Here is a 72,089-nt window from a genome sequence, read left to right on the forward strand (position 1 = left end):
GAAGACATCAGCCCTTTTTTAGGACAGTGAAAACACCGTCTGTACAGATAAGTAAATGAATGAAACTTGAACACATGTTATATTGCACACTGTAAACACAATCAAAGCTTCAAAAACACAGAAAGAACGGGACCTTTAAAAATAAATAGTTGTAGGTTGAATAGTTCCCTTATGCTCACATAACACACGTTGTTTCTGCTTATCTCATGTTAATCTTGAGTACATAGAGTTTATCCGCTCATTTCCTAATAAACCCGAGCTCCTGAAGGCTTATCGCGGGCGAAGCGAGTCACGAGCAAGCAACATACACAAAACATTATCTCACTATCTCTGAATAACTTATGATTCACTACATGTTTGTGTCGTCAACATTATATGCACTTACACGTCGATTCACATCAAAACACAGACAGTTGATGCAGTTTTACTTACCGCCTACAACTAATGACCCAGTTAGGACCGCCCCATTTCAATGCTACCACTCCACTGCTACCCAAGATAAACAAACCATATCCATTGTTTCCATAATGCTGTTTTTTTTTTTGAGAAGTTGAACAAGCAAATGTAGCAGGATTAGGTGAGCTGCCTGTGATTGACAGCTACTTTCACCTATCAGGAAGGGGCAGTCCCTTTTTAAGCGCTGATTGGCTGCTGCCCGAAATGCGTCATGTCCTGTTTTTCCCCCGGGTGTTTGCAACAATAGTGACAGGTGAGAATTGTTAATGTGCTGTTCGTAGTTTTAATCTGTATGTTATTTAAAACTAGTTTGTGTTGGTTTTAGTGTGTTTGTCCAGCGTACTGGTGCCCTTGTGATGTTAGTGGCTTACATGACTGTGTACCCTCAGTTGGCTGTGGTTGACCTGTTGTAGGTTAAACGGTCCTGTAAAAGACGTTAATGTGTCTGGGGTGATGCCACTGTGCGGTAAGTGTCCAGCATGTAGTTGTAATGTTAGTGTATGATGTGTTTAGATTTTTAATGTTATGTTTGTTTACTTTAGGGTTCTACCTTTTGCTCTATGTTATGTTTACCTCTTGAGTGTTTTGTTCTCGTTCGGCTGTCGCACCGCTGTACAACCGACATCATCTTCCTCGCAGTACAATGGATTGTACACTGTCTGGTTTCTGCATTTAAGTGTATTATATCTTGGAGTGGAGGATTAGCTAGTGCGTTGGTGCTGGCTTTTGGACTAGGGATGCATATCAATTAATCGCGATTAATCTATAGCAGAATAAAAGTTTTTGTTTACATCATATATGTGTGTGTACTGTGTATAATAACTTTGTATAGTTAAATGCACACACATGCATGTATATATTTAAGCAATGTTTACATGTGTATATACATTTGTATATTTAAGTATAATTTATATTATATATAAATATAAATACTTAATATATAAATATATTTTTTTCTTAAAATTATACATGCATGTGTGCATATTTATATATACATAATTATTATACACAGTTCACACACATATATGATGTAAACAAAAACTTTTATTCTGCTATAGATTAATCGTGATTAATTGATATGCATCCCTATTTTGGACTTTAGTTGCCTGTGTAGCTCCACCTGCCATTCATTTTTTTTGTTTTCTTTGCCTTCAGTAATTCTTGTTTAATTGTTGTCTGAATATTTATTTTGTTTGATATCCTTTCAGGAGCTGGGGTCCCCCCGGGTGAAAGAGCTTGTGGTGGTGGTGGTACTGCTTCAACATTTGCAGTGTTACACATTTTGAAGTGCATAAGTGTGTGTTTTTGAGTTCACGGTGTGGTGTGAGTGTGCCTTTGGACAACTTGTGCCAGTGATCACTCCGGTGGGTAACCTCAGCTCTGTAGGTTTGTGTATTGTTTCAATTAGTTTATTATTTGTCTTCCTTTCCACGCACTGTATTTTAGCAGTGAGGACTGTTAAGCCTTAAGTTGTTTTGTATTTCTGTATAACTTTGTGATTGTGGTTTTATGTAATTTGTTTTTATGTCTTTTGTTTTGTTTTATGTATTTTGCTGCAGTGAGACAGATTTGCTTTGAATAGTGTCGTCTTCTGTCTATTTAACACCTAGCTCATTGACATGAACAACGAATATTGTGTAATAAAATCTATTTTTGTACTTTACCCACGTCTCTTGCTCACTCTACCTTTTAAGAGGAACGAACTTGTGTGCCTTACTGCCTTTTTGGGTGTAAGGAATATTTCCCTGGGTGTAAGTCCCAGGGTGGCGTAGTCGGAATTTTATGCAAAATCTTTGCTTTCGTCATGAAGCTGACCTCTCACCCCCTGGTCATGCCACACATGCATTTCTCTCAAAAACAACAACAACACACTACTTTGGTGAAGTTGATTTTGTGTCAGCTCTTGGTTGTTGGGTGCGTGCGCTTTTCTGGTTAAAATGCATTTTTTGACCCTTTGCCAATGTTTAGCATGAAAATATCAAACTCTTAAACAGTGTTAATATGTCAGAATGCATGAAAAAGGTATGTAAGAAGGTTCTTCTAGGAACCTTTGACTGAATGGTTATTTAAGGAACCAAAAATGGTTCTTCCATGCCATTGCTGTAAAGAGCCTTTCAAGCAACTTTATTTTTTTAAGTGCACTTGATGGGAACATACATGTTATATGTTTTTAAACAATTTACTTTTCTTTTTTTTCTTCTAGCAGTGAGCAAATGTTAAAAAATTGCACTGGTGAACTTTTCATAATATTGGCTCTTTGAGATGAATCGCTTCATTATTTTCAGCACTATTGTAATTAAAGCTTCTGCTTTTAAATGTAAATGTAAATGCATGCACCACTTACTTTACAATGCTCAAAGCATTATGCTCCCCATTATCTCAATGCATATGGAAGGCTCTGTTACACTTTATAGCAAGCAAATTAACAACAGCCAAACCAGTTAATGTGAAGAAATACACATGCAGTTTTTGTATTTTCTGTAAAGGGAGGTCTCTTCGAGAATATCACGGAGGACAAGTTTTCACTGGAGACATGACACCAACCTGCCGAGCGACAGATCGTGAGACAGATGCTGTTTGAAAGGTGTTAGCATGCAGGTCTTGATAGCAGGAAAGTTTGGGATGGGTTTGGGTCTCTGTGTGTAATAACAAAGGAATTATAGCTGCATGAAATTATAGGGATTAAAATAATCTAAGACCTGGAAAAATTGAGTGTGTTGTCACAGAATCAACACTAATGTGTTGTTTTTAACACATTCATTCTAAGAGTGTGGACAAACATATTGGAAATAGTTTATTATAATAAATAGGGCCGTTAAACGATTAATTGCAATTATTTGTAAATATTATGCATATATACATACATGTATAAATTTAAAATAAACATTATTTTTGTTGTATATTATGTATAATTACCTAATATTTACACAAAGCACACACATATATTACGCAAACACAAACTTTTATTTTGTATGTGATTAATCGTTTGATAGCCCTAATTATAATTGAATCAATCTGAGTACATTAGGCTACAACTATGGATTTATAGATTATATTGTAAACCTGTGTTGGAAAAACAAAATAAAAAAACGTAGAAAAAATAAAAAGCAGTCAAAAAAACAAAGAATAGGAACGTCATAATAGCACTTTTATCTGTTGGATGTTCCTTGTTATTATGAAGAATGGAGGACAGAAGTGGTCTAAATTGGCAGGCAGTTCTGCTCGTCTCTATTCATCCGCAGTGATAAAACCCCTGTAGATTTTTCTTGATGGATAACTATAAATACCGAAGCCTGTCCATAAACACCCTTCAGCAGCACGGCTCTCCGCTGACTCACAGGCATCTTTTTATAGCCACGTGGCACGATGGTGAGAGCTGTTTAGCTGAAGGAGACTCTGGAAACGCTTGTTTGATTAGCCACTTGACCCGGGACCGTTTTTGACTCCGACCGCGGTAATGCCGGTCATTCTGAAGTAAAAGTGCCACTGAGTGATGTTTTAGATAAGGTAGTGGCTGTGTGTTGGTTTTACTTGAATTATTCATGACTATTATCTTGCGCTGTCAAATCAAAAAACTAGCCGAAACCACCCTGCTAAAGAAAAGAACAGAAAGCATCAATGAAATTCTAATCGAGGAAATTGTTTAAATGGGAATTGTATTGGGTTTTAATGGGAATTGACTAGCTAGTTAGTCGTTAGTCAACTATGGTCATTGTCAACGATTCGTATGTTTCTCGAAATCATCGTTCCAATGAAGTTTCACAAATTGCATCACAAACTCTCAAGCTGTGGTCAGAAGCATAGTTATGTGTTAGTATGACATGTAGACACAGATCACGCTCTTAAAGGTGCCAAAGAATGCATTGAAATGATATGTTCAATTGTTCTTGCTAAAAAGGAGAACTATATTCTGTCCCCTGATTCATGCTTTTATCAGCTCAAGATTAGATTATTTTAATGCGCTTTAAGCCCGTCTTTTAACCAACAAACGCAAACTTGAGCACATAAACCCAGTTCTTTATTCGCTCCACTGGCTTCCAGTTTCTTTTAGAGTTGATTTTAAGATTCTATTGTTTGTTTTTAAAGCTCTCAATGGCCTTGCCCACCTTATAAAACTGAGATGCTGGCTCTGCGTCAGCCAAACTGGTTTCTTAGGTGCTGTGAGAGTGCTGGATCTCATTTTGACAAAAAAAAAGACTTTTGATGAGTAAGTAAATCAATTAATTAAATGACTATCTTTACCATTATGTACCAACCATCACAAAATTGCATTTTAACTTTACATGACCATAACAAATGTGCATTATACAAAAAAAGTTAATGCAGCCAGGGAAAAACAAGCAATAAAATATCAAGGGTCAAGACAAGGCAGGTGTCAAGGGGGGGCATTCGCGGGCCGTGCCCCCCCAAACAGGTTGTTGTGCCCCCCTACACAGTTTTTATTAATTTAATATATATCAAGAATAATTAAAATAAATTAAACATTGAATGTTTCATGACTTTTAATGTAATCAAATGAGGAAAATATATTTGATATATGTTTTCTTTAATTAAAATAGACCAGTTTCTCTGATTGGTTGTATTGCGGCGTCTCATGCGTCTTTACGTCTTTAGCATATTTGTGACTTGATACTAACAACGTGTTTTTTCACGGCATTTTATGGATCATGTAAAATATAGATATTAGAACATTTAAAACGAACCAGCACCGCCTGCTCCATCTGCCTTCATGCAAACACTGATTGGCTCAAACTCAGAGATTAGAGGTCGAGGTGGAAATTTCAAATCTACAGGACACTGTTTTAAGCAAGTTTAATGTTCGTACACGCCGGCTTCAGCTTTTTTAAATGTAAGTTAGCGTTGTTTTAATTTACGTAAACTTAAATGTGAAGTGTGGCTATAGACCGTTAACAGAATTGCGTCGTGATTATGGTAAAGCGGCTTTCACGTGGTGTGTTCATTTCAATGGCGGTTTGTTGTTGCGTTTGACCGCTCACGCTGTGGTCAAAGTTCAAAATAGTTAAACTTTTGCACATAGTTTGTGATCTTCTGCACTTTATACGGGAAATGAGCTGTCTGTACCAGTTGTATGAGTGTGTGCTTGCACTGTATTTGTTGTTTTAATGCCTTGTTTTTGCAAGTTATTGTTGCTAATTGCGTGCCCCCTGTTGGAAGCCTCGTGCCCCCCTATTAGTTATGGTCTGGCGCCGGCTCTGGGTCAAGAATCCAACTAAAACAAACACCAATCACCATAATGGTGACTTTAACTGAAACAAAACATCAACATCTAAACCTAATAAGCGAATTGTGTTTTCTACAGCAATATTTTTACAGAACATTCAGAAATAATGTTATAACAGTTTTAAAATAATAAAATAAAATATTTCTCAATATTTTCATACCAAGCAAAAAATATAAAAAGTTAATATTACTTGAGCAATTCTATTTAAATTTATGAATGTATTTGAGCACAAATAATAAAAAATCGTACTAAAAAGTAAGTCTTTAAAATAAACATGACATTTTGAAGTAGACAAAATAGTATTTGTTTGTAAAACATACTTAGATAATGCTAACTTTACTAATAAAAAAAAACAGATTTTGAGAAACAACTATTTGTTTGGAGATTGTTGGACGTTTCTGAGCGGTAAGTTTTTTTCAGTATGTACCTGCAAAATGTAACTGTACGGTCAATAGTAAAACTGCAGCCTAAACGCTAGCATATAGCATTAGCTAGCATATAGCATTAACTAGAATATAGGGCACATATAGTAACAACATAGTTTAATGTGTAATTTTGTTCAGTCGGTGTTACGTTGAGATTTGCCTGTTTTCCAGCGGTCTTTGCATGCACGAGGTTTACATAAAAATTAGTAACACACTCGTTTGAGGCTCACAATATGCCATTATTATGTACAGAGCTCAATTATTATATGACTAGGTAAAAACAGTTTTTTATTCTATAGCACCTTTAAGTAAAATACGCAAACAACATGCAGTACACTTAGTATAGATATAGATCATACCAAATATATACAAATATATGTTTTTCAATGTGTCAAAAGAATTAAAGCACAGCGATTGAAAAGTGCACCTTACTGCCCTACAAAGCCAAAGCGCAGTAACTACGCATTTGGTCAAAATTGAGTTAAGGGTTAAAATGGGCTTTGTGAGATCTGTTGTGTCTTGTGACAAAGTCTCCTGGTTCAATTTTGTCCCATTTCAGAGAAATATGTGTGCCAAAATTGCAGTAACATGTTTGACTGGCTGGTGTAAAAAACTTTAAAGCCATTTTTCTCAGTTTCAGTGTTTGCGTAGATACTGCACTTAGCCTTTGGAGGGCAGCTTAGCTCTATTACACAGAGGGCACCCTGGAGTGATGTAAGAAGGACCTGCAATTGAATAAAATATAACAAAACAAGTGGAGGTTGAGTAGTCGTTAGATGCCAAGTTTGTTATTTACAGCAATAATCTGACATTAGTTTGATCTCGAATGGATTAAGTAGTAGTAGTAGTAGTAGATCAATTTTTAGTAGTTATACTGTAACTCCAACATTATATGTGACGTCATTATGTTGTTGTACCAAAGTGGTTCAAACAATGAATGTGCAACAAAGTTACTCTTTTTGGGAAACAGTTATGACTAGTTTGTTTTTCCAATGATGCATCATACAATAGTAGTTAAGTGCTACGTCGTTGTATGGGAAACGCACCCCAGATTAATTTTCCGATAACACTTTACAATAGGGTTCATTGGTTAACATTAGTTAATGTATTAACTAACATGAACAAACCATGAGCAATTCATTTGTTACAGTTGTATTAATCTTTGTTAATGTAGTAGAAATAACTAGAAATAAAGCTACTTGTTAACAAGATTTTAATAAAGTATTAGTAATTGTTAAAATTAACATGAACAAAGATTAATAAATGCTGTATAAGTGCAGTTCATTATTAGTTCATGTTAACTAATGAATCTTATTGTAAAGTGTTACCAATTTTTCTAACGTACATTGCTGCTAGTTTTATTTTATTTAGTGCCAATTTTTAAATATATTACACAACAGGGGCTGTTGAATGTTTTATTCAGATTATGCACACCTAACCTGTGAAATGTCTTAAAGGAATATTCAATTTTCTTAAAAGAAAAATCCAGATAATTTACTCACCACCATGTCATCCAAAATGTTGATGTCTGTCTTTGTTCAGTCGAGAAGAAATTATGTTTTTTGAGGAAAACATTAAAGGATTTTTCTCATTTTAATGGACTTTAATAGAGCCCAACATTTAATACTTAACTCAACACTTAACAGTTTTTTTCAACGGAGTTTCCAAGGACTATAAACGATCCCAAACGAGGCATAAGGGTCTTATCTAGCGAAACGATTGGCAATTTTGACAAGGAAAAAAAATATCCACTTTTAAACCACAACTTCTCGTCTAAATCCGGTCGTGATGCGCCAGCGTGACCCCACGCAATACGTCATGACGTCAAGAGGTCACAGAGGACGAACGAGAAACTCCGCCCCAGTGTTTACATGTGTTGAGAAAGAGGACTGTTCCTACGTTGTTGTATGTCAGCTGATACTAATTAATGTCTTTGTTTAAAATGATCCTCAAATGTGCGTTTTATATATGTAACACGTGACCTCCCTACGTCACCACGCATTTACGTTAGGTCGCGCTGGACCGGACCTAGACGAAAAGTTGTGGTTTAAAAGAGCATATTTTTTATTTTTCTTGTCAAAAATGACAATCGTTTTGCTAGATAAGACCCTTATGCCTCGTTCGGGATTGTTTATAGTCCTTTGAAACTCCGTTGAAAAAAAAACTGTTAAGTGTTGAGTTAAGTATTAATTGTTGTCTCTATTAAAGTCCATTAAAATGAGAAAAATCCTGCAATGTTTTCCTCAAAAAACATAATTTCTTCTCGACTGAACAAAGAAAGACATCAACATTTTGGATGACATGGTGGCGAGTAAATTATCTGGATTTTTCTTTTAAGAAAATGGAATATTCCTTTAAAAGAACCACCACAGCAATGCTTCGGTCTTGCTGCATTACCACCTGGGTGTGCATTATTTTTAAATAATTCAATGCCGTGTGGTCAATTATTCCATACTTATCTGACATTTATACAATAACCAATTATAAAAAGTTGGATCACTATAAAACAACGGCAATAGACAAAATGATTGCACATTATGTTGCATAATAACGTATTATTAGACATGATTTTGACAAAATAGGTTGAGTGCTGTTTTATAGTGATCGACAAGGTTAGATTTTTATGTGAATAAGGTCTTTGAGGCCAAAAGCCAGTATCCACAGGTATTGTGTTCAATACATTAAAGTAGCTTGGTAGTTCATTATTGAATGGAGCTTTTGTTGCTACATGTCATGTGTCATGATCTATAACTCAACAATAGCACACAACAGCTAATTAGCGAGTTACCTGACGTGAAAAATAATATGGCTTTTAGCCTGTCGCCATAGCAACAAAGAACATTACAGTTTAGCTGGAACTATGATGTATTTCTTCTCTATTATGCATCTTAACCACGATTTACAAAAGCTACACCATGCTAACCTTTGATCAAATATCACCAAGTGTGTTTCTTGTAGCTTAATAGGTAGAGCTTTGCATTAGTCGCACAAAACACACATAGCGTTAAATGTAATACACTGCAAGTCACTTTGAATAAAAGCATAAATGCATAAATGTAGGATCCTGTCCCATTATTTTCAGTAGTTTGTTGAAAATATCTATACCCACAATTATTATATTGAACCCAATGTCTTTTAATTATAAAGTATGATTATTTTTAGTGGTGGAGCACATAATCGTGGGGTCACGATCTTTGTTTGACGCGGCTCGCTGTTAGCGAGTCAATAACTCTCTTGATGCCGCTGTAATTACTACACTTCATTGAACCTGGAAAACACATTGAATATCCCTCTGGAGACAACAGCCTGGGCTTCAACACACAAAACCGAGACACAGAGACTCACTTTACACGTCCATGTAAAAATGTTAACAGACGCTGACACACATTGTGCATTTATGTGAATGTACACCGTAAAAAATTATGTCAAACAGCATATATTTTTATGTTACTTTAACTTAACAACTTTAATTAAAATAAAATAAAAATGTTGCCAGCCAGCACCAGCATTTTTTATGATTTACACAAAAGTTTAATGCCGTTCAGAAAATGTTCTTCTTTAAATATATAAACATACAATATATTGAATGAAAGAACATACCTTCTGTTTAAAAATAAAGTTGTATCCTACCATTTTATTTGTTCTCTTTTTATCACCTCTCAATATGTGTAGGTTTCTTCAAAAATACCAAAATTTGAGCAAAAAGCTGAGATAATTGTGTTTTTGTGAATGACTCTTGATAGCGATGATCCAAACATACACAGAGTTTGAATTGTTTGCCCTAAAAGATACTTCCGGGTTTTATAAGTTGAGTAAGAGCGCCACCTGGTGAATTATAGTGGAAATACGGATTGCTGGAAAAACTCGTCATTGGCAGGTAAGTGTTTTCTCTTAATTGACGAGTTAAGTTAAAGGAATATTCCATTTTCTTAAAAGAAAAATCCAGATAATTTACTCACCACCATGTCATCCAAAATGTTGATGTCTTTCTTTGTTCAGTCCAGAAGAAATTATGTTTTTTGAGGAAAACATTGCAGGATTTTTCTCATTTAAATGGACTTTAATAGACACCAACACTTAACACTTAACTCAACAGAGTTTCAAAGGACTATAAACGATCCCAAACGAGGCATAAGGGTCTTATCTAGCAAAACGATTGTCATTTTTGACAAGAAAAATAAAAAATATGCTCTTTTAAACCACAACTTTTCATCTAGGTCCGGTCCAGCGCGACCTAACGTAAATGCGTAGTGACGTAGGGAGGTCACGTGTTATATATATAAAACGCAAATTTGCGGACCATTTTAAACAATAAACTGCCACAAAGACATTAATTAGTATCAGTTGACATACAACAACGTCGGAACAGTTCTCTTTCAACACACTTGTAAACACTGGGGCGGAGATTCGCGTTCGTCTTCTGTGACCTCTTGACGTCATGACGTATTGCGTGGGGTCACACGGGCGCATCACAACCGGATTTAGACGAGAAGTTGTGGTTTTAAACTGCATATTTTTTATTTTTCTTGTCAAAAATGACAATCGTTTTGCTAGATAAGACCCTTACGCCTCGTAGGGATCGTTTATAGACCTTTGATACTCTGTTGAAAAAAACTGTTAAGTGTTGAGTTAAGTGTTAAGTGTTGGGCTCTATTAAAGTCCATTAAAATGAGAAAAATCCTGCAATGTTTTCCTCAAAAAACATAATTTCTTCTCAACTGAACAAAGAAAGACATCAACATTTTGGATGACATGGTGGTGAGTAAAATCTGGATTTGTCCTTTAAACAATTTTTATTTGTTTTTATAAGTTACGTAAACTCACCTCTTTGAAAAAGTTGTCTCCGACGATGACATGTTTGTCCGGTTTCGGCTAACTTAGCTTCTTTAGCTTCTAAGCGTTTCAAAAGCGAGGGGTGAGCAGTGGGCAGAGTCGTTGGTTGCAATGTGCAACCTCACCACTAGATGGCACAAAAATTTACACACTGCACCTTTAAAGTAATATTTCAATTTCATTAAAAAATTCAGATAATTTACTCACCCCCATGTTATACCAGACGTTTATGTCTTCCTTTGTTTAGTCGAGAAGAAATACAACTTCTCGTCTTCAACTATAGCCTTGTGACACAGCAACATGACCTTAAGTATTATGTAATCATGTCATAAGGTCAAGCATGATGTATGCGAAACTACGCTCCAGTGTTAGTATGGAGAAAGTATGGAGAAAGAGGAGCGGTCAGACATTGTGGTATGTGGAATGATATCAATTAATATCTTTGTGTCAATTCATTGTTTAAAATGGTCGACAAGGGTGCGTTTCACATATGTAAACATGACCTTTCGACGTGATTACGTAATACATCCAATGCTATCTCATGAGAATTCTTACATATTTTACGAGTTGGCTAATTCGTATTAATTCATACGACCACATTCGTAAGTTTTGGTATGATTTGCCTTGACCTCCGTGACATTGGGATTAGGTGCAGGGTAAGGGGTTCGATATTCTTGTTGTTTTTTTCATGTGAATCGTATGATTTTGCACGATTAACGTTATAGAAATGCGTAGGTCCTACGGCGTAGGTTCCACGTCGACTTTCATTTATACTTTTGCGTCGTTGTCCCCGTCAACGTGCAAACACACGCGCAGACCCTTGCTAGGCAGTAACCACGAGTGTAACCACAGTAGCAGCGCGACCGTCAAAGAAGAAGAAGCTTAGCAAGTTAACCTACAAACGAAGAAGAAACAGCAACTTGTTGTGTATAATTTGAGAAGACCAGCAATGATGGAAGTAAATAAACAGCGACCTTTGATGCAGTTTAAGTTAAATCACTCCTCAACTTGGCTCATCTTTGTTTTCACCGTCACAAATGGAAATACCTATGACACAGTTTTTTTAACTGACGGGAGGGGTTTTGGAGGACCAATCACAGCGTTCGTGGTCTGCGTAGATCTAATGTGCTGTTAAAAATTTTGCGAGGTGCACGTCTGGCTACGCAGAGCTATGCACGACTATAAATCGGGCTTTATGCCTCGCTTGGGATTGTTTAGAGCCCTTTAAAGCTGCATTGAATCTGCAATTTTAAACTGCATTAAATTTGTAAACTGTTAAGGTCCACTATATGGAGAAAAGTCCACTATATGGAGAAAAATCCTGGAATGTTTTTCTCCAAAAAATTTATTTCTTCTAGACTGAAGAAAGACATACACAAAACATCTTGAATGGCATGGAGGTGAGTAAATTATCTGGATTTTTTTTAAGTGGAATATTCCTTAAATATAAAATTATTTACTTGTGTTTAACTTAAGAGAGGAAGTCACATCTATGACTTGAAGGTAAGTAAATTATGAGAGAATTTTCATATTTGGTTAAACATTACCTTTAAAGCAAACCACTAGGTCTTGATTTAGTCCCGTCTGCTCCAGGTTTTCACTGTTGTCTTGATATATGAAGAAAGAAACATTATTTGTTTGTATTGTCGTGACAATCAGACATTCTGTCACGTTCCCCTTGTATTGTTATTAAATCACATTGAGAGAGGCTGCCAGAAGAGAGACATAAAAGCAACATTATGATTCTGACAAACACAAACGCAATGTTCTCAACACTCTGGCATCACGCAGCCGACGCGAGAGGCTTCAAAGGAAATGTCATCGCAAGAGCGCGAGCGACTGACAGCGGTTTACAGAACACAGATCTGTCAGCTTGATTCATCAGTGACATGCGGAGAAAGAAAAATAAGTCGACTCAAATGGACTTATTCCATTTTTCTTGTTGTGTCGATATGAAAGAAAGGAAGATTCTGCTGAGAAAGAGACTGTATTGAACTTTACCTAAAGATTTAGTTCAATATTAATGTACATTGCTGTGAAATACAGGCTGAGGTCTTATAATCTAATGCCATCAAAGTTTGATTTCACACTTTGGTTTCACATTGATTTTAATCTCTGACATGACCTTACTCCATCAATATTAAAGATATCAAGGTTATAGTTTCACAGATTGATAGTGCACAAGATAATGCACCATGTCACAAAGCTCAAATCATCTCAAACTGGTTTCTTGAATGAGTCTCCACAGTCACCAGATCTCAATCCAATAGAGCATCTTTGGGATGTGATGGAATGGAAAATTTGCATTATGGATGTGCAGCCGAAAATCTGGAACAACTGGTGCTTTCATATACCAAAATCTCAAAGGAATGTTTCCAACACCTTGTTGAATCTATGCCATATAGAATTAGGGCATTTCTGAAGTCAGTCCACCCAGTACTAGCGGGATGTAACTAAAAAAATGGCCGGTGAGTGTATATTCAAACGTACATTCACAAATCTTTTTTAAACAGATTTACCCCATCCTCAAAGTATTAATGATGGTTTTGTAAAATTACATTTTACGCAAAAAACGCATCTTAATTCTATACGTAAGGAATAATGTCAGGGGGCATCGTTAGGCCAATTTTAGGTGGCGGGCCTTCAGCCAAAATTCTTCTCAGCCCCCCTAAAAATGTTGCTATGTTAGCTCCATAAACTGAACAAGGATTCGTGATCGCTTCAGTCCCCTTTAAATTTCATTTGAAAACAGCAGCAGGGCAAACTTCGGCTATTTTCCCTTAGCGACTTTCAGTGCATTCAGTCTATCCATGTAATACAGTGAAATACTCCAATAAGGTGGCGGAGGGGTGTCCAAATTTAATGCGCTACTTTTACTCTCTCCAATAATTAATTTCCTGTTAATAGGGTTGTGCAAAAAAATCGCCTGCGATTCTCAAGGGTGTTTCATCTGTAATGCCGGTTCCTTGATTAGTAGTAAATCGCCATCACCTGCTTTCAGATGGAGTGGCATTTACTACACAAAGCCATAGTTCACAGAGAAGCTAGGCAAAATCGCGTTCATAATCGAGGAAAATCGACTGCCATAATCTATGCGATTTTGCCTATAGCTTCTCTGGAGCTACGGCTTTCTGTAGTAAATGCCGCTCCATCTGAAAGCAGGTGATGCCGAATTACTGCTAATCAAGGAACCGGTTTTACTGATGAAACACGCATGAGAATTGCAGGCAATTTTTTGCACAGCCCTACCTGTTAATTAATGTGTTTATTTCGAAGTGCGCATCACAGCACATTGTTAAAATCAAATAATAAGCAAATGCTGCAAATAAAGAGTTTGGTTTCAAAACAAGATAACTTGTAACAAAAATCTCGTTCTTTGATGCATTCCAATTAAAGGCGGAGTCCACGATGTTTGAAAAATGGTTTGGAAAGGAGACGGGCCGACTACCAAAACACACTTAGAGCCAATCAAATCAAATCAAATGCCGGGTTGCGTATGTGTGGGGCAGGTCTATCAACAGAAGGTCCAGATTCTATTAGGGTAGGGGCGTGTTTGTTTAGGTGATTTCTAGGGCTGTCAAAATAAACGCGTTAATAACGCGTTAACGCAAATTCATTTTAACGGCACTAATTTTATTAACGCGCGATTAAGGCAACACGCAATTACTGTTTGACCCTTCGTCTAGCCCACAGCTGGATGAATTGAGACGCAGCAAGTGATTGGCGCTGTCTAAATGAGTCGGAGCTTTTCATAAAAATAAGAACATTAAGCTCTCGTCTAGCGAATCCAATGCTCTAAATGGTAATTAAACATCTAAAATGCACGTTTTCTGCACGTGCAGTCTTCTTTATCTGCACGTTTTCTGTGAGGTGTACCGTCCCAAATCCATATAAAAGCAAAGATGCGTCTTCTTTCACTTTTTAGTTTCGTTTTAAAAAGCATTCAGAAATTATAGAAAATAGACCGCAGGACTTTCTTGATGTTAAAATAATTATTAAGAGAGATAAAGTTCGGGACCTGATTGATGTTAAAAGAGTTATTAAGAGTGACAAGGCTCAAAAGCGATGTCTGACGCAGACGTCTGAAGCGCATGCACACAAACGCGCGAGTGCGTGCTATTTATACGCATCTTCAGGAGACTGGGCTCGATATATATAGACATCTAACACAAAATTACAGGTTTAAAAATATCTGTTTTGACAAGAATTCACGCAGGTATGACCTATAATATGTTATATCTGAAGTGAATGTTTGGTTAACTGTTAAGGAAAAGTATCTGTTGTGTCATTATATTAAACCCTTGCATTATCCTACAGTCTTAAAGTGGTCTGTCTCAATGTCAAACTTAAACAAGAAAAGAAAAACATATATGTATATCGATATTGTTTTTGCTCTGCATTAACAGGTATAGTTCTGTCATGCTTTGTCAGATTCCAACACTTGTTCCAATTGTTTTGAAGTTTTTTAATAGAGAATGTTAAAATATAAATGACACATTTTTGAAAATTTGCTCATCCCAACTCAATTTGCCAGCACAGGTCACAAATGATGCAGCAGCAAACAGAAATGGAGAAAGAACAAGGTCTTCTAAAGGCAAAAACATTTAAAACTATGGCTGATGGTTCTGTTGAAAATGTGAACAGGCTGTTGTAGACATACATTTGCATATAGCATATATATTATCCAAATCCATGCTGATTAGAGCATTAAAATCTTAAAAAGTGTTACATTTAGGTAAATTTAGAACAGATAAAAATGTGCGATTAATTTGCGATTAATCGCGAGTTAACTCATGAAATCATGCGATTAACTGCGATTAAATATTTTAATCTATTGACAGCCCTAGTGATTTCAAATATCAACATTGGCTTTCAAACATCATGGACTCCGCCTTTAATATCAATCAAACTGCAGTTGGTTTGTTTTGATTTAAGCCTTCACTAAAAATACAGCAAAGTAGCACAATAAAACATTAGCATAATAATAAACATGTTTTGACAAAAATATTAAAAACTGAGTTCTCTCATTTTGAAACCAAACTCTTCAAATTTTACATCGTAGGCTGGAAGAGGGTGCGTAGTATTTGTATTGTATTGACTGAATAAATATGCTTTTGGCTATATTGGGCTTTCTTTTTCTCTTTGTATTGTTTTGAAGTGAAGTGATCGTTTTACTGTGTGATGATTAGATTAACTGTGTTGGACTGGACTGACGCCTTGAACTTGAAAACGCACTTCCTACCCAAAACAATTGATTATCTTAAACATTATCTTAAACATTTTATTGCATTTGGTTGCATAGGCCTACCTGTTGAAGTCTCTGCCATTAAAGTTAACTTAAAGCGTAACTAAACCCCTGGTCAGAGCCTGACTCCACCCACTGGCAATATTTGAAAAATGCAAGAAAAGTGGGCAGATCCCAACGGAGATAGAGGGGACGAACTAAGCTCGTACCAAGTGTGTGGTGAGATCGTAACAAGGGCGTGGTGAGCTTGAACCTGCTTACGTCACGAGTTACTTTTTTGGACCCAACATCCAATAGGAAAATTCAACTGCAGTAGCCACCGTTCAACCTGAAGAGGGCAGCACTCAGACGTTTTTTTACACCATATATTGTAGTATTGAAACACTTTATATCCAAATGTCAAAAAACTGACTAAAATCAATAAACAGCACTAATAAAGCATCATTCTTACAGATCATTAACTAAAAAAAGTTGGTTTAGGGTTTAGTTGCTCTTTAATATGAAGAAGAAGAGAAAATCACTCACTGCTTTGTAACAAAGATAAATCCAATTTATTTTACATAGGCTATATGTGTATTAAGTTTAAGGTGGATTGTGGGGTTTAGATTTCCTGAGCAACTTTTAAGAAAGTTACTGCAATTACCAAAAGGTCTTTTGTTTCATTAACAGACAGTAAATCAGATGTGAGAAATAAAAAAGTTTAAAATTCGGCCTTACAGTGCCAATAATGCATGCAGTAGGCAGTGGCGGCTCGTGACTGCTCATTCGACGGACCCAAATTTAAAATAAGTGTTCGGAGTGTCATGTGTGTTTCTTGTGTTTTCAAAATATGTGTTTGTTGCATCATGTTCACCATGTGCATCACATGTCTTGTCAAAATAAGTGCCTGCTGCACACGCGTCAAAACTGTTTATGATAAAAGAGATGCTCACATTCACAAAATACACACAAGACACTCCCTTAATAACACTAAACTCTGATTACACATGAGATTATGAGAGTATCTGGCAAACACGAGCGTCTCTTTTATCATAAACCCTTTAGACGCGTCTGCAGCAGGCACTTATTTTGACAAGACAAGTAATGCACACAGGATCACTCGACACGCAGAACACATATTTTGAAATAAGGAACCACACACATGACGGGCTACATACATGTTGTGAGGAACTTCGCATTGAGCACCCTCGAAAAAAAAAGATCTCACCGGCCGCCAATGGCAGTAGCCTATAGGAATATTTATCTAATGTGGGGTAATATGATTAATCAGCAATTATGAGATTCATTCAGGCTTTTTTGATACAGGTTACACATTTATTTTCTTTCATGGACTTTGGACACTGTAAAGTAGCCTTGGCCACCCCCTGCCCACCCCTTTTAATTCTACATCTGCCACTGTTCGTACAGTATATAGACCTAACTTTACACTGTATTCAATATTTGTATTTTTATATATTTCTTATAACCTCATTGAAAATGAAGATCCTAGAATCACCCCTGGATAATGTATAGGCAACAGGTTGTTATTGCAGAAATAAGCCCCGACAGTGTGATCAGTTGTATGATCTTTTATCACACTGAAGAGGCTAATAAAAAATATTATTACTGCCAGGAAAGGTTTATCTCGAGATGACTTTTAAATGACTCTTCATGCCTTATGGAATTTCATATCCTGCTTTCATTACTTACTTAAACAGCAACAATCCAAATGCAAACTTTTCATATCCGCTCGAACTTGGAAAATAATTCTTAATTCATCCTCATGATGAAATCAACTTTAGCTTGAAAATTGAAGCACCGGTCGATATAAAAGTCAGACTGTTGATTAAAAAGAGATTGAAATACTTAGATATTTATGGCAATGAAAACATCAAAAAGCATCTATTTTGTTATTGAGCTATTTCATCTAGTTTAAAAACAAAAGGTCAAGATCCTCTTTTATTAAAAGCAACCGGTCCTTTAAACAACCTTAAACCAAGAGCACAGAAACACTTACAGAACAAGTTTTGATTATTTCTATTAAAGCACGAGTTGTCAATATGAAATTGTCTAGTTATTTTGTCTAGTTTATTTTATGAAAAAATGTTTCATAGATCTATAGTCGTATTGTGCATAACTTCAGACTTCTTTACTCTTATCTATACAAAACATATCTGTACTAAACAGAAGCGGGTTTGTATATGAAACAAGAGCCGATACAAGAGCAGTGCCGGTCCTAGATGCTGGCGGGTCCTAAGCAAACTCTTTTTGAGGGGCCCCCTTTCAGTGCATTCATAAAACCCATTAATTGTTTCTGCTTAACCTAGTTAGTTAGTTAGTAACTTAACACATATGATCTTACAGCTGTATATTACTGCCATATGGACATTACTTTGACACCTCTGACTGATAAATTAAAAGCTACAAGCTGATTATAACATGAAACATGCATTTGCTGTAAAACTGTTTTGATTCAATATGTGTTATGAGAAGCACAAAAATAAACCTGATTTAAATTCTAATTAACGTAATGAATCAAATTAAATATGAATACATATTGTTAATACAGTAAAAAATTACCCATTTACCTGCGTCAAGTCAGGCACTGCATGTTGTCTGAGTACATACCAGTAATTAAAGAAATCATGAAGTATTTAAAAAATCTGCATGTTTGCAAATTATTAAAATAATAATAATAATAATTCATTACATTTATATAGCGCTTTTCTGCAGCACTCAAATCGCTTTACAAATGAAAGGGGGATTCTCCTCAACCACACACCAATGTGCAGCATCCACCTGCGACGGCAGCCATTTTGCACCAGAACGCCCACCACACACCAGCTTATTAGTGGAGAGGAGACAGAGTTATATCTCCAATTAGTATATATGGGGATGATTAGTAGGCCAATGGGCAAGTTTGGCCAGGATGCCGGGGGACACCCCTACTATTTTTCGAATGACACCCTGGGATTTTTAACAACCACAGAGAGTCAGGACCTTGGTTTAACGTCTCATCCGAAGGACGGTGCTTTTTGACATTATAGCGTCTTGTTTTACATTAAACATAATAATCATTTATTCTTGGTATAATGGTATGTTATTTTGAGATCAACGGGGCCCCCTAGTGGTGTGGGGGCCCTTTGCAACTTGCGTAATTTGCATATAAGAAGGACCGGCACTGACTGCCTGATGTCCCGGGTCCAGTGTAATGCTGCGTTTACACCAGCCGTGGTAGAGGTGTCAAGCGCAAGTGATTTCAATGTTAAAGGTATGGCGGAAGATTTCCGTTTTCCGGGTGGATCATCAAGACTATTGGTCATCCCAGATGTCAATCATTCTGATTATATGTTGACGTATAACCATCGTACGTGCTCGCCTCTAGGTTCGCTTGCTGCACATGCGCACTTTCACGTGTATGTGTGTTGTGCTACGGTTTCAACCATTCATTGAAGCTCGCGTTCTCACTGTGTTTTTTTTTTAAATGTCTGAGGGTCGCAAGAGAAAAAGTGTCTACGAATTGTATGACAAGAAGAGAAAGGACTATAAAGAAAGAAACAAGACCAGAATGTTTATGGGACACTATTTCACACGCTGGCGTGAGGCTAAAAGGACAGGTTGGGCTTCCCACGCGAAGTTTCTACTGGAAAGGTAAATTTTGTCATGCTATTTGGAGAAATCCATTTAAAATCACTGCTAGTAAAAGTTGATAAAACATGCCGACAGAAACTTGTAAACAGAGCGAAGAGAAGAACTGAGCTCCTGCATGCTCTCTCTCTGTCTCGTGCACACGTTTAACAGGCGTTCCCTCTCGGGAGTGTTGCGTGTGCATTTTAAAAAAAATATCGAGGGGCGGTTCTTTTAAATAATTCGGGAAAATCTTCCGCTATACCTTTAAGTCAATGTGAAGACGCGTTGACGCTTGTCTGAAGGTCTCGCGGCGCAGTAGATGCAATTCTGCCATATTTGCGCATCTCGTTTGCGTGAATGCCGCAAATCGAGCATCTGGCGCAGTACACGTGAATGGTGCTTTTTGTGCATTTAGCGTTTGACGCGAATTTGCGACTGACGCCCGAGTTGAAAATTTTGAACTTTGTCAGATTTTTTGCGCCACGTTAACCAATCAGGAGCCTGCTTGCTGCTGTGGCAGCAGGCCCGCCCGGAGTCACTCATTCAACATGAAGGAACGCTTGATATTGTCCGTGAGCTAGGGATGGGCATAATTAATCGACGATCGATAATTGATTGTTAAGAATTTCGTCGATAACGTTAATTTGTTATCAATTAATCGAATGCATTTTTTTTATCTAACTCCTGTTTCACAAATACTCAGTATGCAGTGCGTTTGCGTATGTGTGCGGCGAATCCGTCAAGCACCCGTTGCAGTGCGCTGCTGACCGCTTATTCTGCATATAAAACGTTTATGTGATTGACACTTTCTGTGAACACTTTTCCGCATAAACAATAGAACAAAGCATATTTTTGTTCACAAAACAATATATTTTAGATATTATTTGACAGACTAGTAAGTGTGGATTAAGGATGTTTAAAATCTCTAGCCTGGTGTTCAGGATCTGAATGGATCAAATCAGCAGTTTTGCAATGCTTTATTTATCTCCACATATATCATAAATAAAAATAAGCAGAGTAACTTTGCAAGTCTACCCTTCCACATTATATATTTCCTACTATGCATGTATATGATTTCCAAATAATAAACGAGAGTATTCAACGACAAAAAGCGTCTCATATGGAAATAAATCCTGACAATATTATAATTTCTCAAAACTTTATGACAAAAATAAGCAACTGTATTCCTACAGTTATTCAAAGATGCAGACATTATTCCGCATATAATTTGAATATTATACAAAAGTATTCATATAACGGCACGTTTCATATGTCAAATAAATATCATCACATTAACATAACAGCATAATGAAATGAATAAACAGACAATGAAACAGGATTGAAATATAAATTGTATTATTATTACCGGAAAAAAGCAATATTGCTAAAATAATCTCTGAGGTAAATGCGTCAAAAACGCTGTTACCCGCACAATAAGTCTAAATGAGCAATAACAGCGAAAAAAGCATTATTAGGCCATGTCTCAAAACTTTATTTGACAAAATATATTTAAAAGAAATGTATACTTACAGTTATGCAAAGATACACACATTATTCCATATTACTCCTGTTATGAGCATGTTTGTCTCTGGCCTCGCTCTGTTATGTAATAAATTGACAGGTGCGCATCTCCGTCTTTCAAACATATATAATTTTGTAATTACTACCTTAGGAAAATTAGCCATGATTTTATCATTGTGAAAATGTTTTTTTTTTTTTTGCAGATAAAAAACGATTTGTATTTCCGCAATTTTACAACAAATAACATGGTTATGGTAGGCTATATTGTGGAGTTGGAGACCATAGTAAATTTGTGTCTACTGTTGTTTTACAAAAAATAAAAACTTAAAGACTATGTTAGTAATTAAACAATGGTGAATGGGGCTCACAAAACGCACGCTGTTTCACACATACTCTGTATGCGGAATAAGCCAAGTTAGCGCTGAGGTACCTCTGCATCCCAGTCAGTCTCCTCAGAGCGGCTGTTTTCGGCGGCGGCTGGACTGACGGTCACCATGGGTTGCGGTCGCGTCTGACCCCAAAACATGTTTTTATTTCTCAAAAAAAAAATCAGTAGACAGGTGCAGAAGTTTTATGCGAGTTACTAAAGTAAAGTTTGTTATTTTTCACGAGGCTTTAATGCCTAATTTGTTATAGCCTAATGTTAGAAAAAGGCTAATATCTTGCACTTTCTTCTGGCTTGAATAATTTTGAGTTACATTTTGACAAAACCTTTCAGATCTAAGTATTATGTTTTTTGTTTAATTTAATGTTAAACATGAATCTGTTTTTTGTTTTTTTTATTTTGGAACTAATGAGGTCTCTGTTTAAGAACGCTGGCTCGCAGCTGCAGGTTCCGCTGCTTTAGAGCACTGCACATGCATGCACATATATGTTTGAAACATAGTTTAACTGTCTGCCACAAGTTGATCTTGTAATAAAGGTCTCATCGAGGAAAAACACGCTGTATATTTGTATTCATTGCATTTTTTAAGTATAAAAGTTAAATAACAAATTTTATTATAAAAATATTAATGATTAATCGATAGTCGATCGTTAATTCTCCCGACGATCGACAAAGAAAACTTAATCGAATGCCCATCCCTACCGTGAGCAGTCACCCGGAGCTGTACAACAAGTTGTACAAGTTCTTATTTTTATAGAGACAGGAATAAAAAGGACCTCGCTTGGAAGAGTGTTAGTGAGGACATTAGGCAACCTGGTAAGTTGTAATACACATTTCACTTTTTAGTCATGTGATGTTTATCGACCCACGCCATTTATTTCCCCCCCATAGTAAGGTTACCAAATACAAACTGGTAACTCTCTCGATAAATGCACAATCAACCATCTTGCAAAAAGACAACCGCATAACACTTGCCCCTTCCACAAGAAGCGGATTTTGCCTCTGACTCGCTTCAAATGCTTGCTTTTTCCGTGTGTCTACTTCGCTCTAGACGCACGAATGCATTCAAAATGTTCAAGCGGCAAACTATGCGCGGTAGACGCGAGTTTGATGCCTTAAACGCGGTTGGTGTAAACGCAGCAAAAGAGACACTCGAGCCAGTAAACAGTATTGTCACAGGCCCGATTAAAGTGTTGTAAATGTTAACATCTCAGCAATGTTATGAGGATTCTCCTACGTTATTGGTTGTTGTGGACACTCATTCATATTGGTTCGTTATCTTCCTTACAGCAAGATTCCTTTGATGTATAAAGATAATATCCTTTGAGTTCTCCATTTCTGTGCACAGTTAATCCTGATATATCTGAAACTATTGACCCTGATGAGAGTATTGTGAAATTTCAAAATTAGAGTTTTCATTTAAAATTGCCAATTGTCTTAACAAATGATCAACAAAATGTATATTTTTGATTTCTGATTTATTATTTTAAATATGTGACACTGAAGTCTTTTTGGGGGCCAGTGAAAAAAAAAAAAAAGTTAAAACCTGAACCCCTGGTCTGTATTAAAAAATATTTGCATGTTGAGCCCTGTTATAAAGTACACTGTCAGAAACAATGGTCAAAAAATGGTCCCTAGCTGTCACTGAAGTGATGTCCTTTTAAAGAGATCATATTAGTAACTCAAATGTACATATTTGTATCATATCTGTTCTAAAATTGTACATATTAGGACCTTTTTTAGGGTGCACAGAGCACACACCAACGCGGGGTTAGTTGTAACACGGACCGTTTACATTGTGCACAAGGTTGAGCAACTTGTTTATCCGGTATTGTTTTCACACTGCCAAAAGACGCACTCGCGGAAATTGATGGAAAGGTATAATATTTTTCCATAGAGTTATTGATGAACAAGTGTTTTGGTGGCAAGTTTTTTTTTTCTCGGAAAAGTTTGGTGTGTATGATACCAAATCCAATGCTATGTCATATTAATCAGTGTCTTGTTGAATAAAACATAGCATTATTTTGAAATATGCCTGCAGCTCTTAGCAAAATTTTTGGTAGGCCTGAAAATATTTTGACCCAGCGGGATTAATTGTAACGCTGTGTTACCACTAACACATCAGCACTTACGATATGAAAACCGCTAACGTTAGTGTAATTCTTGCCGTTGTTTTAAATAGGCTACACACAAATGATTGCTGGCTGCCAACAAAATAAATGTGCCTGTCTTATCAAAAATTGTTATAATGAAATTAATAATGAAATTAATGGCTAAAATCAGACTTTGATTTTCATTATCTCAGAATTAGATTTTGAGACTTTATTACAGACTGGGTCACATATAAAAATGTTTTTTTTTTGTCATGATTGTGCTGCTTTTTCCTCACATATTTAGACATTTCTATCCATTTATAATTGAACTATGGTTAGATGAGGGACGGATGGATGAAGACAGATATATAAACAATATCCACTTTAAGTATATAGACAAAATAGTATTGAAATATTTGCCTGCAAACTTAATTTTTAGCAAGTGTTACAACTAACCCCCTGCCTGTTACAATTAACCCCACCTATGGGGTAAGTTGTAACGTTTGCACTTCTGTCATGTTTGGTGTAATTGTCCAAGAATGGTAAGAACTAGAAACAAAATTCAATGCTGTCCTAAACTGATTCTTGTTAAACATGATGCATTAGAAGTGATGGGTTGTGCCAGTATTTTATGGTACAGTAATCTTAAAAAAGCAACTAAGAGTCAATAGTTTGTTAATTAAACATCAGGGCTCACGCTGTAAACTAGATAAAAACTGTATCTGCTTTTTGATTTACAACCCTAGCTGTAAGGCATGTTTGTGAAAACCGTGATGTATGGTACATTGCTCTGTGAAAACAACTGTATTCATAAAGACATAAAACCCTGTTGTTTTTCTAATGCAGTCTATTACAAAGCTTTATTGAGAGGGTGACAGCCAGTCAGCACAAATGGAGAGTTAAATTAATAGAGGAAGAGAGATCCAGTTTACAAAACTTATCTGGTGATGGAAAGAAATAAACACAAATAACTTCTATAACCATGTATTAATAGGACAGTGTGCTGCAGAATCCAAAACATGCAGATGGACATATGAATGCAGTTACGATTATGGTACGTCTTTGCATTATTGGGATGTTTACAAAAAAACAAGTCTATCAAGTCTATCACCTTGTTTCAACCCATGATTGGGTAACATCAACCTAGCATATGTTTATTTATAACCCAACATCTGTCTAAGGGCCTGTTAACACGAGAACGCTCGAGGGTTAAAAAGTAAGTATATTTTATCTCATATGCCCATTTCGTTTACACGGCGACAGCGTTTTGGGGGCTTAAAAACGTAAAAAAGTGAAACCACCTTCCAGAGGGGAAATCTTAAAAAACGATCTACCGTCGTGTCCCCGTCTAAAGGCTAAAAACGGAAAAAAAGTCTGCTCACGATGGCTATCGTCGCGTACACGTTTACATCACAGACATACGCCAGTTCAGGAAAATAACAACAAACATGTTGGATTATCTCCATAAATCGGACTTTCAAGTTGCCATAGCAGCTCTAATAAATATACAAGAGTCTTTCCAGCAGTTGTACGAAATATTCACAGCAAGTATTACTGATCAGAGAAGGCGCATTAATTACCTCCATCAAATTGTTGATGCGCCAATTCGTTGGAGGAAAACCAGACGGCTTTGGACGAGACCTATTACACACTTTTGCGTCACCATATGCACGCAGATTTCCCCCTCAAAACACTCAGGATATGTCAGGATCCTGCCAGATCCTTGTTTGTATTTACATCTGGTTTGCATGGCAGGGTTCTGAATGTGGGAGATGCGTGGTTTTAGTATTGGTTTATTCTGACCGAGCATTTCCCGGGTCTCGTCACCTTTTCCCCGATCCCTTACTTGTAATGATTTCCAGGTGTATGTAATTTATTTTGTCCCTATTTAAGAGTCCTTGTGTTTGTTGCCCATTACGGGTTCGTCTGATCTATCGTGCCTTGTTACCTGTAAGTTTGCCAGTTAGTTTCATGTTCTAGTCAATGTCTAGTGTTCTTTGTTTTTGTGTAGTTAGTCTAGTTTTGTAGAAGTGTTTACCTGTTATTAGTTTATATCTTGTTTTGTCTTGTTTACCCCATCGTGGGTTTTTGTTTTCTGTTTTGTATTTAATAAATTATTATTTTTGTATCTATAGTGTCCGCGTTTGGGTTCTCGTCTTGACAATTCCTGACAGTATAAACGTGGAATAAAAAGTGCTAACGCAACGCCACGTTTGCGGTTTCTTTTCAGATCGTTTCCGTCTAAACGTAGCCTAATATTTACCCAACCATGGTTTAAAATAACTCAAATTTTTTCGAGTGTAGCTATAAATGCACATAAATTAACAGGACAGTTGGCCTGAAAGAAAAAACTGACTGTAGAATCATACACTTTTTCATTCACATACAATTTTTTACATTAAACATCACTGACAAGATGTTTGCAAAGAAAACCGTCAAATGTCACCCCTACAACAACTGTCAGTCATTTTCTTCATACCAGTGTCCATCCCACAATCCACTGGGTTATTTTCAACTCAGCGTTGAGTCTTACTGTGCGTTCACACCAGACGCAGAAGAGGCGGGCAAACCGCGCTATTCGCACGTAGTTGGACGTTTGAACATTTTAAGTTTACTCGTTTCATTCGAAGCCGCGTGTGAAATTCTAGTCATTCAAGACATTCACGTGAAAATTTGCATCAGGGGAGGGGCTTCTGTGACTCCACTCGCTTCCTGTAATCACGTCACTACTACAGCTAGCTCCTGATTGGTTAACACGGCGTGAAAATCCGCCAAACTTCAGATTTTTTAACTCACGCAGATTAAGCGGCAATGCTAAATTCGTGCAGAACACACCATTCGCGCTTCCGTGCCGCAGGATGCCTATTCGCGTCTGCATTGACTTAACACATAAATCACTCATGCTTGTTGTCTCTTCCACGTCTGGTGTGAACGCACCATTAAGCTACCCGTTGGGTTGCACAGTAATTGAACCTTTTCAATCCAAAATGCTGAGTGAAATATGAGATTTTAATATAAAATTTTCTGGGTTAAGTTAACCCAACACATTTGACCATTTTTAACCCAGCACTGGGTTGAAATTAACCCAGCATTTTTAGAGTGTTTTATAAGGACACATTATATTTTATCACATTATAATGCAGACACAATGGCTTATAAACAATCTCAGAATATTTTGTAATGGTTGAAAAATATCCATAACACTTATTTTTATACTTACAGTATTAATTTGTACTTTAAGGAGTATGATGATTTATAGCACATACAGTAATGAACTTTCCCAGACAGGCTTTAGATTAAACTGGGCCTTAGTAATATTATGACCTTTAAGTAGTTTTTTCAAACATATCTTCTATAAATGGCGCTGATATATTTTAAAGAGCCCCTTTTATGCAAAATCCACTTTTACAAGGTGTTTGGACATATTGTGTGTTGGCGGTGTGTGAACGCAACCACCCTACGATGAAAAAAATCCACCTGCTCCTTGTTTTTTAATCCCCATTAGTCTCATTAGACATGCCGTTTTGATTCTCTCTTCAATGTGAGGTCACATTGATAAAGCCCCGCCCACTTACAGTCCTGCATTACCATAGTTTCCACCCTCAGCGAGTTGTACTCTGTCCACTAGATACTATTAAGGAAGTGAGGAGCTGTAGCTCATTTGCATTTAAAGGTACAGACATTAAAACAGGGCGTTTTGCTCGCACCCAAAAAGAGGCATTTTGGACATGCTATTATAAATGATCTCTGGGGTATTTGAGCTGAAACTTCACAGAAACATTCTGGGCACACCTGAGACTTATATTACATATTGTTAAAAGGACTTAATAGGTGCCTTTTAAGATTTTAGACTTAAGACCTGTCTGAGAAACCGCCTCATAATATATTATACAAGATGTATTATACGTTTCATATATGAAACGAGTATGAAGAGCGCAGATACAAAACCCTTTAAGTGCGTTTTTTATCAGATTCTGCCAACAAAGCAGTATGACCTGAGGCCGGGATTAAGCAGGTTTAAATCGAAATTATTTAATAAACATATAATATGTGCTGAGAGCATTCGGTTAAGATCATTATCTCATTTTTGTTTTTCTGCCTTTTGTTTACGTCAGGCAACAAAAGTCCCCTCATGAGATGTAGTTATGCAATGCCAAAAAAACTTAATACATTATAATTTGTACTTAAAATATTATGAACTATGTGGTGTTAATCATTTGTTAAAAAATTTGGTAAGTATGTATTAGCATTACTAATAGCAAGCAATATTGGTACATGAATCATGTTTTGTAAATTAGCTTAATATGATATAATTAGCTTGCCTGCTGGATCTTTGCATAATAGCCGGTCGATTCCAGATATTAAAGCAGTCAAGGTGAATTATTCACCGTCATTTCCGTCTAGGGGAACCATAGACCTGAAATAGTCTGGCTATGAGTAACCCACTTGGTTTTTTAATAATCCATTTTTGTATGATTTCCTTTCTTATAAATTCATATGAATTAGCCACCTCCTTGAAATCATGCTGGAACTTATCATCTGAAAGAGAAATAAACATCTAATATTAAAAATGTGTGTTGCTGAATATATGTTTATAAATCACAGTCCGTTCATTAGTTACTATGTGTGACTATAAACCACTAGCCGTAATGTGGATTCATCTAAAAATAACATTTAATGTCAGCATGTAATGTCACATGTTTTTTTTTTTTCTATGAATGTGTCATATACAAGTATACAGTACCAGCACAAGTATAAAGGGAAGATCAAGTACTGTAACCATTTCCTCTGTTGTGTCCTGCTGTGGTATTTTTGTTTTTCTGTCTGCAGTGTTTGTGTTGCTTTCTATTCCTCATCTGAACACTTAAAGCTTGATTATTCATAATATCAGTCCATCTCGGGAAGAAAACATTTCCAAGTCAGATGGTGTTCGGGTTTACTGGCACTGATGTCGCATACTCATAAAAAAGCCAAGCAGGGTTGTGGCAGTACCACTAAATGGGCTGTGTCTCTTTAATACACAGTCATATGTCTCATAATAACGAAACAAAACATCCCTTAACTGACAATATGAAACATTGTAAGGTGTCAGTAGGTAAGTAAGGTGCTGATTTTTTTTTTAAAGTACAGAGATGCTGTTCATAATTTTTATATTGAAACTAAGCTGAAAAAATTGCTGAAAAAAGAGGTTCTGTGTGTGCCAAACAGATTAATTAAACGTATATTTTTATCTTGAAAATTAAGATCTATTGCATGTAAAGAATGATTTCTTAAATGCTGTGGCATGTTTGGTAACTCCAATAGTCACAACTTTCATATAATTTCTAGGGCTGGGTATTGGCAAGGGTCTCACGATACGATACATATCACGATACGTGGGCCATGGTGCGATATGGGTGATTCTCACGAAAACTTGGTTTTAAAAATGTCAAGCATGAAAATGTAAAAATTGCTTAAATTTACTTTTTTTCCTACCAGACATTGAAAAACAAAGTCTGGAGTAAATGGGAACATTAATTTAAAAACTTTTACTTATCATTTAACACTTTTTGTAACATAATTTTAAAAATTAGTCCTAAAAAATTACCGCAACAGTCAGAAAACATCAACACTGACATATTTTCAAAATGACATGACAAACCTGAAAGAACATAATTTGGAGATTCTGCACATGCATTTAAAATCAAAGTATTATGCTTCTATTAATTAAATTAACATTTAATAAGCATATGTTGCGGTAATGATAATCAAAATGTCGTGTAAGCATTCTGACAAGACAATATTTCAAATTAACTGTAAAAAAATGATCTTACCTGGTAGCCATCTTGAAGTAACTGGTCCATGTGCTTGGTCACTCAAAATCAAACTTTATTAAAATTCTGTATGTGTGCTTAAACTGTTCTCAAAAAGTGTTGCGGAGGATGAGAACATCAGGCATGGACACATCATTTTCCTAATTTTTCTTCATTATTATTATACATGAATATTCAGTAAATATTTTTTCTGTCATCTAAAGTAGTCTAGCAAAACATCCATTTATTTTTTTCCTTAATATTTTTGTGTTAATTTGATTAAATTACAACATAACGCATGTTCAAACACAGCCGGACACATTGCGGTAATGAGAATTTCAGCAGAAAATGAGATAAAATTTCCAATTATAAATTCTTATGTTGAAATCACACATTGTGCAAGGTAGAACACAGTATTGTGTTAATTCTGATGCTTTTTAATGTAACTATATTACACATTTTAAAGCTAAAATCATTAGTGCCGTGGTGTTTCAACGGTTTAGTGAGAATCACCCATATATCACGATACAAAACTTTGCATGCTGCGATACATTGCAATACTTTTTCTTTTTTTTTATAAAAAATGTAAAAACATGAAGCTGATTTTTTTTTTAACTTTTTTTAAGCCAAAGTGCTTCCATAAGTTTGCTTTAAAAGCTGCAGGTGTTTTTACATTTTCTGCCATTTTCTCAATCCCGCTAACTTCGGAGACATTAGCCAAATGGTCGTATATGACAGACAACTGGACAGCGACAACTACAGCAGTGGCGGAGGAGGTCGTTTGGTGCACACAGAGGGATTTGATGGTTAAAAAAATACCGATAGTAGAGATTTAAATATCGATACACTATTGTGGAAAAAATTATCACGACAGTTAGCTGTATCAATATTTTTGCACAGCCCTAATCATTTCCTTAAAGGTGCCACGAATACATTTAAATAATGTTAAATGGTTCTCTGATATCTACATAGAAGGTTTGTGGCTTTATTGAGTGCAAAAAAGATCCAGAGATGGTTTTACATGTTCATTTATAACCCTAGGATTTGCCCTCAGAATGAAATGGTCTATTATTACCTTATTTGAAAGGGTCATGAATAATAAATGTTGAGCTCTGCTCTGATTGGCTGTTTCTCAGAGCAGCTCCTTCAGTAGCTCTCTGTGTGTGTGTAAACAGACTTTATTTTTAGTGTGTATCAGATGAAGATACAGAGTTTGAAGAATAATCAATGATTTGGAGATGGACGTTTCTGAGAGGTAAGTTTGTGTTTTTTTTTTCAGTATGGACCTGCAAAACGTAACATCAATCGCAGAACTTTAGCCTAAACGCTAGCATGTAGCATTAAAGGTACAACCTGTTCAACTACAATGACACAGGACAGTGCAGTCGCCTTTCAATATCCACCGTACACTTTGTTACCGCCTTAACTGACGTAGAAGCCGCGTGACAACAGTGTCGTGGACAAATGCGGAAGTATGATTAAGGGGCTGATCACACCAAAAGCGTTTATGGCAGTTGCAGGCGCCTTTTTTGAATGATATTCTATGGGCCTTGCTTTTTTGCCGCCAGCCGCAGCACGCGCTTTTGAAGGAGCACTGAGAGCGGAGAAGTGCCCGACGTCATTCGCGTCTTTCCATTGTCCAATCGAATGAGGGGAGAGGCGGGCCTTACGTTGTGGTGAGGGAAGTTTACAGTTGCTTCGAAGAACCGGACTCCACTCGCTCACTCTCTCCTGCGTGTTTGTGCACCTCTCACCCTCAAACAAGGTCAGAGCAAGCGCCCTCTTTTTATGGTTTCTGCTAATATGACAGTTAACAGCAAAAGAGTGCTCACGCTTCAATATTTGATTGACAAGACAGCTGATTCGGTGGTTGCCTAGCAATATAAAAAGCCACGTCGCACTGCTCTTTTTAAAAAAAAAATACAGTGTGTGGCACCTTGCGTTTCCAAGCGTTTAAAGCGCTTTTGGTGTGATTAGCCCCTTAGTGTGTAGCGTCTGTCCGGCTACTCGCTTATTTTTGGTAAGGTTGTTGATCTGAACACTTAATTCTGAGCTGTGTTGAATTTGACTAATACTGTAACATCTATGACTAACAGTTAAGTTTTGAACATTACATGAAACCTTACATAATGAAATAAAACGATTTAATCAAACGAAACATTTATAAAACTCGATTACTTTACCTCATCCGTTAACATGATTTATTGTTCTGTAAAAAAACTGTAAAATTTCAGCAGTGGGGGTGCCGGAAAAATACCGTAAAATAACGGGCACAATAAATTACAGAAATTTCCGTGATATAAAATGACTTCAGAGCGTCATTAATCTACGTCATTGTTATTGTTTTGTCTGTGCGCCTTCTAGCAGCGGATTTTACTAATTGAATCTTTAACTAGCATATAATGCTAACTGTAACATCAGTCTTTTGCATGCACAAAGTTTACATTAGAAGGACGAAACAATAGTACAGAACTCATATTATTCATCTATGCCTAGGTAAATACAGCTTTACATTCTATGGCACCCAGTGCTTTAAGTGGGCCGGAACGCGCCGGTACTCAGTACCGCCACTTCCAAATATAGCTCTTGAGCGTACCACCACCTCTCCGTGTGCCCAGAACGTGCTTTTAGCGTACCGGAACGCTCATTTGCCAGCTGTTTAAAAATCAGAGGTTTCATTTAACCCTTTGGCTGCGCTGCCGCTCAGAGCGCCCTTCACAATGTACGCTTCTTAATTCGTCTCAACGAGAGCAGAGACTACATTACCCATACACCCTTGCGTTTACAAGTTAAAAGCGCGTGCGTCGCTTTTGCCGCTGTCAATCAGTGTCGTCTGGACTCGAGAGGTGTGTGCTTTTGTGTGAAACGAGCAACCATAGCTGCTCGGTTAAAATGAAAATACTATAAACACTTAATATGACCTCCTGGCTTTAGACTCTGAGTAGTAAAAGAACAAGGTCAGAATCAGAGGACTCGCTGGCTGACATCCCACCAAGCCAGAATTATAGCTGCAGGTCAGACGCAAGCTTTTTCCAATACCCTTTTGTAGGTGCTGTACGTGATAATCTCCGCTGTCGCGGCTGTCAGTCTGGTTCCCCTCGACGCAACTTCGGATTTCCTCAGGCGATGTGCAGAGTAAAACATTCTTGAAATTGTAATATACATTTAGTTTAATTGCTAAACTACAAGTGAACGAGATTTCAATGAATTTGAACGACGCGCACGGGAGTTTTACCACCCGCAAAATGGAAAACAATGGGACAAAATAAAGTGATGGCTTTCTAGTTTCAAATGGCCAGTATTTTGTTATTCTTGAACCCATAGACATGGTCTTGGTGTCATTTTAAAGGTTTTTTCAAGCTCTTTCTATCTGAAAAACTAGTTTTAGCATTTAACCATGCTGAAAATTTTACTTGCATATTTACCTTTTGCACATTTTATTTATGTTCAAAAGCTCTTTCTACAGTAGCTCTTTCTAATGGTATTTTTCAAAATCCTTTTGCACATTTTATTTATGAGATATTTCTAGCTCAAGAAAATCCAAAAAATTATAATGGGATTTTTTTTTTTTACAAGGTCGTCTGTTGACTGCTGAATATAAAACCCCTTCAATACAGGAGAAGTCGAATCAGCAAAAAAAAAAAAAAAAAAAAATAGAGTACCGGCACCTCTTTTGGGTCACTTAAAGCACTGATGGCACCTTTAAAAAACGAATCATACTACCATGAGTTCCAAAGTATTACAATTATTAAAATGTAACCAAAGATTAATAAGAAGTGAAAACTATATTGCTCATTGTTAGTTCATGTGAGCCAATGCATTTAATAATATTAAAAAATACTACTTTATTTTAAAGTGTTAGCATTAAAAGACCCAAAATATGATGATGTCATTATAAGGTTCTTTTTTGCACTTTTTGGGCCATTTTGTTCTTCTGGTTTGGAAAGTAAAGTTGGTAAGTTCGGATAAATCCAAGATTTTCCGAGTGTTCATTGGCTGCCACGTCTGGCGAAACTGTATTTATGCCATTGTTTTTTAAAGAGTATTCATGAGCATTGTAACATTATTCACGAGAAAGGATTTGTTTGATCCAATCACTGTGCCATGATTTGATATCGCAGCATACTTTGATATCTTGGTAAACCTTAGCACAGCGTGAGACATACAGTATGTGAGATGAATCAGGAAAAAATCTGAAAAAGTGAAGTTTCTTAAAAGCAAATGTTTTCTCTAGTAATCTTCAAGAGATTTGTCCAAAAGACAGTTAACTACATTTGTCATCTAACAACTGAAAGGACAGATGTGACACAAACAGATGTCTGACGCGAGTTGTCATAATGATTCGGATGGACATGTGTTTGTTTGAGTCTGATTTATCAGTCTGTCTAAGTGAATCAGTGGCATTCAGCACAGCATGCTCATTAGGAGAGATGCTTTTGCACTGAAGCCGGAAACAAGCAAAAAATGTTCTCTGTTACTATCAAAACCTTCAGAACAACAAACTCTAATTTCTAACTGAAAGCAGCAGATAAATGGATGTATGTGTAATGATGGAAGACAGGAGAGCGGATCCAAACACAGTTAAAAATTTAATGAAAGAAAACAAAAGAACCAAGACAAGAAATAATTGAAACCAAGCAGAAAATAAACACAGTAACTAATAACCGACAAAGAAGCCTGCATTCTAATCCAAATTTTTATGACCTTCTCTCGCAAACTTCCCTTAGTCTTGTTGACTCGGATGTGCGTCATTGCACAAGTGCCCACTACTAAAGGGATGCTTGAAATAGGTTTAAATGGAACACACTAACCCTATGATCCCTTGGGGTAAAATAAGTGCAAAGACTACGGTTGTGGGTCTGTCCATATAAACTTCCCTCACCCATTTCACAATGTGGAAATCATTTCAACATGGCAGCCGGGATTCCCCAGAGAGGTAGGGCTTAGGGAATTTTGTGATTGTGTTCCTAAAAGTTAAGTGAGCTATAAATACTGTACATGGAGTCTAACAAGCTTACAAGCACACCTGGGGAGACAATCAACAGGGAACCAGACAGGAAAAAGAACCTCAAAAGTCCACAGAACATGATCTTAACAGTATGGCCCTGTCCCTATATCCTCACTTTCGCCCTTGTGCCCCTCATTGGCGTTCTCGTTAAGGGGTGCAAGACCGTAGGGTGTCCCGATCCTCTAATGGTGTTCTCCAGGGGTGATCATAAGTAAGGGATAATGTAGAAGCAGCCGGTAGTTATCGGGAAATAAGCCCCGACAGTGTGATCAGGAATCAGGACGCGAAGCGGAGGGTCTTGTATCACACTGAAGGGGCTTATTTCGCGATAACTACCGGCTGCCTGTACATTATCCCGCTTATTACACGGCTACTTGCCACATAAGAAAAAAAACTGGACATGAATATGAATTTGAAACATTTAATTGGCATATTTGTTTTAAATTAACATTTTTATCCTTCCGCGAAACTTTGCACAGATGCATAAAATGATCGTAATACCTTATTAAGATCCTCTGCTTCATACTTGTCTGTCTCCATTTTTTTCTCTTTTAGCCAGTCTTTGAGAAGTTTTAATGCCCATTCTGTATTTTTTTGAGTGTTGGCTTCGTAGCTGTCATGCTCTATTTTGTCAAGTTCAGTCTCAGTAAGCTCTCTGTGTCTTGTCGTTGTTCGTTCTTCTATCCACTGTTTAAATGTTTTGTTTTTTCCGTACATGTTAAAATGAATGTCAAAATTTTCCATTCTTAATTGTGGTTGTCCAGTGTTTGTCACAAGATGGCGCCAAACAGTAATCTTTATTGGCGCGGAGCGATTTTAATCGTACAAGTAGAACACCGGCTATGCGTTATTACTTTGGAGCGGTTATTATTTGAAAAGAACGAACCTGCAAATGTCTCAACTGACCAATCAGAATCAAGCATTCCAGAGAGCCGTGTAATAAGCGCACTTAATGCACCCCTTTCGCAAGTGCGTATCAGACCGCACTTTGCTATAGGCTATTACCCAGAATCCTTGTAGTGTTGTGACGTTTCGAACAGCTAACCAATGAGGGGGCAAAACAGTTGCTAAGTACAGTTAAACATTTGATATTTATTGTTTTGGAATCCATTCAGCCGATCTTCGGGTCTGGCGGTACCACTTTTAGCATAGCTTAGCATAATCAATTGAATCTGATTAGACCATTAGCATCGCGCTAAAATGCCCAAAGAGTTTTGATATTTTTCCTATTTAAAACTTGACTCTTCTGTAGTTACATTGTGTATTAAGAGGGACTGATTATTACGCCAGAATGAGAGTATAGTTCCTAGCCATATCTGCCTAGAAAATTGCAACTTTTAATTTTCTGTCCGTCTTAGTACACAATGTAACTAGAGAAGAGTCAAGTTTTAAATAGGAAAATATCAAATTATTTTTGGTCTAATCAGATTCAATGGATTATGCTAAGCTATGGTACAACTAGTAGGCCAATGGGCAATGCTGGGGTAAACTCTTTCTTCGAAGTACATCCTGGGATTTTTAATGACCATAGAAAGACACGGACCTCAGGCTCATGCTAAAGTGTTAGGACCCAAACAGACCACAGGGTGAGCACCCCTTGCTGGTCTCATTAACACCTCTTCCAGCAGCAGCAGCCTAGTATTGCCAGGAGGTCTCCCAACCAGGAGCTGACCAAGCTAAACCCTACTTAGCATCACTGGGCAACCAGTCTTTGGCAGCAGGGAGATATGGCTGCTGGCCATATCTTTGATGGTAAGGGAGAAGAAAAAACAAATTTAAGTCAAATATCAACATAAGTAGTGGAAATGCTTCATTTAAGCCACATTTTGCAAAATAAATAAGAAAAAAGAGAAAAAGTTTCTGCCGTCCACTGCATTGGCTTTCTATGGGGCCCCTAAGGGGACCAGTGTTGGGTGTAACTAGTTACTAAGTAATTAGTTACTGTAATTTAATTACTTTTCCCTTGAAAAAGTTAAGTAAGTGATTACTCTTTCTTTTCTTGTAATCTAATTACAGTTACTTCTGATGTAACTAAATACTGTGTATGGACTCTAAAACAATTATGTGTATACTATAATACAATAGTGGATTTAACATGGTTTAAGTTTACAATTCTCACTATTAATTGAGGCAAAATTAGTTAATAGTTAATAGAGAGAATTGGACCCTAAAGTGGGACCAGAATAATTTATGTATTTTATATATTATTTCTTCAAGCTATTTCAAGCCTATCCTTGTATCATGTACTACATAAGATTTAGAAAGTAATTAGTAATAAGTAATTAAATGCTTTTTGGAGAGAGTAACTTGTAAAGTAATCTAATTACATGATTGAAGATGTAATTAGTAACTAGTAATTAATTACTTTTTTTGAGTAACTTACCCAAAACTGTAGGGGACATGGAGCAAAAACGTGCGCACGTAAAACTATCGAGTTTAGTTTCGCGTGCGCACAAGATAGTTTCACGTGTGATTTTAATTCAATGAGTTGCGTGAGTAGATTACATACAAAGTTAATACAAAGATGCGAATAGAAGCGAACTTGCACTGGATGGTGTGAATGACGCAAATTGTCCGGCACAAAGTGTCGCGTGCGCACGTAAAACTATCGAGTTTAGTTTCGTGTGCGCATGTGAAACTATCTTAAAGTTTCGCTTTCACGTGCACACACGATAGTTTCATGTGTGATTTTAATTCAATGAGTTGCGTGAGTAGATTACATACAAAGTTAATAGAAAGACGCGAATAGAAGCGAACTTGCACTGGACGATGTGAATGATGCAAATTGGCCGGCACGAAGTGTCGCGTGTGCACGTAAAACTATCGTGTTTAGTTTCGTGTGCGCATGTGAAACTATCTTAAAGTTTCGCTTTCACGTGCACACAAGATAGTTTCACGTGTGATTTTAATTCAATGAGTTGCGTGAGTAGATTACATACAAAGTTAATACAAAGATGTGAATAGAAGCGAACTTGCACTGGACGGTGTGAATGACGCAAATTGGCCGGCATGAAGTGTCGCGTGCGCACGTAAAACTATCAAGTTTAGTTTCGTGTGCGCATGTGAAACTATCTTAAAGTTTCGCTTTTTATGTGCACACAAGATAGTTTCACGTGTGATTTTAATTCAATGAGTTGCGTGAGAAGATTACATACAAAGTTAATACAAGGATGCGAATAGAAGCGAACTTGCACTGGACGGTGTGAATGACACAAATTGGCCGGCACAAAGTGTCGCGTGCGCACATAAAACTATCGAGTTTAGTTTCGCGCGCGCACGTGAAACTATATTAAGGTTTCGCTTTCACGTGTACACAAGATAGTTTCACATGTGATTTTAATTCAATGAGTTGCGAGAGTAGATTACATACAAAGTTAATACAAAGTTGCGAATAGAAGCGAACTTGCACTGGACGATGTGAATGATGCAAATTGGCCGGCACGAAGTGTCGCGTGCGCACGTAAAACTATCGAGTTTAGTTTCATGTGCGCATGTGAAACTATCTTAAAGTTTCGCTTTCACGTGCACACACGATAGTTTTACGTGTCATTTTAATTGAATGATTTGCGTGGGTAGATTACATACAAAGTTAAAACAAAGACGCGAATAGATGCGAACTTGCACTGGGCGATGCGAATTACGCAAATTGACCGGCACAATTTTTGCGAAAACACACGCTGTTTGCCTCACACGTCTTTGCGCAGGTTGAAAATATTCAACTTAAGTAAAAAATTCGCATGACACAAAGTTAAGGGCCGCAAGTAATCTAGAGCGAGTAACGCGATGCTTCACTCTGCATCAGATAGACAAGCTTTGTTCTTTTAATGTGCTTACAAAACAACAACAACAACAATTGTGATATCATAATTCCCGCTACATTTTCTATTTCCATTTCCTGCTTTTACATTTATGCATTTGGCAGACGCTTTTATCCAAAGATACTTACAGTACATTCAATCTATCAGTAAGTGGGTTTTCCAGGATCAAACCCATGACTTGAGTTGCTACCGAAATGCTCTACATAGTCTACAGTAACAGTATGCTCATTAAAAAATGTAATCTCTGTCGTATTTTGCACGACCGATGACGTGGACACATGCTGTTACTTCCATCAAGAACAGTACATCTGTACAGAAACCCATAATCAGAAGATGATAGTCTAATTGAGACTTCGCTTGAGAAAAGCAGAGTTTTGATAGAAATATTGAGCATAATTTCCTCTCCCGCTGCTGGAAGCGTTGGGCTGCGAACTAATTCAATGTGATTTGATAGATGGCTTGTGTTAATTGGTGGCACGAAGAAACACAAGCGTATTGTTGTCTAAGCGCTCCCGTTCTGTCTCTAATGAAAGCATTTCCTGATGGAGGGGGGAACATAGACGTCTAATTCACAGGTGTTCGCTTCCGTAGGTTGTCATGGCAATGGAGTGGAATCCCATTTTAGTCTATGCATTTTAAGATTGGTTTTATCATTTGGGAAATATTTGGTTGTATATTTTTAACACTTTCCCTTATTTTGACAAAAAAAAACATTGCATATTTTTCTCAAATGCATTATCTTTAAGATGGAAGGAATTACTGACTGCAATTTTTCAGCTTTAGTGAAAAAAAAAGAATGCGTGCATTCTCAAACACAACGCACGGGTATTTTTTCCACTCAAAATCTCTGTCAACAAAGTTCTGCTGTAAATGTTCTCAGTGTGGAAGAATGGGGATTATTAGACCCATGCAGAGATGTGACCAGTCGGTGAGATTTCATTTGAGGAAAATGACAACTTTCAAAGGTCAAAATAAAAATAAGAAAAGCTTAAAAGCTTAAAGTTGTTTTCGTCGACGGAATGCATTCGGCTTAGGTATAAGTCTGCTGATGCTGTTGCACAGCTCTGTGTTTGGTACATACCAGAGTTAACGTCATTATTATGAAAGTAATATTTTTGTTTTAAAAAACATTTAAATCTTAAAAGCTAAATAATAATAAAGTTTTAAGGCTAACTTCAGTTTCTGAAAGAGTGCCGCAGGGATGACTTATTTTTTACACCAACGCTGGAAGTTAGCAGGACACTGATTCCTTAAAGCCCATTCACATTTCCCATAGACATTTGGATTATTGCAAAAATAAGCTCTGTGTTTAACAAAAGTTTATGATACAAGTTTGGTCCAATAACATAATCTTTACAGATAATCACAACCTTTTGAAGTGTAAATGCGTTTACTAGAAACGAAATTAGACTTTAAAATTCATAAAAGTGGTAAGATGATCTTGTTGGAAAAACGTGTACTGTAAGTAGGGGTGGGCGATATGACCAGAATCTTATATCATGATATACGAGTTATTTTATTTCCTATTTGAGCTATTTGTCTTGAAGGGGTGTTCATAAGACTGACATGACACCTTTATAATGACACATGTCATGAACATGAAAGAGATTTATGCACATTTATGACAACTGTCATTAAGGGCTCTATCATACACCCGGCACAATGCAGAGCAATGCGCGACGCAAGTGTCTTTTGCTAGTTTCAACCCTGTGCAATTATCATTTTCATAATAGCTAATGCATTTGCGCCCACTTTTGCACCCATGGGCGTTCTGGTCTGAAAACGAGGTGTGTTCAGACTCACTGTTGGCGCGTTGCTATTTTGAGGCAACTAAAATAGACTACGCCATTGACCAACAAAAAACTGCTCTAAAGTCTTAAGTCAATGGCGCAATATGTTTTTTTTTTGTTATTTAAAGAGCGCATTAGTAATATGCGCCTATAAATGGGACGACAACGTAAGCTTGCTTATCACATACATGAATGCGCAGCAGCACAAAAAGGCGTTTAAATATGAAAGATTAAAGGATTGACTGTAAAAGATTATTATTGAGTCTCTTGGACATAAATGAGGAGTGATTATGAGACATTAGAAGGCACAAAGAGCTGCTTTACCTGCAGCATGGTAAGTAAATAAATGCTTTGCTTTAAACAAATGCATCTATTTTTAAATGTTTTTAAATGCTACCTCACAGATTTATTGTATATGATGACTCTGTACCTGCGGATATGATGAGATGAGAAACATTTTTAAGTCATGCTTTGTAAAAATCCCACGGCGCTGTTCTAGTGCTGAAACGCTTCGGCTCTCTGCGCGTTTGTAAATTCTTTATCTCTTGTTTGTATTTTTAGAGTACAAACCTTTTCTTGCATATTTGCAAATAATTTTATGAGATGACAATGATTATGTAGGATATCAATACATTTACAGCAATTAAAAGCCTGCTATTTGTACTTCTATGACTGAAAGAAACGGCTTTTAAAGGTTTTAATCAAAAAAATAAAAATTTTAATAAAAATGAAAACAAAATTTTTTTTAACATTAAGTTTCTCTTCCTCCGCTTAGTTTTTCAGTTTACAAAATCCGTCATCTAAATATGGATTAGACATAGCACCAGCGCAACTGGCTTTTAAAGTGGATGAGATATAAGACTCTGATTGGTTTATTGTACGTTACGCCCAAAACACACCCATTACTCATTAGGAAAATATGAACAACCCTTTTCGACCGTGCGCTCGGCGCACAAACCATTTTCCCGTCGTTAAATTAGCAAAAGTGGCATCGGACACGCCCATTTAGACCGTGCGCTTAAGACAATGCGCTTAGATCGTTAAAATAGGGCCATAAGTGTCATTTGTTCAATTATGTCATTTTTAATGCAAATATGACATTGTTTGAGATGTCTTTGTTATGACATTTGACATTTGACCAAGACAACATAACTGACCACTTTTTACCAGTGATACAAATTGAATTTAAATTATAAAATATATGCACTATTTTAATTCTTTTTATTTTTTTATTTCTCTTGTTTTTATTCTTATTTTTAACGGTTTTGTACTTTTTTCCTGTTTTATTATTTTTCACACATTTAAACATTATTTTTCACACATTTATTTTCTTTTAATCGATATTTTAAATTCATGTATCTTTGATTTATGTTTTCTCATTTCTATGTAAAGCACTTTGAATGACCTCTGTGTATGAAATGTGCTATACAAATAAACTTGCCTTGCCTTGCCTATAATTAATTATTTATGAATTAAAATGTCATTAAGTGTTAATACTCTGTCAAATATTCTATAACAGCATCATGCATATTCTTCAGTTTATAATGTTTTTAAGTTTCCTCCATGTGTTAGAGAAATAAAACCAATCATCCAATAATAATAATAATAATAATAAATATTTTGTTAGTCAAAAATTTTCAAATCCTTCTGTGTGAGGAAGTTCTGTTAGATGTCAGTTTTTTATGTATTTGTTGTGCACATAAAGACAAGTTAAGTATAATATTTTAAAGTGTCTGTTGCATTTTGTTAAGATATTTAAAGAAAAATATTCATGATGCTGTTATTCACCTTATTCCGCCACGCCCCTTTTTAATTCTTCGCTCTTCCGCATTTTGTCAACCGACTTCCGCTGCTAATATGGCACAGTGCATTCGGTGGTTAGTTTGGTGGTTAGAAGATTGTTTGTAGTTCACTATAACTTTAGCGAAATGACAAATATCGCTACTGCTGTAAATGTTTTAAATTAGGAGCACGGTTAAAACTTCATACGACGCTCAGATAGTCTTTTATTGTCCCATCAATCGTCTCGTGGGTAGACGATATGAAGCGGCCGCGGCAAGTAACCTATGGGACATATTTAATTACCTCATCCTGTCAGGAGTTGATAGAGCAGCATCGAAAATTATTAAAAGTATGTCTACCAATATTTACACAGTGATTTCGTCTTTTTTTATAGCAAATGTGCACCTTAGCCAGTCCAATAACTATTTCGTTTTTATGTGGTACCATGATAGAATTAATTTGCAAACTTGCCAACACTTATTCCTTCAAATCAGGAGACTTAAATCCTTTTAAGTGGAATCTACAAAGCTCACATATGATTTAAGAAATTCCTTACAGATAATATCTGATCACACTGTAAAGGTTTATATAACTGCATGGCAGGTTACATCTGATCACATAGTAAATGTTTAATATAACTGCATGACATGTAACAGCTGATCACATTGTAAAGGTTTAATATCACTGCATGACATCTGATCACATTGTAAAGGTTTAATATAAACGCACAACATCTGATCACACTGTAAATGTTTAATACTGCATGACATCTGATCACATATGAAGGTTTAATGTAGCTTTACAACAGGTAAAGCAAGACCACCCTGCAATAAATTAAGACACAGCTTTATCTGAGTCATCAGGAGCTGATCCCAAGTGTTTATCTGGAAGCTGTTGGTGTATGTACTGGTAAAGTGCTTGGCGACTGTGTAATGGATGCAATATCAACCCTGTGTAAAGCTGAACCAAAGATGGTTGTTTCTCAGCAGAGATATGTACATTTGTGCCAGCTCAACACATTGAAGCAGTTTCTCGGACAGGGTTTACAGGACTAGGCCTTAATTATATTAGGACATTTTAGTTTTTACAAACAAACCCTACAAAAAAACAAGACTGGTGCGCATCTTGTGACAAAACAATGGCACTCATATATGTTGAGGTATGTCAGTAAAAGGTGTTTTTAAATGATTGTAGCTCAAATATGCATTTTAGCCTGGGACCAGGATAAACCCTGTCAGGGAAACTGCACCATTGTTTTCCCATATCAGATGTAGGTTGCTTCAGGTTGAGTTGTGATGTTAAAGTGTAGTTGTGGTCAGAGACGGATGGATGCTCCCATTGTGTTTCTGCATCACAGTTTAGGAACATGTTGATTGTATCATCCTCACAGTTGTCCACTGCATCACTACACATCAATGCATCTGTGAAAACAATATAACCATAAACATTTTTATGTTAGTATTTAAAATAAACTTGCATCATGAGAATTAATATATAAATGGCACCCATACTTAAACAGAACAGTGTGTAAGAGAGAGATGCATTAAAAAGAGACAGTAACATTATACACACGACCTTTAACTTCAGTGTTAAATAATACGTTGTTTAATAGGTCATTATCAATATTTGAATGAGAAATGAACTGACATTCTAGCATCTGAAATCTCAGTAACTTGTAGGAATCACGTGGGCTACTGTAAGAATGCAATGTACTATAATATCTCGTTGTACTATCGTAAATATAAAAATATAGGTGGACAATTAAAACCATTCAAATAGTTTCATTTTATAAACTAACGTTACTGATCTTAAGTGTATTTGTAGAACGGACTTCACAAATCTAACTTTAGGCGAACGAGCACAAAGTTAGCTAAGATAGCTTACCTGAAACTGGCCACCTTTTCAACACCCGGCGTGGTTTAAAGTTACCGGAACATCGTAGTCGAACCTTGGGATAAGGGTATTCCTCAGTTGGCTTAAAATTGGTAAGAAAGAAACATAAAGGCGCTCGGGTGAGCTTTTTAAGCTTTAACGCGTCGCCTTCAGTCACTGCCTCAGCTGCTCATCGTCTATGCGGCCGGAAGAACGTTGACAAAATGAGCGAAATGGCGCCGCCCTTGTTGTCGTGAAAAATAAGGTGAATAAAACTATTTGACAAAGTATTAACACTTAATGATGTTCAAATGACAGTGTAATGTAATGTTAACCCATAAAGCTAGGTAGTTTCTTAAGTTTGATAATTATTCTGCTATGTCATGTTAATGACACATTTATGACAAGTTATGATGTATTGGTTTATGTCAGTGCTTCTCAAATAGTGGGGCGGGACCCCCAGGGGGGCTCGAAGCGACACCAGGGGGGGGGGGCGCGAGACCCCAGGGAAAATACTTTTTCAGGAAGTGATTTTTAAAGACATTACACCTCAATCACGCTGTAAACCGCTTGTGTTATTTATTGATTATATTTAATTTTTCAGTATCAAATGGTCAAAAAATATTATACTTTAAATAAGGATTGATTTTTTTATTTCAGGCAAATTGATGCATTTTAAGTCTTTTCTGATACAGACTAAAAAACAATGTTAATAAAGTTATTCTTTGTTGTAAGTTGATCGATATTTCTTTTTTGTGTTTTCTCAATGTTAATAAGGATACAATGTTTTGCAGATGTGTAATTTTATAGGCAAATACTATTTACAGTCGCGGCGGAGAGTTGGGGGGCGCGAAATGTTTACCTCTTCCTAGGGGGGGGCGTGACAGAAAATAATTGAGAAGCACTGGTTTATGTCAAGTTGTCATAACAAAGATATATCTTAAACAATGTCATCTTTGCATTAAAAATGACATAATTGAACAAATGACACTTAAATGACAATTGTCACTAAATCACCTTCATGTTCATGACACGTGTCATGTCATGGTTATGAAGGTGTTAGGTCAGCCTTATGCACACCCCTTCAAGTAAAGGGTTACCAGTCTTTATGTTATTAAAATGTTTAATACCATAGAATTTTCATAATTTTTGTATATGTATATGTCTTGTTAAAGGTAGAAAAGTGATTTTCTCTCACTGCTGTCTGATTAACAGACTCCTGAGTGACAGACAGGAGCAATATTAGGTAACTTCCCCTTTAAGACCAAAGTACGGATCCAATATCCTGTTATATCCTCTTCAGACATAAATGACCGTGTTTATGAGGGCTGGCATTTTGACGCATATGTGTATTTAAGGCCAATAAAGTGGCAAAAATGCTTACAAGCTCAATAAGCAGCAGATGCATGGCTTAGGCTTTCCTCTCACACAGAAAACGGCACGACCACATAGCAATGTTGATTCAGTGGTTTAAAATCACTTGTTTTAAACTGCAGTGTGGGAAGCACAGTGGCTTAGTGGGTGGCACAACAAGATGGTTCGAGTCCCGGCTAGGTCATGTGGCCTTTCTGTGTGGAGTCAGCATGGTTTTACTCTAGGTGTTTCTCAATGTCAAGGAAGGATCCTCAGAAGCCAGAATTTCGAGGATGCTACGTCATCGATGTCCGCCAAAGGACTGTTCCAATGTCGAGGATCCTCTGAATTTCAACCAAGAACTGAGTCCTTAGTTCGAGAAATATCCCCACAATCCTATGCGTGCAGTGCTGATAGTGCACCTATTCACTGATGTAATGACGCAAATGACGTAAATTATAGCTAGTCTGTTCCATTTACGTGTTCTCCGAATGCTAAAAAGGAGCCGCGCCTCTGAAGGAAGTGACTTGTAACTAACCCACTAAACACAGGACGTCGGATAGACGTGCAGATCATGTCTATATTGGGTTCGTCGGTCCATGACCAATTCTGGACATCTATTTGACGTCCAAACTAGGTCCACTATTTGGACGTCCAACCATGACCCTACTTGGACGTCATTTTTACGGGCAACATTTGACGTTTGAACTGGGTAATTTTTTGGACGTCATTTGGACGTCATATTTACGGACAACATTTAACGTTTGAACTGGGTGATTCTTTGGACGTCATTTGGACGTCTATGACAGGCCTATGTCTATATTACATGATTAGGCCTATAAAAATGTGTTTATTTACAAATATCAGGATTGTTGTACATGATTAAAATTTACGAATACTCTATATTATTTATACAGTACTGTTTTTTCTGCTTTCTTGAATTATATACAAATTCATCTAAATGTACAGTTAAAAATCTGTAATTAAATGTGTAGTTTGTAACAATTTAACATGAAAATATTGTCACATATTTTCACAATGTTGAGTTCATGGTGTGGCCGAGTGGTTAGCGAGACTTGCTTGAGATCGGTAGTTCGAATCCCGTGGGCGGCACAAAATGACTAAAGTGTTTCGGTGTTGCAATGGATGGGTGAATTGCAGAGACAATCATCTCTTTTAGCTTTTTTCATGTCTATTTTCCTCACACGGAGGTCCTACGAATGTCAACCTTTAGACGTGCAGAAGACGTCGAAAAAAAGACGTTGCCTGGCGTTACAAAACAACCCCTTTTATGGACCGGATTCGGACGTCCAAAAATTACATGAAAAAGACGTCATTCCAACGTCACTTTGCGCAGTGGGTAAGGACCAGTCCTGCCAAAAAAGTATCCTTGACATTGAGAAACACATACAGGGTACAGGCCAAAAACATAAATATAACCATAAATATAGCCATAGATGCTGGAATGGTGTGAAAAAGAAAGAAAAAACTGCAGTAGTTAAATACAAGTGCAAATGTTACATTTTCATGACCACACACAGGCGCGTAACCTGACGTGGGCTACTGTAGAAACGGGGACTTCCATGTAATGGGACCCACCGTTTATGTATATCAGTGATGTCATACAGCCCACAAAGGTGTCCAATCCAGCCCGCATGATGATTTATATAGTTTAATAAAGGGAAACTTCACCGATTTGCATTAAGCTTTGTATTGTTAGAACCCCAGTCATGTTTTTGAATGGTCCATCATTCCCTCAGTTTCCCCTGAGACGGGAGAAATAAAGATTTCAGTGAGGCACTTCCTTCTTTCAATGATGTAAAAATCTTAATTTTGCGTCATTGAAAGAAGGAACTGCTGTATCTTTGTTGAGGGTGAAAGACTACAGACACTCCTTCCTCATTTTTCCAAGGTGGGGGCTATGGGTGGGACCCACTCACGCTACAGACCAATTACAGATCAGTGGGTTGGTCTTACAAAAATATACGAACACAGACGGGAAAAAAATGATCAGTTGCCATCTTTATGCTAAGCTAAGCTAACAGACGTTGTGGAGCGAACCAGACTTCATGTTACAACAATAACGGAAGGTAATCAATATGATATTCAAGAGGGTGATTTTGCAAGCGTGATGCTCTAATCCGCTGTTCATGCCACAATACAGCAAAGAGCTGAGGCAGATGGAGGAACAGAAACCCGAGGAGTAGGCCGGAGCCTGGGCTTCGGCTGAGAAAAGGAGCCCGGGGAAGACGCCGCAACCCTCGGCCTCTGCTGCGTAGAGAAGCCCGGACTGGCTCGAGCTTGGACGGACTAGTAGTGCCTGTACTCTCGCTGTGTGCTTTCTGTGCAACATTTCCGCATCAGATCAGGATATGGACATTTGTTTGGTGAAAGGTCCCGGGCAAGAGAGGTACTTTGCGCGTGTTTATTTCACAGATGTGTTTCAGCTTATGAGCTCAAGCGCTGAGCCAGTGCGTCTGTGGACGCGTTTGTGTGTAGGATGCGGCATTTTCTTCTTTGGGAATATACATATTTGGCCAAGCACTCTCAAAAATAAATCAGAAACTGAATGAAGCTTGCTCCTACCCAAGCTCCGTACCGTATGTGGACAGCGGCGTCCTGGATACATATTTTAGAATCCTAAACTGGAAGTGACAGCCAAAGCCTGTAGGGATAAACGGACGTCTGACTATAAAGTGAGTGTTTCTATTTTCTTTTTTACACTAATGTGGCATTTATGTACACAGTAGCATATCTGAGAGGTGTTCTGATTGGCTTGCACTGCAATGTGGTGCATTGTGAGAGTTGTAGTTTTTCATACAAATGTGCTCTAAAGTCACGTTCTGTCTTTTCTTGGACAAATAGGCACAAAATTCAAAATTTATGTTACATTTCGACTACAAATATGACCCACTTTCATAAAGATTAATGTTTCTACCGATGAAATGGCCCTTTAAATATTATATTCATATTTTAAAATCCCTTTCAGGCGGGACGCAGCAGTCGCAGGTGTCCAAGTTCATTTTAAATAGTAGAGCGGCAAAACATTAACGGTTTCACAGATGGAGCGTGGACTGCCCGGGTGCTTGTGCATCCAAAATCCTGCAGTTTCTGCGGGCATGGCTCCTTGGGGCAGGTGGCAAGAAAAGTGGGAGCCGTATGCCGATTGCTGCTTGTAATGTACATAAAGAATAATTGATGACTGCTTGTGAATTATTCGAAAATAATGCACACCTGTTACACTACATTATTTTCAAAAAGAGTATGAAAGTTCGGTATTTTACAATTAAAGCCCTGTTTTCAGATTGTTTATGATGAAATAGAACGCTTTTGACTGAAATTTGGACATATGCGGCTGCCCCGAGAATTTTCGGATGTTTGTTGTATCACCTCCCACCTCTAGAATGGGTTTATAGGTGCACTGAAACAATCCTTCCTAAAATGCATTAAACTTTTGTTTACAAAGACGTGAAACTCACAGAGTGGTCAGGGGTGTTCACTGATATGCTTACACAAAAATTGATGCAAAAGATGCTTTCCAACAGGTTTTATCATAGTTTTTGTCCAACTCCATTGACTTGTATTAGATGTGCTGTGAGGTACGGTATTACACCGCCGCCGGAAACGAAAATGGAGTTGTTTGTATTCTTGCAATTGGCAACGGTGGATTATCGCCACCAACTGGGCTGGAGTGTCTATTATTCAAGCTCTAAGCGGAAGAATATACGGGTGTGAGGCGTTTGGAAAAAGAGGTCCACAAGTTTACAACAAATGCTAAAATAACTGTTGGAAACATCTTTTGCAGCGATTGTTGTATGAGCATACCAGTGAACACCCCTGACCACTCACTGAGTTTCACGTCTTTGTAAATGATAGTTTAATGCATGTTAGGAAGGATTGTTTCAGTGCACCTATGCAGCCATTGTAGGGGTGGGGGTTGATACAACAAACATTCGAAAATTCTAGGGCCAGCATCATGAAAATAGGGCTTTAAGTGTAAAATACCGAACTTGTCCTTTAATAAAAATAGAAAGTCAAACATTTTCTGCTCAACAGAGCCTTGTGGGCACATAAAATATATTTTTAGCCGGTTGAAGGAATCAATATCACTGTCAAACACTTATGAATTATAAGTGCTGTGTTTGGCTGCCAAACACCTCTTCACAACAAAGGTCTGTAAATAAACGCACCCTCTTAATATTTCAATCACTGTTACTCAAATTATATGACATGACTGTGAGCTCCATTTAAGAAGTTAAATAAAATAAAATCACCATTTACCCTACCTTGTGTAGTTCACAAAAGAAAACAAAGAAACACAAACAAGACAAAAGTTAAGTAGAATCATCAGATTTTCAGTAAACAGGACAGAAGTAATAAAGTTCTCATTTGCATGTATTTTCGTTCGCACGAATGGCGCGCATTGAGCGTATGGCGCGGTACACGCTAATGGTGCTTTTTGTGCATTTTGCGTTTAACGCAAATTTGCGGCAGAAGCCAGAGTTGAAAATTTTGAACTTTGGTGGATTTTTGCACTGCGTTAACCAATCAGGAGCCTGCTTGCTGCTGTGGCGGCACCCCCACCCGGAGTCACTCATTCAACATGAAGGAACGCTTGATATTATCCGTGAGGAGTCACTCGGAGCTATACGACACAAGTTCTTATTTCTATAGAGACAGGAATAAAAAGGACCTCACTTGGAAGAGTGTCAGTGAGGACATCAGGCAACCTGGTAAGTTTTAAATACACATTTCACTTTTGAGTCACCTGACATTTATCGACCCGCGCTGTTTATTTTCCCTTTATAGTAAGATGACTAAATACAAACCGGTAACTCTCTCGATAAATGCACAATCAACATCAGCCATCCCTGCAAACAGAGAACCGCATAGCGCTTTCCCCTCCCACAAGAAGCGGATTTTCCCTCTGACGCGCGTCAAATGCTTGCTTTTTCCGCACGTCTACTTGGCTCTAGACGCGCGAATGCATTTAAACAAGTGGCAAACTAGGTGCGGCACACGCGATTTTGACGCCTGAAACGCGGTTGGTGTAAACGGAGCATTAGAGCATAAATAATACCTGTAAAATTTTAAAGCTAAAAGTTCACTGCCCAGCAATGCAATTTGTTCTCCTACTTGGTCGGTCAGTGCGCGTTCACGAGCAGACTACGGTGAATGCTGCTGGTGTGACCTGCTGACATAGTTGTCAACAGTTATTGTTTTTTCCCTTTTTTATTTATGCAAACATTACTTAAACAGCCCATATTAATGCAAAAATTACTTGCCAGTGTATTCTGTGTCTGTATGTTGGCAACTATGTCAGCAGGTCACATCAGCAGCATGCGCTGTATTTGCTCATGAACGCGAAAGACCAAGTAGGTGAACACATTGTTGAAAAAAATTGTTCGTTTTGTTTCTTTGCGCAAAAAAAACCTGTTCTGGTCGCTTCATAATAGTTTTATTGAACTACTGATCTACATGGACCTTTTTGGCGATGTCTTAAGTCACAAGCCTTCCGGTTTTCATCAAAAATATCTTTGAGACATTCTGAGGACTTGGTGGATTAGAACGACACAGGTTGATTTATGATAAAATTGTAATTTTGGGGTGAACTAACCCTTTAATTGACCATCTGATGCCAACTGCACACAAAACCCATCATTTCTTTCAGCTTTTTCACAAATAAAACCTTAAGCAAATTGCACCTAGTCATCATCACATTAAAGGCACAATGAAATAAGGGGAAAATAAGACAATCACAACTTTCATTTCATTGTGACTTTAATATTTAATGCATGATAAACCAAACTGTATACATTTAACAGACATGAACTGAAAATAAAATGACCAAAGTACTTTATACAACACGTTGCCATGGCTACAACATATTTATTCTGTTCACTTGCATTCTGATTAATTGCTTGTGGATGTAAATAATCAGCGTGGCCCACAATGTGTGCACCTCTGTATTAATATATGTGCCACAGTAGGTCATAAGCACCTGGCACAATTCAAACAAATCTGATCATAAAGGGTCTCTCTGGGCACGAATTTAAATTGCCATCAAATAAACAAGGGGGCACAGGTCTTTGACCGAAATATCCCTGAGCGCAAGCATCATTTGATCTTTTATAAATAGCTGTTGAATGAGCAGTATTGTGCCTCGTGAACACATAGCACGCGGCCGATGTTGATTAGTCTCTGATTGGTGCGTGGCAGCGTTTGGCTTCAACATTGCATGCAAAAATCAAAACTCACCTCGCCCGCTTTCATCTGCACACTCAAAGGCGCCTGGGGGGAGGACACCGGCCAATCACACGCAACACCCGGACTCGCCACAGGATGATGAATTAAAACATTTTTCCTTAGTAAAAAATAGACAAATTATTGCTTTGCTCTAGCTTCATACAGTTTATACGTTCTTAAAAAGGTTATTTGTGGGCCTTTATTTTTAATGGTATAGGTGAAAATGTCCATGGATTCATTATAACTAAAGCAATAGTTGATTTAGAAAATAAATGATGTCATTATTTACACATCCTGTGTCTTCAGATATAAACTGATTTGGTGTCGTTTTATGAAACAAAGAATAATAATAATTATGCAAAGACTATTTATGCATTTAATGTCCTTTCACTTTGTTCTGAATGTTTTTGTCGAAAATGAACATAAATGCTTTTTGCACTACTAATGCACTAATATGTCCATAGTTGTTTCTATGCAGATCTATATAGTGTCAAAAAATGTGTTGCAGCTTTGCAGGTCTATTCTGTATGAGGATGCAAACAGCAGACTAGAAACAATGTTAAATGCAGTTAATCATATGTAATTGATCAAATAACCGTACAGATACCGTAGAATAGTAAATAAAATGAACTATAGAAACGGCAAACAAAATGCTTGCCATGACTTTTGTTGTTTATAATCTTGTTTATTATGGTGCATTCAATCAATTTCAGCAGTATTTGTTACAGCTTTATTTGTCCTTGAATAGAGCTGTGTGACATGACTACAATATAGGTTATAAATGTCATGTTTATAATTTGACATGTTTCGGCCTTTAAAGGGACACTCCACTTTTTTTGAAAATATGCTAATTTTCGAGCTCCCCTAGAGTTAAACGTTTGATTTTTACAGTTTTGGAATCCATTCAGCTGATCTCCGGGTCTGGCGCTAGCATTTTTAGCATAGCTTAGCATAATCCATCAAATCTAAATAGACCATTAGCATCGCGCTCATAAATAGCCAAAGAGTTTCAATATTTTTCTTATTTAAAACTTGACTTTTCTGTAGTTACATCGTGTACTAAGACAACGGAAAATTTAAACTTGTGATTTTTTAGGCAGATACAGGGCCGGCGTCAAGGGGGGGCATTCGCGGGCAGTGCCCCCCCGAACAGGTTGTTGTGCCCCCCTACAAAGTTTTTTATTACTTTAATATATATCAAGAATAATTAAAATAAATTAAACATTGAATGTTTCATGACTTGTAATGTAATCAAATGAGGAAAATATAGTTGATATATGTTTTCTTTAATTAAAATAGACCAGTTTCTCTGATTGGATGTATTGCCGCGTCTCACCCGTCTTACGTCTTTAGCATATTTGTGACTTGATACTCGCAACGTGTTTTTTTATTTTATGGATCATGTAAAATATGGATATTAGAACATTTAGAACGAACCAGCACCGCCTGCTTCATCTTCATGCAAACACAGACTGGCTCAAACTCAGAGATTAGAGGTCGAGGTGGAATTTACAAATCTACAGGACACTGTTTTAAGGAAGTTTAATGTTCTTACACGCCGTCTTTAGCTATTTTAAAGGTAAGTTAGCGTTGTTTTAAATTACGTAAGCTTAAATGTGAAGTGTGGCTATAGACCGTTAACAGCATTACGACGTGATTATGGTAAAGCGGCTTTTTTAAAGCTAGGACGCGGTGTGCGCTGCGCTATGAAACCCATTCATTTCAATGGCTTGCGCCGCGCGAGGGCGGTTTATTGTTGCGTCGAGCCAAGCGCGAGCGCAGCGGAGCTCAGCTTGCGCTCACGCCGCGGTCGAAGTTCAATAGTTTTGCGCATAGTTTGTGGTCTTTTGCACTTTATACGGGAAATGAGCTGACAGTCTGTACTAGTTGTATGAGTGTGTGCTTGCTGTATTTGTTGTTTTAATGTCTTGTTTTTGCAAGTTATTGTTGCTATTGCGTGCCCCCCGTTGGAAGCCGAGTGCCCCCCTGTTAGTTATGGTCTGGCGCCGGCTCTGGGCAGATATGGCTAGGAACTATACTCTCATTTTGGCTAAATAATCAAGGACTTTGCTGCTGTAACATGGCTGCAGGAGGAGCAATGATATTACGCAGCAGCCGAAAATAGTCCCCAACTATTGAAATTTACCAAGGGGACTATTTTCAGGCGCTGCATAATATCATTGCGCACACTCACTCTCCCTCAAGTGTTCGCGCTCTTTCCCTCAGCTCTATTCTTCAAAAGCAACAAACAAAGGTACAGATGACCAAAACCATGACCTAAACCTTGCGTGGCAGTTGTACCTACTGAATTATAGTTGAATATGAAACATGTCTGTGCAGACTGCATCTATTTCATTGCAGATGGCGAGCTGAATTAAATGCAATGGTCCGAGCAAACAATACAGTCAATAGCTACAAAGTTTGCGATGTCCTCGTTGTAAAGGTGAACTAGAAATGTATGATTCACAAACTAATAAAAATGACATATATGAACAGATTCATTTAAAGATTAATGAAAATCGAATCAAATTTTAAACAAATCATAGGAGAGTTATGAATAGTTGAAAGAGAAATAATAGTTGAATTGTTTGGTTTAACATGTGCTGTGAGATTATGACGGTGCATAGTTTTAAGGTCTAGTTTTCACATTTAGGCTTTCATTATATTTCCAAACAATGCATAATTTCTGCATAGATATTTTAAAAAATTGAATTCATTTTATATTTATGTCATGTTGATAACTATCTTCTTGCATCGTATAAAAAGAATGTCATGGAATTTAGTTAATTTGGTAATTTTTAAAACCCATTTTAACTAATTCTCAAATGCTAGTTTTTTTTTTTGAAGTGGTTTCATTAATCAGCAAATAAAAGGACAGAAATGCATGGAAACACTTCCTTTTGTGTAATGTTGGACGGAAAACAAAAGGGTACATCTGTTTCTCACCATGCATTGCAAACAATGTCAAGCGTTTCTCAAAGCCCAGGACACAGCAGACAAAAAAGGTGCAGTATCAAATGAGTAAGCTAAATGTCAACAGGATTAACAAAAACACATGTTTGCTTAATGTTAGCTAGCAAGCTAACTCGGCACATCATTGTCATTGGAAATAATGACTTTTTTGTTCATAATGCATATTGAGAGTTTCGTTGCAAAACGAGATAAATCCATTTTTTAACATTTTTGTCAAAACATGTTTATTATTATGTTATCATGATATTATTTTGTTTTATGGTGCTACTTAGCTGTATTTTTTAAGTTATGAAGGTTTTAAATCAAAACAAACCAACTGCAGTTGCATTGAAATTAATTGGAATGCACAACCAAAAAACGTGATTTCTGAACAATTAAAAAAACGGTGGTTATCTCGTTTTGCAACGAAACTTTTCATATATTTAAACGTAAAATAAGATAATTAAAAGCAAGACGGAGGCTGACTGACATACTTTAAAAACATTCAAGCATTTTGTTAATGGACGTCCTACCCATAGACTGTTGTTATAATGGCAGTCAATGGGGCAAAAATGGCCACAAACATCAATGATGTAAAAATCTTGATTTTGCGTCATTGAAAGAAGGAACTGCTGTATCTTTGTCGAGGGTGAAAGACTACAGACACTCATACCTCATTTTTCCAGGGTGGGATCCACTCACGCTACAGACCTATTACAGATAAGTGGGTGGGACTTACGCAAATATACGAACACAGACAAAAATAAAACGATCAGCTGCCATCTTTATGCTAAGCTAAGCTAACAGACGTTGTGAAGCGATCCAGAATTCATGTTACAATAATAGCGGAAGGTAATCGATATGATATGGAAGAGGATGATTTTGCAAGCGTGATGCTCTAATTCGCTGTTCATGGCACCTTTATGAGCCACAATACAGCAAAGAGCTCAGGCCGATGGAGGAACAGAAGCCCGAGGAGTAGACCGGAGAAATTTTATGAAAATGTCACATAAATTTTGATCTAAATTTGATTTAAATTGTTTTTAGATATTGATCTAGATGTTATGTGTTAAATTCGGCCATTTGGTGTTTAGAAAAAAAAAACATAAAATTATTACTGCTTAGGAAATAAATCATTTTGACCAGCAGATGCCCATAGAGACCCATTCAATTTACTGGATGTGGTCAACTGCTCAAATCACTACTTTATTGATACATTTTGTAAATTTATGATTATATAAACATTAGAAAGGACATTAAAAATAAATATTATTTCAAATAGTAGATTTTTTTGTAGTTTTTGATGCATTTTAAATGTTTTAAATTATGCATTTTTAAATGTTCACTGCCCAGCAATGCAATTTGTTCTCCTACTTGGTCGGTCAGTGCGCGTTCACGAGCAGACTACGGCGAATGTTGCTGGTGTGACCTGCTGACGTAGTTGCCAACATTTATTGTTTTTCCCTTTTTTTATTTATGCAAACATTACTTAAACAGCCCATATACATGGACCTTTTTGGCGATGTCTTAAAGTCACAAGCCTTCCGGTTTTCATCAAAAATATCTTTTGAGACAATCTGAGAACTTGGTGGTTTAGAACGACACAGGGTTAAGTGATTTATGATAAAATGTTAATTTTGGGGTGAACTAACCGTTTAATTGACCCTCTGATGCCAACTGCACACAAAACCCATCATTTCTACCAGAAAGACTCGAAGATAGGTTAAGAATTGATATGAGTTTATTTAACAGTAGTTAGCAACCAAGGCTGGAATGTAACACAGTATAGTTCTTTGGCATAGGCCCCGACCATAGTTCAAATCCGGGGGTCACGGATTCTTGCGGTTCCTGTCTGAAGATGAAGACAGGCCAGAATCTAATCCCCCTCGAGTATGGATGGAACCGACCTGGTGATGGTGGTAGGGAGGGTGGGTTGTAAATGCTGGCATCAGTATCTGCGAACGCAAAGACAGGTGAGTACGAGGCTTATATACTCTCAGTATAAGGGGTGATTGATTGCGCCTTGTGAAATGAATGACGTAACATTCGAGTTTCCTGGTAAATGGTAGAACTTACGCTATGCTACGCTACGCTATGCTACGCTAACATTTCTTTAAGCATTTTCACAAATAAAACCTTAAGCAAATTGCACCTAGTCATCATCACATTAAAGGCACAATAAATAAGGGGAAAATAAGACAATCACAACTTTCATTTCATTGTGACTTTAATATTTAATGCACGATAAACCAAACTGAATACATTTAACAGACATGAACTGAAAATATATCAATGGGGCAAAAATGGCCACAAACAATAAATGAGGGAGAAAAAAATTATATACTCTTATATACTTATATACTCTCAGTATCAGGGGTGATTGATTGCGCCTTGTGAAATGAATGACGTAACATTCGAGTTTCCTGGTAAAAGGTAGAACTTACGCTATGCTACGCTACGCTACGCTAAGCTAACATTTCTTTAAGCTTTTTCACCAATAAAACCTTAAGCAAATTGCACCTAGTCATCATCACATTAAAGGCACAATGAAATAAGGGGAAAATAAGACAATCACAACTTTAATTTCATTGTGACTTTAATATTTAATGCATGATAAACCAAACTGAATACATTTAACAGACATGAACTGAAAATATATCAATGGGGAAAAAATGGCCACAAACAATAAATGAGGGAGAAAAAAATTAAATCTGATGCTGCACAAAAACTAAAAATGCATCAAAGCCAATGTTTTTACTAATATTTTACTAATGCCCAAGACTGTGAAAAAAGGTAAAAGAAAATCCAGTTTACAATCACTTTTTATATTGAAAATTTGTCATTTTGTGTGTTTTTTTTTTTTTCAAATCAGTGACACCACATAAACTTGGCAATTAAATTTTTTTTTAAACATTTGGTAGTTTTGATCAGTACTGAGGCTGATTAAACAGATTTATGCAAAAAAATTAGGAAAAAAATTCATCTGATACATTTTTGCAGCAGTTTAATTTAGTGGGCATTTTGGGGTAGTAAATTTGCCCACGGAATATTGTTGAGTTTTTTTTAAATTTCAAAGCATTTTCTAGATGTAAATATACGATTTTTCACCAAAAATCATTCCATCATGTGCTGAAACACAGAAAAAGTTGTGGCCAAATTAAGACAAAAAAAGGCTAAAAATGGCCCCAACAACACATAAGGGTTAATTGTTACGTCAGTCATACAATTTATGACTAGAGGACAACATATTACGTCCAGGAATGTATTCATTCTTCAAACCTTCATACATAAAGAATGTACTTTAATAGTACTGTGCATGTAAGTTCCTCTCATAATAAAACTATACAGTAAATGACTTTACTCTTTAGCTTATACAGATAGCTGAAATCAGCTTCACGTAAATTCTAACACGATTGCCTATTCAAGTCTGTTTGTGGTTTGTTTCTTTAAAACTGTGCCTGGTTTATCATCAGACCGCATGAAATAAATCCATTTAATCTGCTTTGATACTCCTTTGCTTTGACTCAGAAGGCAACTGAGACTACACGGGCTCAGGCTGTCAGGAATAACCACAGCAGACAGTGTTTTCAGTGAATGCTGTCAGGAGCGAAAGATCACAGCAGCTGCTTTATTACCATAACAAGCCTTGGAGGAAATATTTCCAAAACTTCTTTGACTTCTTTGGCCCATGTGATCTGATGAAATATGGACACTCGCAGGACTAAACATTTACCCTAAGCATCAAGAGACAATGGTCCTTTTGTTGCCATAGCAACATTTTCTACTTGCTGGAGGAGTGCTTTTTGTGTCTTAACATTGTACATATGGGTGATTCTCACGAAACCATTGAAACACCACGGCACTAATGATTTTAGCTTTAAAATGTGTAATATAGTAACATTAAAAAGCATCAGAATTAACACAATACTGTGTTCTACCTTGCACAATGTGTGATTTCAACATAAGAATTTATAATTGTAAATTTTGTCTCATTTTCTGCTGAAATTCTCATTACCGCAATGTGTCCGGCTGTGTTTGAACATGCGTTATGTTGTAATTTAATCAAATTAACACAAAAATATTAAGAAAAAAAATAAATGGATGTTTTGCTAGACTACTTTAGATGACAGAAAAAATATTTACTGAATATTCATGTATAATAATAATGAAGAAAAATTAGGAAAATGATGTGTCCATGCCTGATGTTCTCATCCTCCGCAACACTTTTTGAGAACAGTTTAAGCACACATACAGAATTTTAATAAAGTTTGATTTTGAGTGAGCAAGCACATGGACCAGTTACTTCAAGATGGCTACCAGGTAAGATCATTTTTTTACAGTTAATTTGAAATATTGTCTTGTCAGAATGCTTACACGACATTTTGATTATCATTACCGCAACAGATGCTTATTAAATGTTAATTTAATTAATAGAAGCATAATACTTTGATTTTAAATGCATGTGCAGAATCTCCAAATTATGTTCTTTCAGGTTTGTCATGTCATTTTGAAAATATGTCAGTGTTGATGTTTTCTGACTGTTGCGGTAATGAGATTTTTTAGGACTAATTTTTTTAATTATGTTACAAAAAGTGTTAAATGATAAGTAAAAGTTTTTAAATTAATGTTCCCATTTACTCCAGACTTTGTTTTTCAATGTCTGGTGGGAAAAAAAGTAAAATTAAGCAATTTTTACATTTTCATGCTTGACATTATTAAAACCAAGTTTTCGTGAGAATCACCCATATGCTTCTAACATCACTTCGTAAGACAGATAAGCTGATGTTCTGACAGTTTTTATTTTATATTATTGGTGCTATAGACATAAATGTTGCTTATGTTGTTTCTAAGACATGAGACTATTTTGGGGGAGGAAAATGGGCAAAGTATTATTATTGTTGTTATGCCTAGTTTTTTTTAAATGCATGGCTGTTTTGTAATGTAGATTGTTATTAAAGGATAACATAAGACAGGTTATTTACTTAAAGGTGCAGGGTGAAATTTTTAGAAGGATCTCTTGACAGAAATGCAAAATTATATACAAACTATATTATCAGGGGTGTGTAAAGACCTTTCATAATGAACCGTTATGTTTATATTACCTTAGAATGAGACGTTTTTATCTACATACACCGAGGGTCCCCTACCCAGTCTCCTGAGGTTGCGTATAAATAACACGAAGTGTAAAACTCGTGCAATACATACGGCAAATTCCACTTTGGCGTGCATATGATACGCAAGTCCTTCCCATTCACTTAAACGGGGCATCTTTTTTTGTCGTTTTATTTATTGGTTTCTCAACTTTTTTCTGTTTTTTAAACCATTTTCGCTTGGGTTTAGGGTTCAATTTCAGATTTGCTTAATAAGGTTATTTAATATACAGGTTTCTCTATGTTTTTGTCCATATTTAAGCCATGGTCGCTTGGAGTTGGGGTTAGAGTTGGGGTTTGGGTTAGGATGTCATTTTTAAATAACAAAAAGTTGTTCTAACCCTAAACCCAAGCGAAAATGGTAAAAAAATAGCAAAAAAATTGAGAAACCAATAAATAAAACGACAAAAAAAGATATCATATGCACGCCAAAGTGGAATTTGGCGTATGTATTGCACGAGTTTTACACTTCGTGCTATTTATACGCATTTTCAGGAGACTGGGCTGGGGTCCCCTAACGTGGAAGTCGCCATTTTGTGCTGCCATGTTTCTACAGAAGCTCTTAACGGACAAACAGTTTTTTACTAAGTTGTCTCCGACGATGACATGTTTTTCCGGCGATGACTATCATAGCTTCTCTATGCTATTCAAAAGCAAGGGGTGAGCAGTGGACTGAGCCATTGGTTGCAATTCGCAACCTCACCACTAGATGCAGATTAAATTTACACCCCACCTTTAAAAGACGCAAAATAAATAACACAGGTGCAAAAGCTGATTTCCATAATGACCAACGTAATCTACAGTACTAAGAGCAGCACAAATTAGTTCAGGGTCGCACATAAGCAGAGCTGATGCTCCTTTGGTGCGGGTGATCTACTAACGCCTTGAGCTCAGCACCACGGACATCTCAGCTCAGATTTCAGGGTGTGAAATCCCAGCTAACGAAGCCATAAGACAGAACAGAACTGGAGGTCAAAAAAAAGTTTACAAGAAGTTTTTTAACAACTGGTATTGTATGACTTCTCCCTGACCCCCCTTTAATTCCCTTCAAGAAAATAAAAAATAACATGGCTTAGCAAACAATATTCTTTAAATAATATGTTCCTCTGGCATTCCAAATAAACCGATAAGTGTTAAAACAAAACATACACAGAGTTTAAAATTAGTAAAAAAAATTGCTTAAGTTTTTTTCAGATAATTGTGGATATTCGCTGCATTACAGATTAACATAAAACCTCATCTTGAACACGTCTTTTTATGGAAATGTTTTCTCTTAATTGACGAGCACTGTTGGGGGTAATGCATTACAAGTAACGTACATTACGTAATAATATAACTTTTCTAAAGTAACGAGTAAAGTAACGCATTACTTTTTATATGTACACATTAATATTTTAGTTACTTTTTTAAAAAAGTAATGCAAGTTACTTTTTTAGTTTAATTAATTCAATAAAATTAATATTGAATTAATTGCATACACGCCTGCGTGGGAACAGTTTGAGTCAGAAACTGAGATGGAAGCCCTCAACATTTTTGTGATGAAAAATGCAATTTCTGAATGCAGAACTTTTCAGTCATAAAAAACACCTGCAAGGCCTGAAAGAGTTTAAGCCTCAGCCAAGAAAAGTAACGCAAAAGTAACTAAAAAGTAACGTAAGCATTACTTTCCGTGAAAAGTAACTAAGTAAGGCAATTAGTTACTTTTTTGGGAGTAACCCAATATTGCATTACTTTTAAAAGTAACTTTCTCCAACACTGTTGACGAGATAACTCGTAAATGGCGGGGAAAGAGTTAAATCACAATTAAGAAACAATCTTAATAAGCCAGGGGGACATTCTAAGTTCTAATTTGCTACGGTTTCTGGGTTGAATGAGATGTTTCCTGGAAACGGTGTGCAACAGGGTTTTAGATACGTTTTCTCTTGTTTTGTGGGTGTGTCAGAACTGCAGTCCAATCAGCAACAATCAGTGGAATTCAGCGACATGATTGGTTGATGTTTCAGCATGTAAGGTTTTTGACATTCGTTCCTTAAAGGAACAGTATGTAAGAAATTTATATCAATTAATCATAAAATGGCCCTGATATGTCACTAGACATTAGAAAATCCTTTTCATTTTAAATACTTATATCACTGACAACAGTGGTCCGGCCAGGATATTGTCATTTAAAAAGTGGAGTTGCAGCCCTCAACTGATGTTTATGTTGTCATTTTGTCTATTGGCCACCAGTTGTGTGATTGCAGTACCAGTTTTAGCCACAATCCTACATACTGTTTCTTTAAATGCAAATTGCAAGAGCTAGTAATGTTGTTGTCAATGTCATTATAATAGGACTTAAAAGCAGACTGCAAAGATACAATAATCCAACTTTAATGAAAGGGAACATCAGAACTGCCGTCTGCCCGGACTGACTCCAGTGACTGGAATAAGTTGAAGCACTAAATTAAATGGAAAAAAAATCAAAGCTTAAACTAAATTAATAACTTAAACATAACAAATATAAATGAAATCAAATAAACATAAGTATTATAGGTCCAGTAGAAAATAAATGACAAAAACAAACAAAACTGACAAAAACAGAACTTAATTGCTACAAAACTATAAATACATTAAAATTGAAACAGAATCACAGCATCTAGAAGTCTATACCTCTTTTAATGGAAGTTAAATGTTTTTGGCTCTGCTTTTTATAATGGGAGGCATTATATTGTGCAGAAAAATATAGTTAGGCTTATTATAATGCTACGCAGCAGTCTCACATAAAAAAGAGAAACAAAACGAAAACTGTAAAGAAAGGGCAATACTTTTAAAGTGCACCTATTTCATTGCTAAAAAAAACTTTATTTTGTGTATTTGGTATAATATAATGTGTTGGCGTGGTTTATGGTTAAAAAACACATTATTTTCCACATACCGTACATTTTTGTAGCTCCAGATTTCACCCTGAAACGCACGGATTTGAAAAGCTCTGTGTCCTTGTTTGGTCAGCAAATCTGTACGTTGTGATTGGCCTGAAAACCTCTGATGTCAGACGGAAATGTGACGCTCCTTACCATGTTTGAAAGATTTGGTCACAATGCAATGCTAACAGGAGTTAACTTACAGGCTGTGAGTCCAAGCGGGAGGAATTACGATAATGTCGGTCTTCTCTACATCACTAATCCCAAGAAGTAAACTGTTGCCTACAATTCATGTGTTTGTTGTAGTCCAAGAACAGAGATTAACATTGGAGATGAAAACTTGCGTCATCGTTTACTTTGGGGTTTGTACCTTTTGCATATTTTGCAATCATTTGCTAATACAAACACACCAAAGGAAATGTAAAAGCGTGAATCGGACCATAGGTGCTCTTTAAGAACAATGAAACATACGTTGGGAAAGTGATATCTTTTATGTTTTTTTTTATTTTGTGTTTTCGCTAGACATACTGATCTTCTTTCGGCATTGATGGTGTTTACTGGTTTGTCACTCTCTGCACTGTCTGTGGTCCTGGATGGCTTTTTGATTTTTCTGCGGCCCGTCTGACTCCTCAGCTGTTCTGACGGGACTCCCCAAATAGTAAACCGGAGTGACTCTATCCTCATCTCTCTGCCCTCCTGGGGTTGTTAGCCCGTTGTTCAGCTTTATTAATGTCTGATTTATCTACGCAGTTTGCTTTGAGGATGATGGTGACAGTGACATTACTAGCTTGTGTGAGTTGCATTTACGAAACGAATGTTTAAAACCTTGAGGGCTGAAACATCAAGAAAACGCTTCATGTAGGCTAGCTTGTTTTTTATTTGCACGCAGAAGACATTCGCCTGAGATCAAGTAGTCATTGGATAAATTCAGTTATAAACGTTATTAACAAAATCGTTATATCAAAGTATATGATTACATTTAATTTATGTCTGATAAGACAGGGGGGGGGGGGGGGTTAAGTGTGGCGCGGGGCCTGCCCTAATCACAATGTCACATCGGTTGAAAGCAGATTCATATGTTGTACAAATTCATAAGAATAAGCCAACTCATAAAACAAGTACATATTGACATAAGATTGGATGGGGACATAAAAATTTATGGCATTATGCGAATGACCCAAAAATAATCATAGTAGCAACCACCTCAAATATTTATGTAACTGCATAGCAACCCACAATCTGGCAACAATTGTGGCATCAGGTTTTCCATGAGCAAGCCCGCAAGCCAAATATGTAAAAATATCATCATTTCAAAAGAAATATTAAAGCTGCAAGCAGCGATGGAAGGGCCCACCGCTACCCTATGGCATTAGCAAAGCAGTGAACCAGGGGGATATGAATAAAAATGGGTAAATATAGGTGGATATTCAAAGGAAAATTGATGTGCCACAACGCCTGTGTGCAGCAGGTGGCGCTATGACTGTACCTGATTATTGTTATATTGCCATGTTCAGGCCGGGACCCCTAACAAAAGTGTGAAGTCTGGAGCAGATCAAACAATGTATGCCTGAATTACAACAGCTTCCTGTTTCATGGTGAAACATCACACTTTGCCAGGCTGCCACGGACACGCCCTTTAACGAAAAGTCAAGATCTTCACTATTTATTATCGCAAAGGGCTTAAGATCAGTCTGACCAGATATGATGATGATTTTATTAAATCTCTAAGAGCAGTAAATGACAATGTAAAACATGGCATTTCCTGCTACCTCTAGGTGGCGCTATGACTAAAGCTGAATATTGACATTGAAATGTGTTCAGGCCAAGACCCTTATCAAACATGTGAAGCGTGGGGCAGATTGGACATTGTTTGCCTTAGTTATAACAACTTCCTGTTTCATGCGAAAAAGCTGAAATTCGTCAGGCTGCCAGGAACACACCTTCCAACGAAAAGTCAAAAGCCCCGCAATTTAACATTGCAAAGGCCTTTAAATGAGACAGATCAAATATGATGATGATCTGATAAAATCTCTAGGATGAGTTCGTTAAAGTATGAAGCCTAGAAATGACCAAATTTGCACAAAAATCACAGCAAAAATTCAAAATGGCCGACTTCCTGTGGGGTTTAGAGCTTTGCGAGACTTTTTTGTAGGTCTTGGGGTGATAGATGATCCTACCAAATTTCGTATCTGTAAATTTTTCGTAATGGGGGGCTGTTCTCTTGAAATTTTGCAGGTGGTGCTATCGAGCCATTTCTACACACACACTTCTGGCACCTATGCCACATGTACATTTTCGGCACTTCTGACGTGTGTGCAAAATTTCATGAGTTTTCGAGCATGTTTCGCCCCTCAAAAATGCGATTCACTCTGGAGAAGAAGAAGAATAAGAAGCGGAGCAAAAACAATAGGTCTTTGCACCCACGGTGCAGGCCATTCTGGCCTGCTCCTCGGTGCTCGGGCCCTAATAAAAACATGCAGTCAAATATAAAAATAAATTGTTCAGCTAATTAGAGTCGCCTGGTCAAAAATACAGTAATGCGATATTGATGGGAAAGCAGAAAATTGCAAATGTATTTCCAAAATATTTTTTTCAGGAAATACAAACTAACCCACAGATAGAGTTCATCTGAACTTAGTTTAGACAAAATGTAGACCCAATGCACAGCCATGTTGACGCTTGCACATCTAGTATGCCAGTCTTGAACCTTCTGCGAAATCTTCGAAGCAGATGCATGGCAGATGCCTGGAGCATACTGCTCACGCAGATCCCACCAACTGGATTCCAAACTGGGCTGTAAATGTTCTGCACGGTTACCATAGAAACCCTCAGCCAAACCCACGATCCATAACACAATGTGGATAATATGCTTACTTTTCTCACTTGGATGTTATTTGGCAGAAAAGGCACTTGAAAGGTTGACAAACGATTCGGCAATGAGGCACAATCACTCGCTCATGCATAAAAGCTCTAATTAGCATAAATATAACTTATGCCTGTGAGCTTCCATAAGGCAAAATGATGCTGTAACTTTGAGAGCTATAGTCAGAGCACTTGCGTAGAAAGTATGTATTTTTTTTGGTCTATGCAAAATTTGTCACGATATGCCTTGAATTGACTGAAATGAACCAAATCTTTTGTACATTTTTATACTCGGAAGAACCTTTTCCCACTATAAACAACAAAGGTAAATCGTAATTTATGGTAGCCTATCAAAAAGTCAAAAATGGTTCTTCTATTGAATCGTGTAGCAACTTTTTTTTTAAGACCGATGTTGCCTATATTTTACCCAACTCTTGACGAAAACAACCCAGCATGTTTTATAAAGTGTAACATTTTGGGATGCACTGTAAAAAAAGTCCGTAAAAATTTCAATGTTATTGCAGCTGGGTTGCCGGTAATTTACCGTAGATTTACATTTATGTTATTTACTTGCAAGAGTTTGTTCAAAGTTAAATAAATTTTAAATATTAACAAGTCTTTATCTTTACAGAATAAAACTATACAATAACAGCCTCATGCAAAGCATTCTGGGAACCAGAAATCATCATCAACCTTTTTCTGTTTTTTGCTTCAGATTTTGTTTCCCAGAATGTTTTGCTTGATGCTGTTTTTTAGTTTTACTCTGTAAAGACAAAGACTTGTAAATGTTAAATGTTCATTTAACTTTGAACAAAATGTTGCCAGTAAATAACATAAATTTAAATCTACGGTAAATTACCGGCAACTCAGCTGCAATTTCTACGGATTTTTTTTTTACAGTGTGGTTTCCAGGACACGTCTTAGATTAATCCAGGGGTGCGTTTCCCAAAAGCATAATTAGCCAGCTACTGTCGTGAGTTACGTCGTTACTGACGAAGGTCAAGGATTTGGTGTTTCCCGAAACCATAGATCAAACAAACATTTGCAAGCTGTCTGTGAAACCTTCAGCTATATTTGTGAATGTATATAGATTGTTGTTTTTGTCTGTTATTATGTCATAATTGTTATTATGTCATTTTAAATTTTGTTGTATTAACTTTTGTTTTGTTAGATGTTGTGTTATGTCCTACTGGGATGTTATTAGATTTTAAGTGCTGCCTTTCTTGGCCAGGGACCATTTGAAAAAGAGACTATAGTCTCAATATGATTTCTCCTGGTTAAATAAAGTTTGCAATTTATGCAAGCTGCATCGCAAATTTGTGTGGTTTGAATGACAGCTCTTCGCCTGTCTTAGAGGCATAGTTTGTTGTTATTATAATATGTAGACTAATGCTATGTACACCAAATGCGGAGGCATCACGTTACTCGGTCTAGATTACTCGCAGGATAAAACTTCATCACTGAAAAAAAATTATTTAAGAAATAAAATTCTTATTTTTTGTCTTGTTTTTAGTAAAAATATCTAAAAATTCTTCAATTATGATGCTTTTTCTTGATGAGCAAAACTACCCAAGAAAATAAGTCTAGTTTTTAGACAAAAAATATCAAATTGAAGTGATTTTGTGCATAAAACAAGCAAAAAAAATCTGCCAATGGGGTAAGCAAAAAATCTTGAAAAAATTTTGCCAATGGGGTAAGCTAAATTCAAGAAAACTTTTGACGCGAATAGCGCATGTTTTCGCGATAAACGCAGCACCCACATCACGTCATTCGCATTGCCCTACGCAAGGACGCGTCTGATCGTGTCTTTGCATTGACTTTGTATGTAATATACTCCCACAAATCGTTGAACTCGCGTCTGGTGTGTACCCACAGATATCCATCATTCTAAATATATAAAAAAGTTTATTTTACGTCTTTAAGTTTGTAAACAGAATTAAAGTGCTGCATTTGAAAATTGCATGTGCGCAGTTCTACGAGCTTTAAGACCCTGGGGAATCCCTGGGAGGAGTGACGTAAAAAGGAACATGCGCATTAATTAAATATCTTAAAAATAAACAACAGATAACTAAATCACGAAAACAAAATCAGTCTTCCGATGCAACATATGTTGTTTACAGCAATAATCTGACATTAAATCGATTTGCACAGATTAATTACAGTAGTACTTCACCTCCCAAGTGACATCATCAACTATGTTGTAAAACCAACATGGTTCAAACAATGAATGTTCGACAAAACTTTCGGGAAACAGTCGTGACAAGATAGTTAGTTTCTCTACCTATGCATCGCACTATGTTGATTCAGCAGCGAGTTACGTCGTCGTGAAACGCACCTCAGGACTAGGCCTTAGTTACTTTAGGACATTTAAAGGTGCAGTGTGTAATTTTTGAAAGGATCTCTTGACAGAAATGCAAAATAATACAGAAAACTATATTTTCAGGGGTGTATAAAGACCTTTTTATAATGAACAATTATGTTTTTATTACCTTAGAATAAGATGTTTTTATCTACATACACCGAGGGTCCCCTTACGTGAAAGTCGCCATTTTGTGCCGCCATGTTTCTACAGAAGCCCTTAACGGTCAAACTTTTTTACTAAGTTGTCTCCGTTGATGACATGTTTTTCCAGTGGCGGCTACCGTAGTTTCTCGATGCGTTTCAAAAGCGAGGGGTGAGCAGTGGACTGAGTCGTTGGTTGCAATTTCGCAACCTTACCACTAGATGCCGTTAAAATTTGCAGACTGCACCTTTAAGTAGTTTTTTACAAACAAACCTTACAAAAGCAATGCTGGTGTGCATCTTGAGACAAAACGGTATATATTAAGCTATGCCAGTATAAGGTGATTTGACATTAAGGCAGCTCAAACGTGCATTTTAGGTTGGGACTAGGTACACTGTGTCCGGGTAACTGCCCTTATTAAGTCAAATTACTTTTTATGACTATTTATGACACTTCCATAAAGGTCCAGACTTTGACACAAGATCTTTTCACACCTCTTTCATTTAATTTGACACTAAGGGCACTACCGGTGCAATGCATGGTGACGCAAGTGTTTTTTTGCTTGTTTTAGCCCGGTGCAGTTATCATTTTCACATCCAGCGCCATGTTGTTTAAATAGCAAATGCATTTGCAGCCATTTGCATTTTAATGTCATGACTGAAAAAGCTTTGATTACAAATAAACATTTCAATGCATAAAAAATATGCAATTTTGGTATTCTCAGCTTACAAATTCTGCCGTATAAAGGGGAATCTGCCATGGCATGAGTGCAACTGGGTTTTAAAGGGGATGGGAGTAGAGACTCTCATTGGTTTATTGCACGTTATGCACAAAACACGCATTGCTCATTACGAGAATAGGAACAACCCTTTAAGACCATGCGTCAAGCGCATTGACCGTTTTTCCCATCATTAAACTAGCAAAAGTGTATTCGATCACGCCTTAAGTGCACTGTGCTCTTTAGACCATGAGCTTAGATCATTAAAATAGGACCTTAAATGCGTTCGTCTGAGAAAGAAAGTCATGTACACTAAGTATGCCATTAAGGCGAGTAAATTATGAAGTAACTTTTAGTTTTCAGTAAACTATTTCTTAAATGTAGAGAGAGCTTCCAAAATCTAATCTGAAAACTTTATGTTTACAAATAAAGACTTTTTCATCAGACATGCCTCTAAAACAGCTGTCTTGAGTTTCATTACTGTCTGGATTTCTTTATCTTTTCCAAATACATCGGGGTCTCTTAGAGGCACTGCACTACTAATGAAACATCTGTTTTGTGACTAAGTCCATTTTGTGTCTTGTATCTCATGCGGCTGTATTTGACTTACGGGAGTAGTTTATTCACATGAAAATGATGCATCATGTTGTTCCACATTTCTTTCTTGTGAAGAATGCTTTTACTTTCCTTCAGCTATCTTTTCCATCAATTTAAGTCTAGGATAAGAAAGAAACCAATGTTATAAGTTTAAATATATGAGATCTTTGCAGCTGCATATTTTACAAACATGACTCCTAAAGAAATAAATGCACAAGGTGAAGTACAGTAGCCTATGCATTGAAGTAAAAAGCAAAATTTGTTGAAACATTTGACTAGCAATAGAAAACCCTGAATCATTCCATAAATAACAAAGACATCGTGTGATGTTCAATGAAATTATAATGAAAATGTGTAGAGTTAGGGAATCTAAGACATTTTAAAGTGTGGTATGTACTCCTTGCTTCATCCTAACTAATGTGTTTAATATGATGCCTTAAGAAACCATTTTCACTTTGACCCCAGCCAACCTACAGTATCAGATTTGGAACATCAACGTTTAATTTCACACTGATTTCAATATTTGACATGACCTTACTCAGTCCATTTTAAAGATATCAAGGTGGTGTCACTCAATGTTCTTTACATTATGTAAGATGATTTTACATAGAAAACAGTAAATCACAAATAATTTACTTTAGCTGGGTTTTTCTGTTTGTTTGTTTTTTTAAACTTATCCTCAGTCCACATCCACTTTCATTGAAATGGATAAAAGCAAAATCAACATTTATTAAAATTTCTTGTATGTTCCACAAAAAAGTCTACGTCTTTTTAAGGAAGTTGCATCATTGCGCCACCATGTTTGCAATGCTTCCAGGTCTTGCTAATTTAATTGTCAAAATCCGTTTACAGTTTCATCAATGCAGCCATTTTTTGAACCGCAACTTGTCGTCTTGCAGCCATGTGCAGTGTTGGGGTAACGCATTACAAGTAACGTGCATTACGTAATAATATTACTTTTCTGAAGTAACGAGTAAAGTAACGCATTACTTTATAAATGTACACAATAATATTTGAGTTACTTTTTAAAAAAATGTATGCGAGTTACTTAATTAATTTGATTAAAAAATAGTGTACTGAATTAAACTGACCTTATACCACGGGCCTGTTAAATGCTTTATTCTGATTGGCTAAGAAATGTTCCATGGGTGTTGATTATTTTTTTGTAAACTGCACACCTTTCCTGTCAAATGTCTTAAAAACAGGCACCAGAGCAATGTTTGTGGTAACCGTGGTATAAGAGGAATAATCTACTCTGGTCCTTTGAATTATAAGAAAATAATGCACACCCGCGGTGTTGGGTGTGGATTATTTTCTAATAATTCAACAGCCTGTCGTCAATTACTCCTTACATATTAACGTAGAATTACACACTCTATGCGTCGCGGCTGAGAAGAAACAGTTTGAGTCAGAAACTGAGATGGCACAGCAGAGCTTGACATTTTTGCGAGTTCTGAATGCAGAACTTTTCAGTCATAAAAAACAACCTGCAAAGCCTGAAAGAGATCAAGCCTTATCCAAGTAAGAAAAAGTAACGTAAAAGTAACTTAAAAGTAACGTAAGCATTACTTTCCATGAGAAGTAACTAAGTAACGCAATTAGTTACTTTTTCAGGGAGGAACTATATATTGTAATGCATTACTTTCAAAAGTAACTTTCCCCAACACTGGGCATGTGTCACGCCAGCGTGACCTTTCTTATTACGGGATCATGTCAAAAGATCACGTAAAACTACCACTCCAGGTGTTGTTGTATGTGAAATTATACTAATTAATTTGTGTCAGTTTATTGTTTAACATCTGCAAATGTACGTAAAGTATAATTTCACTTTGAACACAAGTAGCGCGTTGTTACAACAGAACAAGATTAATATAACATGCAATTAATATGTAACTGCAAACATATTTTGTCATTTATCTTCGCAAAAAAAAATTCAACAGTTTGAACACTATGAAAATTAAATTAAATCAAATTTGAATACTACAAAATTTCAACACAATGCAACAGTATTAGCAGGTCCTCCTAATTTTTATATTAAAAAATTCATCCGAGGGGCGCTAATTCAAGTGTTGGGAGTGTCATGTGTGTTGCTTGCGTTTTCAAAATATGTGTTTGTTGTGTCATGTTCACCATGTGCATCACGTGTTTTGTCAAAATAAGTGCCTGCTGCACACACGTCAAAACCGTTTATGATAAAAGAGACGCTCACATTCGCAAAATACATGCAAGACACTCACTTAACAGTAAACTCTGATTACGCATGAGATTTTGTAAGTATCTGGCAAACGTGAGTGTGCGTCTCTTTTATCATAAACCCTTTAGACCAGGGGTTTTCAAACTTTTTGTGTGTGTGGACCACTATTTGTAATCAAGAATTTTCACAGACCACCTCATAATACTCATAATAAAATATGTCTACACAAAGTCCTGAATTTATCTGCACCTCTAAATAGGCTTACTAGCACTAAAACTATAACTGGTCATCACATCAGTACAACAGATTCTTAAAACGTATTCTTAAAAAAATATATTTTTCTTAAAAAATATATTATTTTATATTTTATTTTGCCTTTACACGGACCACCTGCAAGCACCCTCACGGACCACAGTTTGGGAATGGCCGCTTTAGACGCGTCTGCAGCAGGCACTTATTTTGACAAGACACGTTATGCACATAGGATAACTCGACACGCAGAACACATATTTTGAAAAAAGGAACCACACACATGACGGGCTACATACATGTTGTGATGAACTTCACATCGTGTGCCCTCGAAAAAAGAAGTCACCGGCCAGAACTGACTGTACAATGTGTTATTAGAAAAAAAACGATTTTAGGAATTACTTGTCAAGGGTTGTGTGTGCTAAAGATGCTGTCATAGTTTGAAATGCAAATGTAATCAGGGCTCTGAGAAAATCACTTTGTTACTTTCGCCC

At 36.8% G+C, this 72,089-nt stretch overlaps 1 long non-coding RNA gene across 1 annotated transcript; it reads right to left on the bottom strand.

The window, feature by feature from the left end:
- Nucleotides 1–42,563: 42,563 nt before the first annotated feature.
- On the bottom strand, nt 42,564–44,147 carry LOC141362405 (uncharacterized). Its single transcript, XR_012368230.1, has 2 exons — nt 43,884–44,147; nt 42,564–43,420 (listed from the first exon to the last, which is right to left on the bottom strand). It is a non-coding gene; the product is annotated as an uncharacterized lncRNA (long non-coding RNA).
- Between the last annotated feature and the right edge of the window lie 27,942 nt (nt 44,148–72,089).

The sequence above is a fragment of the Misgurnus anguillicaudatus genome, unplaced genomic scaffold (assembly GCF_027580225.2).
Source record: "Misgurnus anguillicaudatus unplaced genomic scaffold, ASM2758022v2 HiC_scaffold_26, whole genome shotgun sequence".
Classification (NCBI taxonomy): Eukaryota; Metazoa; Chordata; class Actinopteri; order Cypriniformes; family Cobitidae; genus Misgurnus; species Misgurnus anguillicaudatus.